This window comes from Chenopodium album, chromosome 18 (assembly GCF_948465745.1).
Source record: "Chenopodium album chromosome 18, dcCheAlbu1.1, whole genome shotgun sequence".
NCBI lineage: Eukaryota > Viridiplantae > Streptophyta > Magnoliopsida > Caryophyllales > Amaranthaceae > Chenopodium > Chenopodium album.
The window spans coordinates 48,657,028-48,729,116 of record NC_137851.1 but is presented as its reverse complement, the minus strand read 5'-3'; the positions used below and the strand labels follow the sequence as shown (position 1 = coordinate 48,729,116).

Sequence of the window (72,089 nt, the reverse complement as noted above, 5' to 3'; positions counted from 1 at the left end):
GGGAATAATGACAAATTGACAATTGCATTTAGTAAGCTATGTCATAGGCAAATATTTCCGGAGGAAGGTATATGATGTTGGGATTGTTAGGTTATTTTGACAAATTAAGTACTCCGTATTTTGGATATTTTGAGTTGTAATACATTCACTATTTAGCTATTGGTATGTAAGAGTATTATTTTTTCCCAACATTTTTGTCAAAACAAAGTGATGGTCATCTGTCCCCCTGGTTTGAAAATTCTGGCTCCGCCACTGCTCCATATCCCCATAGTAGACCACCGTCTTCCTCACACCATCCATAACAGACCAAACTCCTCCTCTCCAGCCATTGTAGACCTAAACCTTACCGTCGACAACCATTACAGAACCTCCGCCTACCTCACTAACACTTACAAATTCCCACAATTACAATAAACCAGCACCCTGCTCTTAGCTTCCTCGCAACATGCACACCTTCACTCGTCATCTCATGTCTCACCACGGCAGCACGTCCCATAACCACCACCTTGCTACTCTACACAACAGGCACAACACAACACTCTAAGACCCACCAAGAACGAGTTCAATTCTTTCTTGTGGTCGGGATGCGAAGATTTTTTCCATTAGAAATCAAAGAAAATAAGGGGTTGGGTTGGGGGAGTATGCCGTCGAGGAAGGTGTTGGGTCTCTTAGTGGCTTTTGACGCAAAATGGTGAAGGAGGGGGTTGTGTCTGCCAGTGCCTGATGGAGAAGAGGGTTGGTACGGAGAGATTGCTGGTGGGAAGGGTTATTTTTTGTTAGAAATTATTTTTAATCAAATAAAATTGGTTAAAATAAAAAAAAAAATCCTAGTCAATCACAATAATACATGTGTCAAGTTCAACCTATTAAACAGGTTAACGGTTTTTCATTCTATTTTGGGTAGATGACCCCTAAAGGTCATACTATTATGGGATAATTAAAAAGTTGTTTTATTTTTGGAAGACCGGCCAAACGTCGTTTTATTCTTGATAATTTTTCCTTTTTTTTTTTTTTTTTTTTTTTTTTGTTGAAAAAATTGTCAAGAATATTATGACCTTTGTTTGGTCTTCTAAAAATAAAACGACCTTTTGATTATTCCGAAATAAAACGACCTTTGACATGCATCTTCCATAAATAGGACAAATAACCGGTTACTTGTTTTACAGGTTAAAGGAGGACACCTGTCATAAAAAAATTGATTGGTTATGATTTTTTTATTTTTAATTTTATGTGTTTCTTTTTTAAGAAAAGGATATTAATTTTTTTTTTTAAAAAAAACTTATTTTTAAAAAAGTAAAAAGCTAAACGTCCTCCTCATTTTACATACTAACGCCCAAATTTTGACTTAAACTGACTATTTTGCCCCCTTTCTTTCTCTCTCTTATCCATTGAAGCAGCTACTATATATTCTCCATTAAAAGTGGCTTCGGAACTTTCTCCTAAATTTGGTAATACACACAATACATTGGACACACAATCAACCTAATATACTAATTTTATTTATATGACTGACATTTGCAAACAACTTAAATTGCTAATTTTTCACATATACAACTGTATAATTGTAAAGGATCCTTAATTAACCATTAAATTGGGATTAAAATTACCACCTCTTCACAGAGACGTTTAATAGTGACATGGGGTAGTGAAAATTAGAGAAAGAAGGTGGTCGGAAAACACCAAAAAATATCGTAACCCGCAGGTGGAAATGCATGAATTTTTCGTTCCATCAGCGGGTTACGATATCTCTAGGCTTTTTTAAGTTTTCGTAACCCATAGGTGAGAACGAAAAGTTCAGGCGTTTCCACCTATGGGATACGATTTGTTTTGGGTAATTTTACCCATGTCATGTGGGCCAACCAGATCGTGACACGTGTCATATCCCGATTGGTCCAAATCAGACCAATCTCCATTTGACACGTGTCACTCCCAAAATTTGGGAGAAAAAGGCGGCCTTTAAGGGCCCAAATCCCGAGAAAGCCGTAATTCGGCGTAGCCAAGAAGGATTAGGTCAGAATGACCTAATCAGGGGCACATTTCCCAATGACCCTATAAATAGGGAGATTTCCCCCATTTTGAGGACACAGACATTTAATTACAGCATACCCTACATTCTCTAACATTAGAAAAGTACCTAATCTCGGAATCCGAGAAGATCTCGCCTAAATTTCCGCACACTTTTCCTACTCTCATTCAAGTACTAACTTGATCGTTGGAGGCGGAGCTCCTACCACCCGGAGTCTCCGTTGTTTTGCAGGTACAGGCGCGGTCAGATCAATCTCTGAGCTGTAACTCTCCCGAGGGACAAAAACACCCAAAACACAATTTATTACCAAATCCTTCTTCCCTGTTTAGCATCCTTTCCCGGAACCCTTCACCGGCGAGCACCACCCCCACCCATCGTTGCACAACAACCGTCAGCCCTCACCTCCACCCCGACCACAACCCCAACTAATCCCAACCGTCAACCCCACCCTCAACTTGCCACAAAAGCCTGACCTTACACCACCACCATAAACGGGTTTACAAGCAATGACGATGCATTCTTCTATAGTAAATACCTTCTCCAAGAAAAAATGTATTTCATCTATCGGATTCGGCAGTCATCGATAGAAATGTTGTTATTGTGTTGCAGGGATGAGGTGGAGGCGGTGCACGAGGTGGGGTGGGGGATGTAGGTCGGGTTATTTTTTAAAAAACTAAAATAAATTTTTTAATAAGAAAATTGTTTAAAAAAAATAAAAAAAAAAAGAATAAAAACAACTAACCAATAGCAAAATGACACTTATCACACTTAACCCATTAAACAGGTTATCAACTGGTTTTGCCCAATTTATGGAAGATGCATGTCAAAGGTCGTTTTATTCTGAAATAATCAAAAGGTCATTTTATTTTTGGAAGACAGGGCAAAGGTCATAATACTCCCGACAATTTTTCCTTTTAAAATGGTTATGAACTTATGATTATTTGATTATCATGTAATTAATCTGATTATCCTTCAATGTTGTTGTGTTGTTATGTTGTGTGTTGTTAAGACATTACATTAAGTGGTTTTTATTTTAATTGTGTTGTATGAATTTTTTAATATTATGTTTGTATAATTAAATTGGGTATATTTATTTTTGTTTAAATAATATATTAACTTGGGTGTAGAACAGGCAAGTTGCAAAAAGATTAAATCAATCTATTTTTTACAATATTGGATTATTTAATTACACTGGCATTGTGACTTAATTTTCATAAAAACGTGTGATATAACAAGTTTATTTAATCCCAAAATGCATCCTCCTCCACAAAATCATACTCTATCACAAAATTCACCTCCTGGACCGACATGTATGCGGTCGATGCCTCAATGGGTGATGATCGATAGGTGACGGTGACCCAGAACCCTAAAAATCATGGATCTGCCACTGGGTATAAGGGTGGTAAATGGCTCAAAGTATTGTGTTTAGGTTCGTATGTTGTTGTCTCTGCTTGTTCTTTGTTTGTTTTGTCCAAAAGAGGGGCCGAGCAAGAATTTGTGTACCGTGCCATGTTGCTTTATGCCATGGCGCGAAACTTTGGGAGATATGGGTTTTTAAAACTTCCATAACTTTTAATTTTATTCGTAACACAAATTAAGGCATATAATATATCGCTGGAAAGATCTTGAAGTATACTTTCTAACCCAATTGGAATTAGGTCACAATCCTATGTAGATTTTATTATATGGTCGTTTTAGTGCAAGGGTGTCGGTTTTGGGCCGAGTTTTAGTGTTTTCTCATATCTTTTTCATTTTAAATCGAAATTGGGTTTATGATATATCGTTAAATTTAAAGGGTTGTTCAACCAAATCAGATTTGAATCAAAGTTATAGGGCCAAAAATTCAGTTTTGCTCAATTTGGTCTATGGTCATGAAAATAGAAAGTTGGGGTATGACTTGTGGATTTGGGTAGAAAAAGGGTATGAATGGATGTTTGGGGTAGGAATGGATTGGATGAGATGGATTGATATAGAAATGGGCTAGGAATTCAAGCAATTCTTAATCTCAGGCGCAACCCAACCTATTGGCGGTAAAATGTCATTCATCACCGAGTTTGGATTTGGGGAGACATTTTTAGGTGTTTAAAATATGTAATAGAGTAATTATGGGCCGATTAAGTTTAATGAGCCGGATTATAGTGAACATGACCCTTAAGGTGGATATTATTGTAATTATGAATTTCGGTGGGGATCATGAGAGGATAGAAATATAACATTAGAATACACTCCCTCCGTTTTTACTCTACTTTTCATTTCTAGCCATTTTTAAATATCTGCTCTATTTGCTTATTTGGAAAGTTTTTAAAATATTTAATTCATTTCTTTCTCAACTAGTTGACCCAACGTAAATCATATTTTCATTAATTCTTATTTTCTCTCCTCCAATTATCTAGAACTACGTGCTTTTACTTTTTTTATAATTTTTTATTCTTCCACTAACCCAATTACCTCCATATTTTATTACTTTCTCCAATTTCTCCTAAATCTCCGTGCATGGAGAAATAGAGCAAGTATTTAAAAATGGAGGGTGCTTTTTGGCAAAAAGTGTAACACTTAAAAAAATACGGCCGCATTTGATAAGCATAATACTAGTGTTTTTATAAGGATTTGGTGTCCATTGACAAGACACCTAATAAACCCCTATTTCTATTTATTTCCTCATAAAATTGGTGTTTTATAAAGTTTATGTAATATTCCCAACTAAAATCCAATAATGATTGATTACTCTTTATATTCCTTTTAAAATTAGTTATTAATTGATGAATTATTATTATCATTGCGTGTTACTTATGTATAGAGTAAAATTAAATACTTCATTCGTTTTTGGTTAGTTGCAGCAAAAGAATTTTTAATGTTCAAAAATCAATCCTAATCGAAAAAATAAACTAGATCGGTTTGAAGAAACCAGTTTCCGGCCTCCTGTCAAAAACCCTTAGGGACTGCAAACTGGTCTTAGACTGAACCTTTTCTTATGTTTGTTTATAATTATGAATCAAACCTTTATTAATATTGAATTTTTACGTTAAATATGATGCAAATATTATATTACTCATTTGATGAGTTATTCATTTTAGACGTGTTGTAAATGATGGCAAGAACATGCTATCATCAAAATGATAATTAAATGCCATCAACAAATTTGCTTATAAAGCAAAAGGGAAATCTAGAACACTTAGTATAAGTCAAAGAACTTCCCAAGAATTGAACAATGAAATTCTAAGGCCTTGTTCTTTAGAGCTGCTCTACTCTGCTCTTTTGAGTTCTGCTCTACTTTGCTCTACTCTACTCTACTATTCAGAAATCTGCTCTACTCTGCTTAAAAATAATACTTAATATTGAATTATTATAATAATAATTAATATTTAATAATAATAATTAATATTTAATATTTAATAATAACTAATTTTGAATTATAATAATAATAATAAATATTTAATAATAATAATAATATTAATAATAATCGTAATAATAATAATGATAATAACAGTAATAATAATAATAATTATTATTATTATTAATTTATTTTTTAAATAAAAATTAATATTTAAATATAATAACTAATATTTAAAGATAATAATTATTAATTATTAATAACAATAATAAAAAAATATATATAATAATACTAGTAATTAATATTTAATAATTATAATAATAATTAATATTTAATAATAATAATAATAATGATGATAATAATAAAAATGATAATAATAATAATAATAATAATAATAAAAATAATAGTAGTAGTAGTAGCAGTGGTAGTAGTAGCAGTGGTAGAAGCAGCAGCAGTAGTAGCAGTAGTTAGTAGCAGTAGGTGGTGGTAGTAGTAGTAGTAGTAGTAGCAGTGGTAGTAGTAGTAGCAGTGGTAGTAGCAGCAGCAGTAGTAGTAGCAGCAGCAGCAGCAGCAGCAGTAGCAGTAGTAGCAGTAGTAGTAGTAGTAGTAGCAACAGCAGCAGGAGGAGTAGTAGTAGTAGTAGCAGTAGCAGTAGCAGGAGGAGTAGTAGCAGTAGTAGTAGTAGCAAGTTCTGCAGGTTATTATGGAGGGGTAACAAGGCCCATTGCGCTTATGGAGAGGGTTGCTAAGCTCGATGATCCTCAGTGCGAGTTGTTGTTGCTTAGGGCATGTACCTGAGTTTCTAAACTCTACATTGTTTTGCGTACTTGTCCTCCTAGTACTTTTGAGGCGGCTCAATGCACATTCAACGAGGCTCTTCAATCTTCCTAGGAGCGTATTGTTATTACTTCGGGACCTGGGTTTGGCGATTGGCAGTGGCGACTTGCCACCATACCATTTGCATTTGGAGGGTTTGGTGTTTATTCCGCAGGTGATGTTCGTCATTATGCTTTTCTTGCTTCTCGGTTACAGTCTGCTGGGTTGCAGACAAAGTTTCTACGGCATGCTGGCATCGTTGGTCTTGGTCGAGCCTTTGAGGATGCGTTGAGTCTGTTTAATCGAACAGTGGAGTCTGACATTTTGAGTAATCCTAGTAAGGTCGCTGCCCCAAAACTCATGAAGAAATTGGCAGATATATATTTCTCAAAGGTTACCGGATCTGCAGAATTCGCCTTTTCTTTATCTCCTTGACAATTAGCATTGTGAAAATCGCAGCAGAGAGATCACACCTCTACTTGGCTTCGGCGGTTCCTATTTCAGGGTTAGGTCAGACGATGAATACAAAGATTTATCGAGGTGTGTTGTGCTACCGGTTGGATGTAGCACCCTAGAAATTCCTTTCTTTTAAAATACCTGTTTTGCCCTGTTTAAAACTTTAAATAGGAATATCTAATACATTACAGCCACCGTGAAGACGGCTAAGACAACTATCAAAGACACACAGCAGAAGACTAATTTCAAAACCATTCAAAACAAGTCAACTTGAAAAGTCAATCAACGAAAATAAAGTCAAACCAAAGTCAAACAAAGTAAAATAAAATTAACCTACAACTTGGAACCATTATAGGCCCTTATTAAAACCAAAACTGAACTCAAAACTCTTTTCGTTAGTCACGCATAATAATCAAGTCATAAATAATTAAAGCAATAAACACATCATATACTTATAGAAACTAGCGTGATTCGCTCTTCACTCATGCCCATTCATGAAAATGCTTTATCGCCTGAAAAGCTTATCTCTACCTATTTCCACTACTCTCCATTAAAAATGGGTCATTATAGGGCCAAGATAAAGACAAGGCCAACAAACACACAAAATACACAATCAGCAAAGCTGAGTACATAAGCGTAATTAATACACTAGCATACAATTCCCTATCAATACACAACTTACCTCGTTGCACCTATTTTTCAAACTTACACTAATCAATAAAAGTTCTCACTAGACACTAAATAATTTATTTAGCGTTGATTACGCATCGAAGGGGTTTCCCACTAACCTCCCCCAATAAATTGTGGTTACAGACACGGGAGCTAACCGTGCCAGCATCAAAACCACTCGTAAGTGGCGGAATTCCTGCGCATAATAATAATAATAATAATAATAATAATAATAATAATAATAATAATAATAATAATAATAATAATAATAATAATAATAATAATAATAATAATAATAATAATAATAATAATAATAATAATAATAATAATAATAAAAGGAATGAACAGCGTCCCGTACTCCAGTAGAAGTTATGGTTAAATATAAAACCCCATAACTCCCCCCATAAGTTCATACTCAAGGTATATACGTTCCAAGAGTTTTGGTGTGTAATCTCTTTCACTTTACGTTATTTACAGATTATTAAACTCGGTGATGACTCTCAAACCATAATCATTCAATCAACAATAATTAATCAGACAATTCAATATACCAATTTAATTCTTGAATAATTAGTGACCATATAATATTTAATGTTGTACCCTTTTTAATTCTACCTCGGTACCAATGACACCTTAAATGCATAAAGCGCCACAAATCCTATCCCTCGGTGTTAAAAACACCTTAAGTGCACTAAGGTACCAACATACAATTTATTCCTCGTGTACATAGACACTTATATAGCTCCTTCCTCATGCTTAAATCATCATTAAAATTATATGAACCATAATAAAATTCCTTTTAAATATCTCAAACCAAATTAAACATTTGATTTAATTAAACATGTTCTTTAACATGCCACAAATAAATATGTGGTTCATAATAATATTCCAAACTATAATTTTTCCATCCAATAATCTATCACAATTAAATCATGCTTCATAATCCAATCACCAACAACATCCAATTCATAATTTCCAATCCAAGCCTAGCATGATACTACTTATAATCAATCAAACACATTTAGCATGTCACTACATCAATATAATTATTCTAAGTACGCGAACGTACCTTGTATACGATCTTAATATCGTCACAATTAATAAAAATCGCTAACTTCAAAGTCTCCTACAATTTAAAATCATAAAAGAGTATTAAAATCCACTCTACACAAATTTCCAGCAATATATACTATTATAAAACCCCTCATAATTTATTTAAAATAAGCTGAAATTATATTTAAAACATCATACTTTAATCCCAATTAATGGGTAATTAAAATTCCTTAAAGAAACTTGATTTTTCATACACAACCAAAAATTCCAGCACTATATTTTAATTAAAAATTGCTGTAATTTAGTCTTAGAACACTTTAATCAAAGGTTTACACCATTATATATCATAATCCTTCAATAATTTATAAATCAAGAACCTAGGGTTTCAAAAATTAGGGCTTTTTAATTAAAAACATAATCTGAAAATTAATTAACATAATACTCATAATCAAACATCAAAATTAAATCACAAAACCCATAATTAATATTTAGATCTAGGATTAAATAGGTTTTTTTTTAAAAAAAATAAAGTTTTAATTTTTTTTTTCAAAAAGGTGGCTGGCCGGCCACCACTGCCGGATGCCGCCAGCCGCCGACTGGTGCTGCTGGTTACTGGCTCCGGCGGCCCACCGGTGGTGGTGGTGGTGGTGGTGGCCGGCGGTAAGGGGGGCCGAAAAAGGAGAAGGGGAAAAAGAGAAAGAAAAAGAAAAGAAAAATAAAGAGAAAAGGGAGAGAAGTTTACCTTGAATTTTCTCCACTTTGGGCAAAGTTGATTTGCCTCATATGTGAGATATTTATACCCCTTCTCTAGAAACCCTTCTCTCAAAAATTTCCTCTTTTAATTTTCCTAATCCCTTCCCTAATAAAACTTTCCTAAATTAAACCCCAACTTAATTAAAATAATTAATAAATAAACTTTCCTTTTATAAAATATTTCCAAACTTATTAAAATAAATAATTAAAATACTTTAAATAAAACATTTCAATTCAATTAAATACTTCTCAAAATACTTATTTTAATTAAAATACATATAAAAATACGAGGTATTACATTGGGTGTTCCATTGTTCAATGTCTCGACGTCGTGTTATGCTTGTTCAAGGGTTTTTACATAGGATATTTTTGGTGATTACGCGGTGTCATGCGCTAGTGATGTGGGTATTAAACATCGGCATAATGTTGTTCGGGATACGCTTGTTGATGTTTGTTATAGGTTTGGAATTTCAGCAAGAAAGGAGGTTGACATTGGGTTATTTGGAAGGAACGACAATGCCCTTAGACCTGCAGATGTGTTACTTTATTCCTGGGATCGTGGTCGCGATGTCTGTGTTGATTTGACAGGGTCTTCTTCTTTGACACAATCTTGGCTATCTGACTTTGTTCCTGGATGGGCTAAAGCTGATGCAGCTAATCGGAAGTGAGTCAAATATGATTCTAGTTGTCGCACAATTGGATATGGATTCCTTCCCTTTTCCTTTTCTTCACTTGGGGAATTAGACAAGTAGGCTGTTGCGTTGTTGAAGTAGGTTCAGAAATTCTCGACGACTCAGCACAATGGGGCTCGTGCAGCTGCTCATATTTTTAGTAGGATAGACTTTTCTATAGCTAGAGGATTGGGGGCGCAGATTGTATCTCGGCTTCCCACTAATTTTCCATAGGTTGTATAACTTTATCTGTTTTTGAGATATAATAATAATAATAATAATAATAATAATAATAATAATAATAATAATAAAATCTGCTCTACTCTACTCTGCTAACTCCTACTTTGCCTCTGCCTCTGCCTAGAAGCTCAAAAAACAGGGCTTTATTTCCTTATTCCACAACTTGGGGCGAAGATCACGATGACCCAAGATCAAGAAAAGACAAAATAGGCTTCTACTTTGCTTATTTGCTATCTTGAACGTGATTTAGGGAATAAATTATTTCATTCCCTTTTCTTTGTATTTGTTAAGCATCAATTTTGTGAATAAAACTGTTGACCGGCAAAGACCAAATTAATTTGTGCCTCTCCAAAAGTACCTATAGTAAATAAAATGGCAGAAGTCGTAAAATTAATCATGAAAATATGATATCGTATAAAAATTGTTCAAGATTAATAAATGTAACTAAAATCTCACAATAATAAATAAAAGACGACTATAATAATAAAATTAGGGAGTAAAAATATGGACAAATATGCACTTATCAAATTCCCTCACACTTAGCTTTAGGTCGTCCTCGATCAAATTCAAGACTTACGATCAAAAGAAATCCCAAACCATTAACAAAATTAATCGTATTTCAAGTATAAGCTCAATTTTCTTTCACAAATTATTTTGATGTCAAAATTAACAAGAATGGATCATGATACAAAACAAGACTTTTGTACCTGCATTAACCAATCAATCTTACTGCTTCTCTCCCCTATGTTTGAATCCACCCAAGGATGCTCAACCATTTTAGCTCGAGCCTCACTTCGGTTTGATGACCCCAGTTGGGACTTGCACAAAATCTAAACCTCCGCCGTTTGGAGACCAATAGTGCAATGGAAAATCAAAAAGGACTTTTATTCGGTTGTAATGGGGCTACGGTTAAGGGTATGGAATTATTTGGAAATGTGGTGGTAAAAGTGTCGTGCTAAAGGAGCATATATAAGCAATAAAACTATGACATTTTTAATATATAAATGCCACAAACAACTCCAACTAGAATATCAATACCATCTTCAAACTCAAACGACAACCCTTTTTTTTTCTTTTTTTTTTTCCTTTTTTTTTCATCCAAATTTTGTATCTTTCTGCATTTTTTTCTCAACTCTCAGAATTTTTTTTTTCTTTTTTTTTTCTCAACTTATATTTCTACATTTTTTATATTTTTATTTTTCACAATACTTCCCCCCCCCCCTTTTTTTCCTTTCCATTACAACTTACAACACAACCCAAATAAGAATAATACTCCATTTAGCACAATATGGTAAGGCCATAAGCTTGTAATGTAGGTTAGCAAAAAAAAAAAAAAAAACAGGTCATTTAGGCACAAAAGGGCTAAGCAAAGGGAATAATTTGTAAAGAAAAATATATAACAAGCCTAAATTTCTGAAAGCTCTAATCAAGTAAAATATGCCTTTAATCAATTTTTCCACAATTTGATCATCGGCGTCAGGAAGCTAAAATGTGTTCATGTCTAATTTGGCATTTTCAAAGTTCCTCTACCAAGAATTCAGCACATCTACAGCAGATGAAGAGAGTGCTGCAATTGTACATGTTAGTATTTTACAATTTAAATCTACATTCTCGCTTATTATGAGTTAGTCCTATATTCTAAATGGACAACACTTAAAAGTGCTAATGATCGATCAAGATGAGATGTTGGATTGATTTTTGTTTGGTGCAGGCATCACTTTCCAATGGAGTACCATGTGTCATGTAATAATAATTTTGACTAATACTAAAATAATTATTATTCGAATCTTTAAATAAATTACTTTAACTTGATTATTTTTAGAACTTTGAAGTTTTTATTGACGAATTCATCTAACAAAATTAATTGACGAAGTCAAAATATATATTAAGTGATTTTTTAAACAATGATACAAATAAATAAATTGATTATAATTTATGAAATTAAACTAAACATAAGAATTTAATTAATTTGAACCAGAAGAATGAATGTTGTAGGTTGAACATGAAGGTTTTACATGATATAGGTTGAAGATGAATATTTATTATTTTGAAGATATATTTATTCAATTTTATAAAAGAAACAAAAAACAAAAAAAAAAAAAAAAAAAAAAGTTTGAACAAAAAATTTGAACCAAACAAGACTTAATGACTAGACTTGATGACTGTTTTTTTTAGGTATCGAATTGAACGCTTAGGATTAGTCAATTAACAGATAAATGGTTGAAATTTAATCTCTTATTATTGTAGACCATAGTCGTCCGTAGTCGACGACTACGCTAGAATTTTTACTCCACGTAATCTACTTTACTGTTTGATCAATTAATTAGTTTTCAGAAATATGTAAAATGTGTCTACAAATAAGAAATTGATGATTATATGTATAGTTTAGCTATCAATTAAGCATGTTTCAACTTATCTAATCGGTCAATTCTAACACGTACACTATACGTTCAAATTACAAGTAGTATATATGTCCTCTCAATAACCAAAAAAAAAAAAAAAAAAAAAAAAAAAAAAAAAAAAAATGAAAAAAAGGAAAAAAATAATAATTGAGAGGACATATATACTACTTGTAATTTGAATTTACAAAAGATTTAATTACAAAAACATGGGACTAATTCCATGCTTCGCCGCTATTACCAACTTTCAGGATTAATAGTACAAAATTATTCTTATGCTTACATTTTAAAATCCCTGCAAAGATTCAGATTAAAAGATTAACTCACCCCATATAATTCATTGTCAATTGGGCATAGTTGTTTATCTTTCCCTTAAAACGGCAACTTATATTGTACAATTGGTTATGCATAATACTATCGAATCTATTCTTAGTTGTACTTATTTTTTCCCCTCTTGTCGGACATACTCCCTTCAACTACTAAACTCCTTCGAAATTCTGATTTTATGTTTATTAATTTAGTCATAATTAATTATGCTTGTTCATTCCCAGCCTCTGTATGTGAAAAATTAGGTGGTATTTATGATGGAGTTATAATTATAGAACCTAGAGAATGAAAAGCGAAACAAAGACACACGAAATTTACGTGGTTCGGCCATTGTGGCCTACTCCACGGGCGGGGACGATCATCAAGTCACTTCCACTATGATGATGTGAACAAGAGTACAATCATATCTCCAAACATACGTGAATCCATTGTACCTTAATCATATCAATAAAACAACTACTACATACTCCACTACTACTACGTCCGTCTACTAAACCCCAGTCAAGATTCAACAAAACATATATATCGTACCCGCAACGCCATTCTACAATCATCGGCGTAAATCTTGCTCCTCAACGTATCATCCTTTCGGGTGGCAGTACGAAGCCACCATGTTGTCGCCTTTTATGAGTATCGAAACCGGTACGACAGATTGGTTGTGGAGGGAGGGCACGGATGTCGATCAAACAAGTCTTCTTTCTAGCTTCATTGTACTTTTGATAACCTTCCTTCAATTTTCTCTTAGTGTTCTCCAATTTTGCAGTCAGTCCATTATTATTTTCTTCGACATTAACCTTTAGAGACTTGTTGGCGGAGTCAATGCAAGAAGAAGATTTCTTTGATGATTTGAGGAGTTCTCTACGAAGAACCTTCAACTCCTTCCCTTTGCCGTGACGCTGAGGAGGATGTGAAGTCGAAACCGATTGCAAGGATGATGGCTTTTCTTGAAAATCGAAGAAATCAATACTTCCAATTCCATCGTACAATTGGTCTTGAGTAAAAGATTCTGTCACCACTCCATTTAAGTCATCCATTGGCACCATATCACACAGAGCACGCATAACTTCCTCCATTTTCATTAACAACTTCGATAATCAAATTCTAAAACTTAAGAAATCGCAACTCGCTAACTCACTATTTGTTTTTGTTGTTGTTGTTTTTTTTTTTTTTTTTCACGGGACACAATTTGTTTCAATTATGACTTTATGACTACTGTAGTTTTCTATATATATACATATGAGATAAAGTTGGTTATAAAGGGCTATTTCAGTCGGTCAACTGATAATTTTATTTTTTTATTTTTTTTAATTTCCATTAATATTATTCCTTTTTTTTCTTTTTTTTTTTTATCTTCTTAATTCATTTCCTGTAATATTATTCCTTCTTTTTTTATCTTCCTAATTAATTTCCTGTATTCTTTTTATGGTAAAGAAAACTTCCTAATTTTTTTTGACAGCGGTCCAAAATGAAGATTAGCTTCCAACTGTTTATGAAAATTTTACAGTATTCATTTGAAATATGACTAGTATAATGTTTTCATAATTATATAGTTCATAATTAAAATATTGTTCTTTTTTATCTTCCTAATTAATTTCCTAAAATAGTATTCTTTCTTATCTTCTTATTTACTTTTGTTTTATTCTTTTAGGACAGTTTTAAAATGGCTCAAGACAACAAAGAGAATGTTTAACTTTCTTAACCATCCTAATACAAAAACTAAAATGGGATTGGGAATATAAACATTGTAAACTGCCCGACAATTATTCAAATAAGGGATTGAGAAATTTCAACTTTAAAAATTTCTTATCCTACTTTTTTTTTTTTTTTTTTTATTGTTATATCCGTACTAATAATATCAATGTTTCTAAACAACTTCTTCCCTACTTAAAAATTGAAAAGAAGGGAACCACGTAATATCCTAAATTTGAACTCGTAGAACTTATTGGCAAGAAGAAAGTTACTCCCCCCATCCCTTTATTTTTGCCCCATTGTCATTTTAAGGTCAAACTTTGAAAACTTTAAGCTTAAATTTCCATTAATCTATAAAAGGTAATTTAGTCACGAGTGATCATGTTAAATTCATCACATTGTATATTTTATTAATATCACGTTTCTATAATAATTTATATATATATAGAAATAAAGATATAGACGTTTTACTATGCATTTTGGAGACCGTGCACAATCAAATGGGATAAAAAAAAATAGGGACGGAAGGAGTACATTTTAAGCATAGCCAGTAGTTCTATCTTGATCTGGCTTTGTTTCTCCACTTTGGCAATTAGGCAAGTCAGAATTTAAGTGTGTAGAGGCTATCGTCGAATAAAATTGCTAGTTCTTTCATGATTAGTTTGCATGTAATCTACTCTACTTGATCAATAATTAATCAGTTTTCAAAAGATGCAAAATGTGTCAACTAAAAGCAAACTGATGATTGTATAATTTAGTTACTTTGTATCAATTAACCCATGCTTCAACTTATCTAATCGATCAATTCTAACACACTATATAAGTTCAAATTACAAATAGTATACATATACTCTCACGATTCACGAACTTACAAAAGATCAATTTTCCAAACGGGTTTTTCACCATATACCCTTGAATTTTTTGTTTATTCACCATATACCCATAAAATTTTTTAAAATTCATCATGTACCCTCGAGTTTTCACAAAAATTACGCCATATACCCTTGATGACTAATGATTGTTAACTTTGTCAATCATTAGGGTTAATTATGACTTGAAACCCCCCTAAATATATACATTCCTTTACCTCCGAAATCACCCACATTTCCTTTTCTCACCCCCCAAACCACCCCAAATTTCTTTTTCTCATCATCAAATCGATCATACGGATATGATTATTGAGATTTGGAGTGGTTTCAAGGATTGGACAAAGGAGAGCAGTGGTTTCGGGGATGAAGGAAGAGATCTAAGGTGGTTTTGATGCATAATTAATCAAATTCCACTCATCTTGTTTTCATTAGGGGTATGGTGAATTTTTGTAACAACTCAAGGGTATATGGTGAATTTTTGTAACAACTCAAGGGTATATAGTGAATTTGAATAATTTCATGGGTATATAGTGAATTAAAAAAAAAAACTCAGGGGTATATTGTGAAAAAACCGTTTTCCAAAAGACGAGACTAATTCTCCACTATTACCATCTTTCAAAAAGTACGAACTTAACCTTTAGTCCTTTCCACATCTTAGTGGCTTAGTACAGTAAACCCTTCAAATCCCCGCAAAATAAAATTCAGATTAAAAGATCAACTCATCCCCCCAATAAATTCATTCCCAATTGAGTTTGCTGATCAAATTAGGTATATATTAGCATAGCACCCGTGCAATGCACGGCTTATAAATCTTATTACTTATATTCATTTCACAAAATTTTAAGATAAAACGATTTAATGAGTAATAATGAATTTACTTACATAGATGTCTTAATCATGTATTTTTAACCTCTTAAAATAATTATATCTACTTTAAAGACAACTTTTTTATTCTTAAATTGAATGTAAAGTTTTTAAATATAATTCAACTCAATCAATGAACTACTGATAATCAATCCTTACATTAAGTCATTTTTTTTTCTCATTTCTACTAGCTTGAGTCACTGGCCACCTCATTTTAAAAATGATTAAACTCTGTCCACTAACTCAATATATACAACGTTTTTTTTTGTGTGACTGGCACGGCTGACACACGCCAAAACACGAGTAACTCCTGACCGAGTAACCCCAAATTGACTGAGTGACCCTTGACCGATCGCATAACCCTTGACCAAGTAACCCCGGACCGACCAAGTAATCTCGACCACACAGTGTAGCCAATGCAACCAGATATGGAACTTTGTGAACTCAATATATGCTTGGAAAAATAATTTCTATTACAAAACAACATGATTATTGTATTAATATTATATTTCGTATATCACAAATAATGTCATATTTTTTTTCTCTATGGCCTCTAAAACAGTTGAAATTTAACAACATGTAACTTCTAAAAAAAGGAATTTTTAAATTTACATATAGCATGAATGTAGTCACACCTTTTTATAGACATTTGATATGTTTATCATAATTTTTTGTATGCGGCCTGCTGTCGTGCGACAGGGGTTACTTGAGTTACTTGGTCAGAGGTTACTCGAGTTGTCGGGGTTACTCAAGTGACTCGGTCAGGGGTTACTCGAGTTACTCATGACCGAGTAACTCCTCAAGTAACTGTAATACCCCGTATTTTTAAGCCACTTACTTATTATTAACAATGGATTTTTTCGAAATATTTTATTATTATACGAAAATCTTTATATGATTTTACGAAGATAATTTCATAATTATACTTTATAAAGGTTTTAACTACACGAGTCAAAGTTAAAATTTATCATACCCAAAAATCGGAGTTCAATTGATAATATTTTCCCGGGTCAAGAAACCTTGTTTTTGAGTCAAATTACAAAATATCAATTTTATTTCTTAAGCCCAAACACATACTTGTAGTACACTAGTACTACACAAAACCAATACTCCAATCTAGTTATCTTCTTGCTTCATCAAAGTGGTATGTATTAAAAAAATAAAAATAAAAAAATATATATAAAAAAAATTAAAAAAAATAATAATTTTTGATGTCCGCAAAGGTGGGAGTTTATTACCCACTTGCCTCCTTCATTGAATGTCATGGTTAATGTAGTACCAAATATCACTATAAATAGCCATGAGCATATGGCTACTTCACTCCATCTTCTTCTCTAAAATCCCCTTCATACTTATTTCTCCTACTAGCTTCCCTCCTCTACACCACCTCCAGTCGCACGCCACCACCCCTGGCCGTGCACCACCAGCTGGTCGGCGACCCTCCGATGCCCTACCGCATCCACCCACGGCAGCCCGTCCCTCCTTCCTCCTCTATTCTTCCTTCGTGCTCCTACTCCAAACAAAGACCAAGTGGGTCTTTGCTCCATGCTGGTAATAATGAAAGCATAGTTGAGCTCTTCATCTAAAACTTCATATTCTTATGGTTTTACTGCTAATAATATGATTACTATTGTTATTAGTGCTACTTACAGCTACTAAAACTATTCATTATTACTATTACTCTTATCCACGTACTACTATTACTACCTTTCCATTTATTATTATTATTATTATTATTATTATTATTATTATTATTACTACTACTGTTATTATAATTATTGCCGTTGTTATTATTATAGTTGATGTTGTTGATGTTTGCTATTATTACTACTACTAGCTACAACTACTACTTACACAAATTACTACTACTACTATTCACATATATAAGTACTACTTACTTGCTTACGTATAGTACTACTACTTCCTATTACTATTATTATTATTATTATTATTATTATTATAGATTATTAAAGATAATTTCATAAATACAAGTGTTAATTTTATAAAAAGGTTATGATAATAAATTGTCCATGCACAACTAGTCAAAGTCGGTATTCTAAGTCCTCGTGTCTATGGGTTGAAAAGTATTTGATTAGGATTATTGGTTATTGTAGGACGAATTTGGAGTTCGTAAGTAGGAGTTCCGTACTTGTGTGCAAAGATCAAGGTACGTCGTGATTAGATCTTTTATAAAGTGAATTTTATATGCAACGTGATTTACATGATAAGTGATTTCGAACCATGTTTAAATGATTGCGAAATATATTTCGGTGAAACATGTTTTAAGTGTTTGATCTCAAATGTTTAAATATTTCATATGGTTGATTATAAAATTGTACTGATATTCAAGATGTTTTAAAAACGAAAGTTTTATTGTTTAAATTATCCCGAGTATGGGATATTGGAAAGTTTATTTAACAGGATTTACTTCTTGAATCTTTGGATTTTAAGCTCCCACTATGCGGAGTAAGTTGAACACTATGGACTTTGTATGACCTATTCTTTCCCCTTGATAGCACTATGTAAAAGAGTACTAGCTTGGGGGGTGTGCACACTTAGATGGGAAAATGATTTACAAAAATGTAGATTGATCCATCCTATTCGGGATTATCTTTGGAAAATTGGTTATTTCAGAAATTGGTTCTTTTGACAAGCTTTTATACATGAATTTCTATTCATGAATGGTTTTGGATAAATTAGGATTTATTAAAGTTAAATCTCTTCGAAAGCATGTTTAATTAATTAAATTTATTTACATGTCTAGCATTTGTATGTACTTAGCATTTTGGCTAATACGTACTTGTTTTGTTTTGGCTTGGCCCTACTTATCATTTTGATGAGTTGATAGGTGATGACGATCGGACAACGTGAACTATATGCTGCATTGGGAACGATGAACAGTGTCACCTAGTAAACATGGGCAACGGGCCGTGCCGTGCCGCCGCGAGCCGTGCCTGGCCGTGCCGCGGTGGGGGGCGTGCCATGCCGGCTCTGCGGCGGGCCGTGCCGTGCCTAATTTTGGCACACCCCAGCCCACGGCACGGCACGGCCCACGTGCCTGGCAGGCTGTGCCGTGCCGGGCCGCGGGCCAAACCGTGCCACTTAATTTTTTTTTATTATTTTTTTATTTTAATATATATATATATATATAAAAAAAATTGATTTATTGTGTTATAATTATTAAATAAGTTTATATAAATTAATCGATTTAAATAAACTTATTTAATTAAGTTTATTTATATAAACTTAATTAAATAAGTTAATATAAATAAACTTAATTAAATAAGTTTATATAAATAAACTTATTTATTTATTAATTAAATAAGTTTATATAAATAAACTTAATTAATTAAGTTTTATTTGGGCATGGGCCGTGCTGGCGTGTCGTGCCGGCGTGCCGACGACCGTGCCCGTGCCGAATTTCAATTTTTTGTTCACGGCACGGCCCACGGCCCACAAGTGGGCCGCCGTGCCGTGCCAGTAGCCGTGCTGTGCCGGAGTCGTGCCAGGCCCGTGCCGCCCGCGTGCCGGCACGGCCCGTGCCCATCTTTATCACCTAGTTTAATTTAGTAAACATAGTATTAGTGTTGTAGTTACTTTGAAGTGTTTCAAAACTATTATTACTATTATTATTATTATCAATAAAAGCCTCACGTAATCACGTGGAGGTAATACTCCCAAGTTACTCCCTAAAGTTGGATTATTATTGTTAATATTAGAGAGTAATTTGGGGGTGTTACAGTAACCCCTGACTGAGTAACCCCTCGAGTAATCCATGACCGAACCCTTCAAGTAACCCTTAACTGAGTAACCCCTCAAGTTACCCCTAACTCCTTAAATAACCCTTAACCAAATTACTCGAGTATGTAACCCCTGACCGAACTCCTTAAATAATCCTGACCTAGTAATTCGAGTAACTCCTGATCGAGTAACTCGAGTAACTCATGACCGAGTAACCCCTCAAGTAACCCTAGAACCGAGTGAACCCCTCGAGTAACCTCTGTTCGAATCCCTTAAGTAACCCCTGACTGAGTAAGTCGAGTAACCCCTGACTGAATAACTCGGGTTACCTCTAAAAAAATAAATCGAGTAACCCCTGCCACACGGTGTGGCCTGTTGCACCAAAAAAGTTGTTGTAGTTTTATTTTGTATGTAAATATTAATTCTCATATTTTTCTTTCCCTCATGGAGAATAAAAAATATGAAATTATCTTATCTCATCACCTACTAAATTTTATCACATGATGAATCAACCTTATCACCACACACATATTGCATCTTCCACATCCAAAAATTTGCACGTCTATAAATCTGAAAAGCCACTGCTTAGTATAATTTTTTTTTTTTCAAAAATTGTAACCTTTAGCTATATATGACCTTAGAAAGATGCGTAGGATTGCCCTTAATTATTTGATTAATTGTCTTTTTTTTAATTATTATTATTATTATTATTATTATTATTATATGTAATCATTTGATATTTATATTGCACATACAAGTATATAGTGAAAAAAAAATTATATGTACACAGATATAAGAGAAGTAAAAAAAAAATGCATATTACTCTTACATATCACTCGTGACGACATATACAAAATATACAACGCATTTTCTATGTGACTAGCACACCGTGTGGCCACTTGTGAAAAGAAATAGTAACGCCTATGACACCGACATGTTAACCCCTATTTTACTAACAGATTAGAGTAGCTCCTTATTATACTTATTGAGTAACTCTTAAATAATTAACAAATAAAGTATCCCCTACAACACTCACAGTGCAACCATTATAACACTTAATAAAGTAAGCCCTATATTTTCCTCAAAAAAAAAAAAAAAAAAAAAAAAAAAAAAAAAAAAATTAAGCCTTATATCACTAATTGTGACTCCTATAACACTAACTGAGTAAGCCTATGGTGGCTGCCCACATTGATGAATAACTAACACAATCAAACTTTGCATGCATGTCGATGCAATAGTTTGACTTAGTTTTTATGTAATTAAATATCAATAAAAATTATATTCTTGCTTAATAATAAAACCTTACATCAATATCTATTTAACAATTTAAAATGATAAAATATGAATTTATTACATTTATAAAAATAAAAAATAAAAAATAATAAAAAAAAAGTAAAATAGATAAACTACAATCAATGCTAATATTATAGATAGTGAAAAAAAGTCTAAGGTGTCAGTTATAATAGAAAGAATTGAGTAAAAATTAGTGTCGAACTATGTATTTAAAAATGAGAATTATAGTTTACATAGAATTATATATCAATCAACTTTTTTACAATTTGTAGATGTTATGCATGAGTGTGTTGTGACTTTAGTTGTCAAATAAATGGTTTGTTTATAGGTTTAGCAAAAGTTTAAAAACTTATTATAATAATTCAGAGATTTTGTGTTTAGGAGTTCTATAGCAAAATATTATAGCAAATGAATTATATATAGCATGTGTAATTTTTCTTAAAAATTAAGTATGATCTACCTAAAATCATATGGTAGAAAATTAGTAAAGTCATTATAATTGTATCACAATTTACATTTATTTTTTTAGAGAAAGCACAATCTAATATTTATAAGCTATTTACGATTCACAACATGTTTAATTGTTTAAATATAAGCTAGAAAGCACATTATTATCAAGTTTGATCTTATTAGATTAAAATAGTTAATAACTTTTCAATATATCAACTTTGTATAATTTAAATTAATGCACAATCATATATATAAAAAAAAATTAATGGTCAAAATAGTGAATTGGAGATCGTTTAAATGTAACACTTAACAAAGTGGAGGTAGTACTTCGTATTATATTTTTTAAAATAAGATATATAATTTATACACATTAGTATATTTGAGTGATAATCTACATTTAAAATATAATCAAATATATCTTTTACTAATCCGTAAGATAAACTTGACTTAAATATAAAATATATGGATGGAGGCCAAGGTGAGATCCATGAAGAAACTTGAAAAGGTCATATCCCACAAGCATAGTCTCAAGTTGAATTTTTCAGGATAAATAATTAGTTGAATTGAGTTTGATAATATTAGTGAGGTTGACAACAGAGCACAATTAGCTTCAACTTCATTAGGAATGGTGTTAGTAGCCATAGGAATAATGTAAGGAGGAAAAATAATTAGGTTGAAGGAATAACCTGCTCTAATATAGTTGTACGTGTGCTAATAAAGAAACCTAAAATATAATGTACGGAGTACAAAATAACAAAATATACTCTCCTTGAATTAAGCAATCTAAAGTCAAATGATATGGACTAAATATATGCTGAAAATCCATGAATAATATTAATTGAGAAACAATATTAAGAAAGTCAAGATATTATTTTGGTGTATCTTTAATAATAGGATCTTTGACAATTATACATTTTACCAAAAAAACAAACAAAAAATTAAATATTAAATATTAAAAAACCTAAAATAAGGACACGTGGTAGCCATGGAGCTAGTGTACCCTATTTTAGTATAGTATATAGATATGAATAGGGCATAATTGTTTAGCTCATTGCATAAATTATATCTCCTCAAAACGACAACTTATATTGTACAATTGGTTATACCTCATACACAATACTAGTGCTATAGAATCTATTGTTAGTTGTACTCATTTTTCCCCACGTCTTCAACAAACTACTAAACTCCTTCAGAATCATGATTTTAATTTATTAAAATAGTCACAATTTTTTTTTTTTTTTGAATAGCAAAAATATATCATTAATTAAAAATCGCACGACATCTACAATACAGATTCGACGTTAACAAATATATAAGATATTGAATCAAATAAAATTTTCCTTTATAAAAACTACGACAGTTGAGTAAATATTGCACTATGGAACATCTCCCACATATATATTGCTGAAAAATACAGCCTTATTGTAGAGACAATCTAATGATCCTTTGTACCCATGACGATGTTTTTCTTCTGATTCATTTGTCTGTATTCGAAAACTTGATAACTTTTTTACTAATGAAATACTTTCACGACAATCCATTAGATATAATATCATGGATTCAAAACTAAGCAATTTCTCCTCCGAAAAGAGAAGATAAACCTTGTCTTTCGAAAGAGGTGGAAAAACCCTTGTCGTTCGAATGAGATCGAAAATCCTTTCTTTCAAGGGAAAAAGTTCCTCTCAAAAAGAGGAAGCATTATTATAAATACATAAAAATAAATAAAATAAATAAAAATAAGAACTTTAAAGAAACAAGGATTGAGCCATTCCACCAGTTTAAACCAATAAAAGCCCCTTCAAAATTCAACAATAGAGGCTAGGGTTTTGGGGAGATGAAGGAGGAGAGAGGAGAGAAATAGTATTTACAACTTGTTCTAGAAAATTCTAAAAAAAATCAAGTAATTATGCTAGTTCATTATATTCTTAGCTTCTATGTGAATTTGTTAGGTGTGGCCCAAATTTTCTATCCCCATTATTTTGATAGTGTTTTTATGCTTGTTCTAGAAACTTCTAAAAAAATCAAGTAAGGTTAGTTCTTGCTCTTGTTTTTAGAATTATTGATACTTGTCGTTTATCATATTAAATTAAAAACCTATCTTTAACCTTCAAAAATATAAACAACTAGTAAAAGGGTAAGAAAGGGTCGATCTCACGAGGAGATTTTATAATATCCGAAATTCAAAGCTTAACTAATAATACATATAATTCAACTATATACTTATTTACATAAAAGAATAAAAGAATAATATTTACACTATACTAGTTGTTGGAGCGCTCCCTCAACGGCAAGATAAGTATGACGCGTGAATTGGTTTTTTTGTGATATTCGCGATTTTGTGTAGGCGGCGTAGTTATAGAGGGAATGCAATACTATATGTGTTGTTATTGTTTAGAATTTAAATGGTAGAAGCATGACGTTTAGAGGAGAAAAAAAAATACTAATTGTATAATCACGTGCTGTGTACTATAGTTTCCAAAGACTGCTAATTGACTTGGCAAATGTCTATTAGCTAAAACATTGATTTTCAAGTATATATGTGGGCTAATTACATACAGAGTGACATAGAACTATATGCTGAATGTTTGCAACCCCCTCTCTTTTTTGGAATAGATACACCTGTGTAATAAACTATAAATGTGCGAAATTAGAGGTGCAAATGCAAGTCTTGCCTTTGTATGATTTATTGGAATGATTCTGGTGACATTCTGTGACTTTTTATAATTAGAATTTGATTAAATGTTGCGTAATGCAGAGTTAGGGATATTAGCTATTTTAAACTTTGATGTTTGTGTGGCTTTAGTGTTAGAATTCTAGACCGTAGATTACACCCGTTTGTGGAAATACTATATATACAGAGGAGTGTAGGAAAAGGAGTTGTTTCTTGTTTAGCTATTATGTAAAATTGCATTCATATTTTTATTTATGCTGCATCAAGTGTCATAGTAGAGAATCTAGAATAGTGGTCGTTTTGGTTTGCGTTGTTATAAGTCAAGTATGTTACAGCTTTGTAATTATTGAGAATCTTATGTTTAGCAGAGTCTGAGTATGCTTGCTGTGTTCAAAGGGTAACATGATTACATTTGCTATGAATCTTTTGCTTGTCATGTGTTGTCTTCTATTGGGAAATTTGTGTATATAATAGGTTGATATTTGTGGCAGAAAGGAGTGTGCATTGCTGAATAATGGTATGGTTACTAAGCTTAGCATTTAAAATTAGATATGATATTGTCTTATTAGAATTACTATGCATTGCTGAAGTTCTTTGTTATGTTTTATTAGGCAATCGTAAATGCTATAATGAAATGGGTAATAAGTATTGAGCAAGGGAATCAAATTTCTGTAGTATGTGATGTTCTTTATTATACATTCTTTTACCTTTTTTTTTCCTTTTTTAAAAAAAAATTGAATTGATTAATTTGTTGTGCTTTTGTCTTTAGGAAATTCCCGGTCGGTTCTATCATGTTGTACGAGATCAATGTGGAGCATTTAAAGTTTTACGTGGCGCAGAAGGATTTACATGGAATGTCATAGCTGAGAAATCAACTGATGGTAATGGAATTCGTCGCCTATGCATGAAAGAAGGGTGGAAGGACTTCATTTCAGATAATGATATCGAAGTTGGAGATACTCTAATAATGTACTTCAAAGGCAATGGTGTGTTTGACACCAGAATATTTGCTTTTCATGGTGAAGAAAAGACATATCCAAATGTTATGATATCAAGGGATGCCATGCTTACAAGGAGACTCCCTTTAAGCCCCTCAGAGCTTGAAGTTCATTTATCTCTGATGTAACAAAAATGGTCTGACCCATCATTCAAGTGTGTATTTCGTGCTCCATATATTAGTCAAGTAAGCCTAGTATGTGTAGCTATTTATTTTGTTTTTTGTTTCTTCCCTTTTTTTTGTGTTTGGATTGTATGAATATGTTATAAGGCCTAAACTCTTTAAAATGCTAATATGTGCAGATTGTTCCGGTTCCGTTTGCCAGGATGCATTTCAAGGAAATGCAAGCATGTACTATTGTTTTGGTTCGACATAGACTCAAACAGTGGTGTGCTGAGCTTCATATAGCTCGAGAAGGGAATGTAACCATTGCTTGCTCGTTAAGGAACGGTGTTAATATGTTCTACGAGGAGCAGTGTATTATTAGTGGTGTTGGTGCAGTAGTTGTGTATCGACGAGGATATCCTCTTTTATTTGAGTTTATGCTTGCACCAAATTAAATGTATTAGGTTAGCATGTTCTGAGTCAAGATATTCTAAGTGTATTGAGGAGTAAGTGCCTAAGGATCTTTCTATGCAATAATGTAATGTTACTATGCTATGTGATAGTGTAGGTAATTAGGTAATCTTGGTTTTGTGTTTAGTTAATGAAGAACTTTGTTATCTGTAGGTGCTTTAAAGTACTATGGTTTTATTTTTAGGCAATGGTTGGACTAATATGACTTAAATATAAATTGTCTTAGATCAATTTTATGTTTAGTGTATGTAAATTCTTGTTACTTGCTCTATATTCCTTGAATGGGAATATTAGTCCTTGTAAAGGCTTTTCTATGAACTATACGATAGGGAATCTATACCTCTTAAAGGGACAAAATTTTTTTTACATTGTAAGTGCATTAAAGCAGAAAGGCATGCCACTAATAATGTTTCCTTGAACTTTGTTTTATTTGCTATCATGGTTGTAATGAATATCTAGCTTTGCAGGGAATGCACTTATGGCATACTAAGCCTATATAACTAATGTTAACTATATATGTGTAAAGTTTTAAAGTATAAGTGTAGGCTGTAGTTGTGATGTCTACACAAGGTTTGAGAGATAAAGTAATTAAATTCTTTCAGCTGTACCCAAGTTTTATTTAAGATCATAATATCAGTAAATGAACTTGTTCATTATTTTCAGAAAACAAGCAAGATAATGTTAGAAAGGTTGTCTGAATTTATAAGAGGCCAGTATTTCAGTAAAGATATTGTTTGGAGTGGAAGAAATAGAATGACAAGAGTGGTCAGAATGAGGTGGGAAGGATACTGCGAACATCGGCAGGTCATGGTTCCATTTTTGAGGGTTCAGTTAGGTCTTGGAATAAAGAAGAGATTGATACGAAAAGGGGGTCAATTGGTTTCAAAGGGTAGCTTATCAATAAGTAATTATCTTTTCTTATAAGCATGTATTAGAAAGTCTGATGTTGCAACTGCTGCAAACTATTTTCGCTTTATGAACATGAATTTGCACGTTCATGTTATAATCTGCTAGTTTGCATTGCATTACTAATGTGTGTACTTTCTGGTTTGCAAAAGAAAGCAATAAAGAATGTGAATAAGTTCACAAAAAGGGAAATGAATGAGAATGAAAACAGCAACATGCATATTTGAAAATCAGATTCCAATGTAACTTCTTTGTTCATTTCAACCTAATCCATAAGCTATAGCTTGTAATGTCAGAAAATAATGCACTGTTAACAGTAAGGGAACACTTGAAAGCAAGGAATTATAATAACTTAGTTTATATTATAAATAGGCATCCTAATTTAAGGATACAAGCAGGTACATCATAATCAGCTTACAATATTCTAGGCTTTTAATTGCTAGCATTACTTTGTACACATTAGAAGATCCAAGTTCTACTTAATAGGGTGTCTAAGACACTATTGTTACTGCAGACCAGTCGTTATTACATAGTTCCAGTACTATATATACATATCTGATGTTTATAGGGAACATACGATGCCCAAAATGTTCCTTCTAAACATCCAAAAGCTTTTTAAACCTTAGCAAACTACCTTATCCTAGAGATTCATTAGTACTAAGATCCTTTTAGCGAACAATGCTTAGTATTTATATATTTAAAGCTGGTTTCATTCTTATTTTTTTTGAGGATGCCTTCAGATTACTCTTTGTCTTCAGAACTTTCTTTCTCAGTAGTTTCTTTGAACAGTGCTGTTCGGAGCTTCTTCCTAGTAACAGGGTCTTCGTCTTCTGAATCCTGCATCTCATCAACTGGCATTGTTTCCTTGTTCTTGACACTGCTTCGTGTGCGAGTCAGCTTGTTCCATGTAGGAAGCTCAGTCACTGAAGCTGGTGGCTCTGAAATTGTAATTCCTTTGTTTTGTTGCTGAATTGTAACATCAAAACAATCTGTGTCAAATGCTTGAGAAGCAAGCCTGAATTCATGAAGCTGGGCTATTTCAGCAAGAACCTCATCACTTGCTTCTGTATTCTCCTGACTGTAATCAGCATTGCTATCTTGGCTAGAAGCAGCAACTGCTTTTCCATGAGCCTTACTTGGGCTTGGTGAGATGTTGAAGTCTTTCTTGCTATAATCCACAGCCTCACTGATGAATGCCTGGTCTGTCCTGTGTGCCTTATCAGGTGTAAAGGGAGTCTGATCCTTGTTAAGAGCAGCAGATGATGAGCCTAGGACTTGAACTTCTGGCTGTGTATCCTCTACCTCAATGGCCTTCAAAGTCCATAATAGGACACTATTCCTGGCTAACTCCAAAGTTGGAGTTACCTGAATGAAGAAAGGCTTTGTCGACAGTGTTTCTTGTACATCCTTGAATGCTTCCCAATTCCCCTACAATTGTGAGGTTGTCACATAAGAAGCAATCGCAACATAATGAATATGTATACTGCTATACGGGTTACGTAAAAGTACATGCTACTCTGGTAAGTGTTTTTTTTGTTGGCTGAATTTAAAAGGAAATAGGCAAATAAGCTAGGCTGTATATGATTTGAGTTCCGGCGTTTACCAAGGACTATGCAGTGACACCATGATTAAGCAAAACCTATTTAAGGCTGCTACATAACTAAATTTTGGGCAGATACATTATAAATAATTTCTTGAAAGTGGATCAATAGTTATTGAAAGTAGCACAGCTCAAGAATAAGAATAAGGTAAAAACAAAACTGACTTGCATCACTATTATTAGCAAAGGTTTATGATTACAACAATTATAATGTCTGTGAAACCATTTAGACTCAGCTACACTATAGCAGTTCAGATAAGAATATACAGAGTTTAAACAAACTTGTAAAGAGTGAAAGAGGATAGCATTGGTATCGATACTTACAGAAGTCTTCATATTCCAGATTTCAGATGCTGTCATATGGAAAAGTTTTTCTGTATCATCACTAAAGGTAGTAAATGCCATCATTCCACTGTCATCGACAACTTCGAACTTGAAGGTAACTCTGCAAGCAAACACATTAAAATGAAATGGAATTTTATAATACATTTACAATATCAAGTGTAACGTATGTATTGTTTTAGAATCATACTTGTGAGCTGCCACAGTATCTCCTTTTTTGCATGAAATGCAAGGAAAGTGAGTTCCCAAAGCAAGATGTGTTCGTTTCCCGCAGCCAAGACATCCTATGTATGCATTTACTCTTTGCAAGTCAGCATTTGGTATAGTCACTTTGATCCAAGCTGTTTCATCTGGAGTTGCATTAGATGCCTGCATGAATGTCAGTGATTTGTATATAAGATGTCCCGTGACAACTCTAGATTCTGAAAGTGTTACTTGCTGTGTAGATTTTTTTTAGATTTAGGGTAAGTGAACAAAGAGAAAACCTTTTTGCTTCTTAGTTCAGCTATTGTCACAATTTTTTTTTCAGTGCTTGGGTATCGTACATTAAGAATCCTTTCATGTCTGTCTAGCAGCACGTGCTGATACAGCTTAACCCTAAAACAGAAAGTAAGCCTTAATAAGATGTTTAATCAAACAACAATTAACTATACAGTCATAATAAAGCAGCTATATTAATTACCATTCGCGAAACATGTCTGCTCTTTGGCCTTTAGGATTCATAATAATCCTAGTAGACATAGTAGTATTCAGATTAAATCCTGTAAACAAACAGGAAATAGCTTAGATATTTGGTAACTGATGCTAATTGCAATATCTAAACCAAAAGCATTAACTTGACCTCTTGTATAACGGGTTTTCAGTGCAGTGAATCTAATGACATTGAATTTCTCAGCCCAGTTACTCAAAGCATTACAAGGTTTTCCAGTAAGATCGTTCCAAGCAGAGATTGTCATAGCATGGTCTTGGCTGATTGATTATACATTTGATGTTGTAAGTTATCCAAGGCATTTAACTGAGTAAAAAGTATAATATCAAACTGGTGTGTGAAAGTATTTTGTTACCTTGTGTCAGTAACAGATATTTCTCGTACTGGACTATCGCGTCCACGAATGTTAGGTATCATTCTTGGAGCTTCTTCAACAAACAGGACCACACAAACTATATCTGTTTCAATTAGAAAGTCGAATTCAGATAATGTGGGAAATAGCATAATCTTTCTGGTTAGCACAAAACCTGTAGCTTTCATTTTAGAGATGTATAATAGTCATTACCAAATCTGGCATTTGGATCAGGCGATCTTGGAATGGTTGATAGAGGTTGATACTTAGGCTCGATTGGACCACTTTCGGGATTCAGACGTTGGATAATAGTCTGCTGTCCAACGGTCATTTGGTAAGGAAGCTCTTCCAAGTTGAAGTTGGCTTTGTACTGATCATCAACAGCAGTTATAGGAGCCTTTGATATTTCGTACTGACCAGATAGCTTAAGAACGTCTTCATATGCTTCGATTTGGTCTCCAAAAAGAGCACATCGCATCTTGTTTTTCTGGTTATAGATTAAGGGTATTAAGTAATGACAGGATAAAAATGTACGAATATGCAGCTTTGTATATATTTAGCTATTAATTCGTGACAAAGGTTATAAAACTAACAGATAACTTGATTATGTATGATAATGTAAAATCGAGTTTATGTGAGTGAGATTAGAATGATTTCCATGATTAGTAGTATATTTTTGTGCCATTGGCTCTAAGTAAATCATCATTATTCCTAAGGTTTATTTTTGGGTGATCATCAAAAAAATAAAAATTATTACTCATCCATGTTACAATGAGGTAAGCTTACTTTTCTTTGTTATGCTATAAACACAGTGGCCAGTATTCTTTCTTATGGAGAAAGGGAGCATATGTTTAGCTTAGGCTATATTATAGATTTGATAATAATATATCATACCTTCTCCTTTTTTTTTTTTTTTTTTTTTTTACCCTTGAGATAATCTATACTCTTAAATATTTATAATGAAATTGCAAAGTAAAGAATACCAGGATTTTAATTACCAATAAAGGTCAGTTACTGCATTTTAATAGCATGACAATAATCTACTATATCTATTTTTCCTAAAAGGTCATCTATATTTATCGACTACAAAAGATAATAAACTTAATTTACCACATTTTTATAGCATGAGAATAATCTAGTATGCCTATTTTTTTTTAAAAAAGATTATCTATATTTAACAACAACAAAAGATAGCTATAGCAGGATGTTTATCTGACAGGAAAATTCATTTACTATAATCTAACAACATATGCTATATTTTTGTAAGAGAAAGGCTTAATAAATACGATTACCCTTTCATCCTCTAAGATTATCGTCTGAAATATCACACCAGGCTTCTTAGGCGAAGGTTGAGGTCTTCCTTTTTCAGTTACAGTAACCTTCACTTTGTAGTCCTTGCTCTGAGCAGTGAGTTCGTCTAGGTAAACAGGTTCCAGCTTCATCTTCGGAGGTGTATTCATTGTCTGTAATACATATCATGCAAAACAGTAAGTATATTGAAGAAAGACATATTATTTAGTATAGATGTAGATCTAACATGTAAAAGTGTGCTAGAGCAGAACAAATAGCTACAAAACTGTCTATAAACCCTTGTAGAAATAAAGTGCAGAGCAAAAGCAGACATTGATGTATTTTACATGAATATTCTAGAAATTCCCTTTGCCCTACATTTTTTTAGTGTGGGGAGCACTTGATCCTTAACCTATATGCATGAAGAACATATTAAAAGGGAAAAAAGAAGTGAAATACATGCAATAAGATGAGACATTACAAAATCTACTGTGAAAATGTGAGTTTAGAACAAGAAGGAAAAACCCTAAATTTGAGTCAGCATATATAGATTACTGTCATTGCAAATCTGAGTTATATCATAACAATGAAAAAAGAATTGTATAAGTCAAAGTTTTGTTAAAAAAAAGTTTTTTTTCATAGAAGATCAGTTAAGAAGTGCATGGATAGTAACCATTGTTGCTGCTAAGATAACAAAAAGAATTTCAGGAAAAAAAGAAGGAAAATATACCATGCTAAGGAATGAAAACGCAGAAAAAGGTTTGGTGGTCTAAAAGGCAGAAGCTGATTTGGTATTTATAGCCAACGTTTGTGAGGAAGTTTACCTTGTTGTTTTCAGATCTTCACTGTTTTAAAAGGTAATTACTGTTCATTTCCCTATTTGTGTACAGCTAGAAAGCAATAAATTCTAACTAAGCAATTCTTTCCTTATGTAATAAGCAAACAGTAAGTAAGTTTTTATGGTTAAGGTAAAACTCAATTCTTGGTTAATGTAAAATATCAGAAGTTTTTTGTGGCTTAAATAGAAGCAAAGTACAATTCATATATTTAATTAATAAGTTTACCATGAATAGTAGCATTGACTTGTACTTTGGGTATCTTTTCTATGAAGTGAGTTGTACTCCAATCTAAAACTTAGTGGATGTATATTTTCATGCAAGAGTTTTAGCATTGTTGTTTTTAGTTTGGGTTGGACTCTACAAAGCCATTCATATTTTATTCTAATAATAACCAAAGCCCAAAATCGATAGGTGCTAAAATATACTATAGTTTCTGTTGCATATTATATTAAATCTTTTTGGGTTACATGAACCTGAGGGACTATCATATTGTTCTCTACATATCAAGACTGAGTACCTGCAAAAAAGTATCGTAATAAAAAGGAATTAATTAAATGTACATATATTAAACTTAAATAATGAGTCAAGAATTCACTTACTATCCTTGATTATTTCACGAAATGGCATTTCTCATGAATTCAGAGGTTGCTTTGTACTTATAGGTACTATCAATTTGAAACTCATGGTACTGCACACATGGTGAATATCAGTTAGTCTTAAAATCAACATTCAAAGATTAATATAATCTAAAGCACTTAGAATGCATAACTCAGAAAGCTAAAGCTATTGATAAGTCTTTGATGTGCAAATTCGGAAAGCTAATTGTCAAAAAGAATGTAATCAATCCAATTTGGACTATACTTTTGTAAAGCAAAACAGTAAAACTATAGCGTACCTATAAAGGTCTGCTCATAGAAGTGTCACAGGAGCTTTTATCCATTTGCATTTGCCTTGAATAAGACAACAGATTAGGCACACTGCCCTGCATCATCTTCAATAATACCTGCTAGACGTAAAAGTGTATAAGAAACGACATTCTTAACAGCATTTGCAGAACACTGGTTTCCAGCATTTTTCGTGAAAACACGAACATCTTTTGATTTCTTGGCCCGCGATAATGCGACATAAAGCTGCCCATGGGAAAAGCACGGCCGTGGGAGATAAATGGATACTTGGTTTAGAGTTTGCCCTTGAGACTTGTTAATTATCATAGCGAAGCTCAGTTTAATAGGGAACTGTTTCCTTTCGAACATAAACGGGTAATTAACAAAGCTAGAAGGCCTTAAGTTGATCCTGTGTATAAACACCTCTTCCCCTTTGTAGTGGCCAACAGTTATAACACACTGAATTACATTTGTGAAAAACTTCTTGCAGATTAGCCTGGTACCATTGCATAACCCTGAAGATGGGAGCAAATTTCTTAACAGTATAACAGGGTAGTTTTCCTTTAAAACAAGCTCGTGAGGACTCATTCCACTAGGGCATAGCTTGTTAATGAATTCAATAAGATATATACTACATGTATCATTTAGAATTGCATCAAAACTCTTGTACGTTACAGCATGTCCAGGGAATTGCTCAATCATGAAGGTGTTAATTGAATCCACATCGTCATTCATGGGCGTTAAAATTGCCTTGCGAGCAAAAACCTCACAATCAAACTGCCCATGGACAACTTCGGGAAATGTTGCTTCTGTAACAGCTCCTACTATTTCTGTGGAATTGTTATCGCACTGTACAATTTGTTCTGGCAGCTCGATAAAGGCATTTTCTGATTGTTGTAGTTCACCATTACCTAAAGCAAGTAGAAAAGCAGAATACAATGGATCTTCCCTTGCTCTAATGTTTTCCGTCAATCTAAATTTGATGAACTTGGGCCACAGATACGAAGTCACAATGCTTGTTTCAACTGCTTCCTTCATAGTTTTCCGAGGAACTACTGGCAAAACCTGTCTAAAATCTCCTCCAAAAACAACAACTTTTCCTCCAAACAAAAGCTTATTCCCACAGATATCCTGCAATAAAAGGTCTGAAGACTCTAGATTTTGCTTTTTAGCCATTGAAGCCTCATCCCATATTATCAAGGTAGTCTCCTTCAACAACGCTGCTAAACTGCCTTGTTTTGGAACATCGCATGCTAAAGAACCTTCGTCATTAATTGGGATCTTGAATCGTGAGTGAGCAGTTCTGCCCGAAGGAATATTTGCTGCGGCAATTCCTGATGTAGCTGTAAGCAAAACAATCTTGTTCATTTGCCGTATCTGTGCATATAGCGCATTATACAGAAAAGTTTTCCCTGTACCACCAGGACCATCAATAAAGAAAGCTCCACTCTTTTGCTGCAGAACATGTTCCATTATGCTTTCAAAAGCAGCATTTTGTGCAACATTCAACTTTGAACGACAGCTTAAGAAATCTTCTGGTATTGGCGCATCAAGAGCATCTAGAATGTCTTTTGTGCGTCTGAACTCATCGCTAAATTGAGAATTTAATTCCTCCAAACCAAAAGATGCAAGAGATTTTCCCATAGCCTCAAGGTGTTGTTCTATTGCTCTGACTGTAAGTTGTTGTATTTTCAATGACTGATTTGGAAACCTGTGAGAGAAGTCTTCCGCAAGAGAAGAATAATACGTATTCCATAAAGCCGCAGGATCACTTGGTTGACAAAACAACAACACCGTTGCAAAGAGACGGCGTAAGGCAGCAGGCATATGAGTCTCACAAGCCTCTGACAATGTTGAATTAGCTACGTCATCATCTTCTACAAGGCCAAGCTTTAAAGCAGCTTCTTGAAAAGTCGGGTAAAGACACCCATTGACAGTACGTAAAGCTTCAAAAGACTTAGGACTTTTCACATTTAACAAGAGTAATCTAAGAAATAATCGTTCTCCTTCTGCAGGGAAGACGAATGCTAACCTCCATTTTGGACCCTTTGTTTCCATTTTTTGTCGCCTTGATGCCATGTGTAATGCTCACAAAATTCACCATACAAATATCCTAGTCCATGTTCAGAAGCAGCATTCATTGCAAAGAATTCAGTTAGCTGAGTTCTTGAACGTTTAGAGTCTGAAACAACAGAACGTAGCCTTTCATGAGGATGGATGTGAACAGTTTGCATATTAGGTAAATGAACTTGCAAGGGTAGAACTGCAGGATACATTTCAAACAAATCAAAACTGAATATTCTCCATGCGGCTTCACAAGGAGATACCCATCTCCCTTATTGGTATTGGTCAATTTCATATACAGACTCACCAGTAGAAGGCACAACATTGTATGAAATTCTATCATGCCCTTTATATATATACTTGTATAAATACTTAACCGCCTTGATCGTCGAACATACTTCAACATTTAAATGGCAATCAAACAACAAAGAAAGATAGGGATTGTAAGGAATAACCCATTGGTTGTCTAGCTGTGCACTTCTTATGGTTACCTTTTCTCCAGTTTCTCTTCTACGGTAGATAGGATAACCATCTTTATTATTAGTTGTTTCATTGCAAAACTGTTTAGGGTACTTATTCTTACAACTGAGCTTGACGCCATCCTTGCGCATACATGGACACTCTGGATTCAATATAGCGCAAGGACCATGCATCATATGTGAAAGCACAATTCTTCTCAAGGTAAGATTAGTTAAAGCAGGTATTTCAGCACAAACAAACCGATCATAGTCATCTGGAGACTTCAACTTGTATCTAAGCTTGAGAATAATTAAGAAGTGAGCGTGCAGCAAACCTCTCTTTTGAAACTCGATTACATATACCATTGCAGCAACTTCTCCAAATACTTTTTTCTCCATGATTTCTTTCTTCAGTGCAAGTACTTTTGCTCAGAATATTCTAGCAACCAAATCCGGTCTGTCTTGTGTTGTCTCACCATTAGCAAGTTCAGCTTTTATTTCAGGCCAATTAGCGTTACAGGGAATAGTAACAAAAAGATCTGGTTTACCAAAGCGGTGCACTAAAGCCATAGCATTTAGGTACCGTTTCTTCATATCCCGAGGCCCACCAATATAAGTCGGAGGTAAGATAACTCTACGGCCAACATTATAACCAAGAGTTTCACCAGAATCCAGCGAATCCAAAATACCCTTATATAGATCAGCTCTTATCGATTCCTGGTTGTTACGAAAGTAATCAAGCCTTGTATTTTCAATCTTGACATACATATCGACTATATATTGCTGGAAACATCGACCTGCCCGTAAAAGCATGTTATTTGGCCTAATCTGTAACTTATACGCATAGTATTCTCTGGCAGAAATATACTTGTCTGCCCTAGTGTTGTGCCTCTTTGCACCTGTATAAAACAGACCACACTATAGGTAATTAATGAAAGCAATATCGAAGCCTAGAATCTAAAAGCATAAGCGAACATATACAAGCAAAGATAGTTACGTGTTTCTTCCTCAGCTATTAACTCTGCAGCGGTATGAACGGCACAAGACATTATAGGATCGGGGATCGAGTCTGCCGCTCTCCTATTCGGATGAGAATTCTTTTTAAGACCCTGAGTCCAGCCACATTCTCCTCGAGGAAACAACAAAGGATACTGAAGAGGATCATAGCAACCATAATTATGGTAGATTCTATGAGACTCATTAGATTGTCCAGTTACTAATATATGAGGACCCAAGGTTTGGCTAGATGAAGCATTCTCCGGCCAAATTATAGCGACATCATCAACAGAAAGAGCATTATAAACACGCTGATCAAGTACTGGGTTTTTATTAAGAACAATTGTTGTGTCCGCATGAATGACTCTGTCCCTTAAAGAGCGGAAGAACATAGCATAAGGATTTTGTTGGGATACATACATAAGGATACTAACCACATCCTCTCTTATTACAGGAAAACAATCTATCCTATTTTGCGCTTCACGCTGCCCATCATAGAAGTACAACTGTAGATATCTTGGACTACTATCATTAGCCAATAAGTGAGGCACAAAATGATATATCTGGCCATGCAATTTGAACACATAAATCCCTTTGTAAGTACTTGCATAATAATGACCCCCAAGAGAACTATATGCAAACAAATTATTGTACAATCTAGCATATTTCCTGAAATGCACAGCTATTTCGTCCTTTGAAGTGAACAGGTAAACAAGCTCAGAAGGATACTCAGGTGTAGCTATTTCTATGTCCCCATTTCCACAACAAAAATGCAAGGATTCAAACATAAACTTTTTCGCTCCACATTTATCACAGTAGGAAGGTTCTGACAGTGTGAAAGGCTCTGTCGGTAATAGTCGGCCTATAGCAGCAGCAAGAACATCTAAATCGAACACAAATATAACCAAACAAACATATAAGGTCATTACTAACTACAATGATAGTCAAGCATATAATATCTATTTCTGTTCTATCCTCTTACCTTCTGTAGGACAGTGCTTTGAAGCATTCTTGGAAACAACAGGTGCTGTTCTGCGTACTGCACTGCAAAAAGCATAGGTTAAGTTATTTTGCCGTCAATACAAACCAGCTGAACAATAATGGCAAACATTGTAACTATTCTTAAGCAAGAAGATACTCTATGTGTAGCACAACGTGCACATAAGGGATCACCACTATCAAACCAACCAGCCACGTGCATTATAGCAAAGGGCAACATAAATGCACTCAAGCAAGCAATAGCGTGTACCTAGCTGGCTGTGATGCAGGCAGTTGCTGCATACATTTCTGCCGCTTTGATGTTCGACTTTGTCTAGACTGCACAACACACTGATTGTCCAGTAAAGACGGGCTGCGTGCAAAGACATAGTTAATTTGTTTTTCCCTTCCCATAAAGACAGTGATGCTTATCCTAAGCAATGCAACTCTGATAAATATATATACCTAGCACATGCTAATTGTGACGGCCTCTGTGTGACTTTATTTATTCAGCTACAAGATTTCCGAGATAAGCGAGGTATGCCATAATGACAATCTATTATACAACAGGTAACAATCATTCTACATCGCAAAATCTGCAAGTACCAGTTGCATAGAACTTATGTAAATGTAAATGCTTTAGACTAAGACAATACCCATTCTCACACTCTTAAATGAATCTGTAAAAGTTGGGCTGTAGTAAACTTTCCAAATAGCAGATGTCGATGCAATCTGCCAAAGCTGTAAAACCAAATTCCCCCCCCCCCCCCCCCCCCCAAAAAAAAAAAAAAAAAAGAGGAAACCAATAAACAAAGCATACTCTTTAATGAAAGAAAGGATAACCAAAACATTAAAAGCTGTACGAAACACTAAACAGCAAACCATTAATAGTTCCATTCATCAAAAGAGGCCATATTAGGCAATAGATTCATAACAACAATTTCATTACAGCAAAAAGGACTACCTGTCCATGATACCTTAATAACTAATAAACAAAAGCTGACTAATACAGCTAGTACACCATAAACACAACCATAGATTCTACATACATGGTCCTAAACACGTAAATCCAAAAGGCAGCTACCCTCACAATACATAACTAATCAACCACCTAATTAATCTTAGCACATTTGTAGATGGTCTCTAAAGCTTCCACATCAGTAACAAGGCGTTCAGAAGTATGCACCTCCACACCACTCTTAGACGGCTCATTCATAGCAGTCTTGCGCTTATTTGAAAGAGTCGGTGGAAGAGCTAGGACTGAAATCTGGTTTACTTCAGCAGTTGGTGTGACACATTCAGCGTCCACCAAACAATTAGCTTGTTCAAGTTGGCTAGAAGTTCGTTCCAAGCACTCAATATGGCCTTTTAAAAGCAAATACTTCTCCCTTACTAAAGAACACTCTTCACTGATCTTCACAGCTCCACCATAGTTAGCATCAACTATCTCTAGGTTAAACACAGAAGCTATGAAGAAGCATGCTTTCTTTGCAACCCTTTGCTCAGCAATGGTTGTTTCAGGACAAGGGTCACTAAAAATGCACTCCATGGCAATACTATTATGAGGGCAGGTAACCATTACCCAAGACATATAACCATGGCCTTCTAACTTAGTAGTTTCAATGGCAGTAATAGTAACACCGGTCTTTCTCACTAAAACCCCCAAAAATTGTGCAAAATCAACCGAGACATGAGCATCATTAAATGCCACAACTTCTCTTGTGCTGCACTCGGACCGTATACGGGTCAAGTCTTCTCTGTCCTGCACTAATTCAGCGCATCGATTCTTATATAACTTAACACACAAACGATACATCTTAATGCGCTCATAAGTGAAATCAGACGCCCGAACACTAAACCGGCACATCAATCTCTTCACAGCCTTATGAGCCGCTCTCTCACGAGACTCTTCAACTGAACTGGCATCTCCACCATAGAAGATGAACCGTGCACGGGAATTTGGCCTATTAACCCGTACAAAGACATTGTTCTTATCGGCATCTATGAATCCATACACCGGAGATGGAAAATGCAGCCAAGCGACAACCTTTTCCAAAAGAGGCTAAAAAGGGACAAAGACTTTGTTTGAACGTCTAGCCATAACCTGTAATGGCAAAATCGATGTTCAGGACAGAGTATTCAGAACACAGGGCTTCACCTCCTAAGGAACACCACTAAAATCTAACTATACCAAGGGCAAAAATCCACAATAATCTTTAATGTAGACAAAGCACGGAATAACAAAGCAAAGCGTAGTAGCATTGCATACAGCACATGAAAAGTAAATACATATCAATCGAACACTGAACCCATACGCACTACTACTAACAACTTCATATGCACACTAAAGCAAGGCACTTCCATATAAGGCATCATAAACTCCTAAAAGCATGGAATGAATATGTGAGAAACATGCTAATTACTACAGAAAACAGCTTAGTAGTAGTGAATACAACACATGAAAAGCAAGTACATATCAACCAAACACTAAACCCATACGCACCACTACTTACAATTTCAAATGCACACTAAAGCAAGACACTTCCATATAACAAGGTATTATAAACTGTTAAAACCATAGAATGCACACCCGAAAAGCATGCTAATTACTACACAGCACCTAGTACACAAAAGGAATCATAGAAATTACCTTGACAGATTTTCTAAATACGACACAACAGGGAAAACTCCAACAGCAACGGCACACACAATGCTACCAGCAAACCTGTAACCCAACAACAAATAAGTTTAGATACATAAATCCATCTATCTACTTGCTGTACTCACCAATTGGTTTAAATAAGCAGACATTTTACAGAGCAAATTCACCAAGCACTACTACAAAAAAGGCCTTAGAGAATTGTTATAATAGGCTTTATAGATCACCTTAGAGGCGTTCTTCTGCTAAGCGATGTATAAAGTATAGAGAACGGGTCAGTGAGGCGTTTTATATACTACTAAATAGAGAACGGTTGTTAGTCACAACCGTTCTCTTTTCCCTTCTTAAAAAGGTAAATTAAGGAAGGAATAAAGAACGGCTAAGGCTACTTAACCGTTCTATAATGTATTACAATAGAGAACGGACAAGTTAGATAACATTCTCTAATGTTTTTTTTAAAAAAAAAAAAAAATCCAGCCATATATTACATTTTATTGCTATTGTATTATTCCTTTATTTTCTTGTATACCTGTATTATTTTTGGTATTTCTGTATTTTTTTTTTTTACAAAGATTATTCCTATATTTTATCTCTTATATCTCTTACATATATCGTGTAAGAAAAATTCCACAGTTCCAGTATAAAATAAATTATGATCCTGTATGTACAATATAAATTTCGATATAATAAAATTAACCAAAATATTTACATATACGACAAAACCATCAAAATATACTTCATATATATAATCTAAAATATCCAACCACAATGAAACTGAATCATATATTCACCCAAAATTTGTGCTATACAACAAATACGAGAGTTAAGTAACAGAACACCTTTCTAATTAATGGTTATTAAAAAAAAAAAAAAAAAAAAAAAAAAAAAAAAAAAAAAAAAAAAAAAAACAACTATGCTTAGATAGTTAGATATACCAATACCACATTGGTCTACAATTCACATAAATCATTGTCGTCGTCATTTGGTTGATGGTATCCGGTAACATATGAAATCCACCTTTCCCTAAACTCGTCGATCATTTGTTGAGAATATGCAGGAGGAACTTGCTTGAATTACTACTAAACAATGTAAAATACATGCCTATTAGTTAATAAACAATAAATTCATCTTATAAAATATAACTAAGTATATCAAAATATAACATTTTAAACCGTATTTTTCAATTTGAGTCCACAAGAAACCTCCATCATAGAATACATCCCATCCCAACAAAATATATAAATAGTCTAACAACATAATAAGCAGAATAAACAATTCTAATTATGCCAGCATCTAAAAAAAATCTACTATTAATGGCTTTACTTAGCTAAAAATTATTTCTGCTAATCACCAGATTAAACAATTCTAATTTCGCTTTTAAGACTTATAAGAAAAACCCCATACATTTAAGACAAACAAAGAGATCATCATTGAAATGTTCTGCTGTTGTTATTGAGGCACCATCATCATAATGTGCTGCTGTTTTTTATGAGCATGGTGAATCTGCTTCTGTTGCATTTCTAACTTTTATAATATCAAGTAGCAGGGCTCAGAGAAAGATGGAAAGTGCATAACATCAGATACCTTTAACCCATTTGCTCAAATTTACAAGTTGGTTTGCATAAAACTTCATATAAAATTTGCAAGATTCATGTACATCAACTACTCAAGATACATTCAAAACAAATGTCGTACCTTGTCGGGGATGATAATTTTCCTTGAATCAAGTGTCTCAATCATGTAGCGACAAACGTAATATCCACTATTTCTAGAGCCATAAGCTTGACGAGGACACTAATACAAAAAAAAAAAAAAAAAAAAAAAAAAAAAAAAAGGTTAAATCAAACACCTTGTTATATATTATATTAACAACCCCTCAAAAAAAAATATATATATATATATATATATATTATATTAATAAAGTATGTACAAAGCATTGCAAAATTAAATTAAGTAATTGATCGTTGGTCTAAGTAATTATCAAAATATTAGAGTAATAGTATTGAAATAATTTAAGCAATCTAGCACATACTTGTTGATTATTGTTTGAATAAATTTGGGAGGTTTGTAATAATTAAGCAACCCGCTTTTGTCTAAATCAATTGAACCATGTTGATTCACCTGCAATGGTTGTTCTTTGCATGTCCTACAACTAGGTTTGCAATAGGTCTAGCATGAAATGTAGAGGTTAGGTATAAAACCGGATGCATTCACTTTCATTGTAGTATTATCTGCATGCAGCTATGGTGGGTTGGTTGATGAAAGATATTGAGACCTTGCTAATAAAGCCATAAAAGAGATGCAAGAGAGAGGTGAGATGAAGAAAGCTGGCTGCAATTGGATATAGACTTCTAGTCATTTAAAGTATTTTGTGTCTAAAGATGTGAAGCATAAAAAATGTGAGTATTTGTATAAGATGCTAGCTGGAAAACGTTTATTTCAGTTTTCAGTTTGTAAAACAGAGAAAGAATTGAAATTTAGCTGCCTCACTATCCTCCAAAGCTAATGGTAAATAAACTTAAAATTTCCAACCCTTGGAAAATGTTTTAGCCATCTAAATCTTAACCACTGCAACTATTTATGATTCCCTTATCTTCTCTCTTCTCTTCTCTATTCACAATCAGAGACACAAATTCCACAAAAACACTACGCTATTCATCATTGTAAGCATAGTAATAACCATGACTACTCCTATACATTACTAGAAACAAATTTATCACAAGATCTCATAACCAACCCTTTTATGAAAGAAAAGCAAAGAGAATTAGTATTTCTAAATATTTTGCAAAGTATTTGAAATTAATAGAGCACAATAATCCAGTGGTAATCAATTTCCCCCTACCCCTTTTTCTTTATCTGATTAGGGTTCTAAATTTAACTTAGGTAAGATTAATTTGGCTAAATAATTTCAATTACTATTGAAATAAATTTAAATTAGACAAAATTAAGGGCATTTGATTGAACTTTCTGCAATTTGACTGAAATATTTGCATATAAACAATCGACTGAATTATCCCTAAAACAAGAACTTTGAAGTTTTTTTCAATTACCTAAAATTCGAATTGTAAATTACTTTAATAGATGAAATCTACGAATTTACTTATGTTTCCATCATAATTTAGATGATTTATGCAATAAGATTGACAAATTATCAGAATCCAATAACTCTATGATAAGAAAAATTCGAACCTTTGTTTGTTTGTTTTTTTAAAAAAAATCGAGTCTACCTCAATACACTGGTGGCTCAGCGAACAGGTGCGGTGCTGCAAACGTTGTGCGGCGGTGGAGCAATGGCATGGCGGTGGAGCAGCGGTGCGGCGGCGCAGCGAAACAATAAGCGGCTGAGGGTTATTTTGAATATTGAAGGTCGACAGTGGAGGTTCCACTTTTTGATTTTGAAGTACTTTGTTTTCTTAAGGTATTTTAATGAAAGTGATGAGTGCATGCTTCAATTTGGGTACAATGGTACATTATTACTCCGTATATAATTTCCTTTTTTTTTAACTTTTGAAAGAATATACTTTCTTCCTAATTTAAAGAAAAAATCCTTGTAATTAATACTACTGTACAATACAAAACGGTTGTCAAGATGACCGTTCTATAACATTTATAATAATTAATTATTTTTTTTAATATTTTGAGTAAAAAGAATTAGAGAACGGTTAACTATGCTAACCGTTCCATATGTATTAACATACAGAACGTCTCTTATATAAATACGTTCTATATTCTCTTAGAGAACGCCTACCTTTAGTAACCATTCTATATCTTGCGATCTCTAATCTAGTTTTTGGTGTAGTGAAGAGGAATTATGTACAAAGGCAAGTCACCAACTAATTAAATCAAATCGACAATAGCATTCACTATCTACACTACAATTACCACACAGAATGGATTTGAGCCAATTTTAATTTCAAATGCTATTTTTAGCACAGATGTCAAAGCTGTGTAGGTAATATAGTATATACTTTAGAAGACTGTACAGAAGAACAGGTCAAAATGGTTATAAAGCATATATCCAAAAACAAGAACGACCTAATGATTCATGCAAATAAATTAATCAGCTATCTGAACCTCAAAAATAGCTAGATAAATAAATGCATTCATGTAGCAACCAATAAGAGCAGAGCCCATTCACCCAAAAACACCCCTTAATATACCAAATCTAATGTACATCAAAACATAAAACAAACCATTTTCCCATAGAACAGACAAATTGTAACTTCTGTTAAACAATCTTGATTTAGTAGCAAGTCATTAATCTTAAGTTCAATTTGTCAGGGATTCCGAAATATGTAGTCCATAATACACATGAAAGATTGTACAACAGACAATCTAATGTCATTTAAAGGGAAGCACCAACTCTCAAACGAATACCTCTACAGAGCAAACTCAGATCATTCGCAACCAAAGAGAAATTACCACTGAGGCTGCTATATCCCAGAACGAACCCCCATTACTCTATATATAGGCTATGATACACAAGGGCACCCATTCATAATAACCCTACAATTATGCGACAAGCAAAGTACATCTAAGTCATCGGCAAGTCTTTTTTTATATTCCTAAAAAATAGCATTGCAGTGACGGCCAAGTAAGTTACTCCAATCCAAACAAATCCAAAGCTAATCGCAATCCTGACATCCTAATCCAAAAAGGAATGCATCGAAGCTAACATGCAAAGTAATATAACAAACCAAACTTGAAATTGGAAACTAGAAAAGCTAAAACAGTAAAATAAGCATACCACCCATTCTTAGGCAAGCACCCAGACGAAAGCAGCTTCCTTCCACACCTCATCATCCAACCCAGACCGTCCCAAAACCACAGCAACAGAAAGCCCAAACCAAACCAAATTCAAGAGAAGCACCCAAATCCCCAAAAGTCAAAGCAACTATTGCAAAAACAATAATACCCCAGCTGTCACTGCAACAAAAGCCACGAAGACCACCTGCCCTGTTCAATACAGATGGCAAAAGCAAAGGGCTTAAGCAAGGGCAAAGTTGGCATTTCATTTAATTTAAGGGCACCTATGTCATAACACCAAAAAACACTATTCATAAGGAATAGTAGCAAAGTCTGCATTTTTATAATGGTTATGGATACATAAGATGGGGGGTGTTTAAGGATCATGAACCATTAAGTAAGCGAACCAAACTATAAATAGTCTAATATTCACAAGTGACAAACAAGTAACAAACATAGTTAAGGTTCGATCGTTGATAAATTCGACACAATTTAACCTCTAATTTCCATTCTTTTAGTCTTATTCAATACTCGGTTTAACATTTAGCTTGCCGGATTTCTGCCGCGGACTATCCGTTATTTTACTCACTAAACTAGTAGAATCTTGCTAAAATATTACCAACCCAATAAACAAATTTTATCGATCAAATCATACACTTAATATAATTAACATGAGCCTCTCACACTAATTAAACTAAGTCGTGTACTCTAAATTACCATCAAACGCCGCGTCTAACAATAATCTAGCTAGTTAAATTACTTTATAGATGCAATCGTATACTATCACACATACAAAGATAAAATCTTAAATTTAAACCAACGATCATATGAATTGAATAATAAATACCAAACTCAATATTAAAATACTAACAAACTCCGCTTTTAATAGCGAGACTAAAATCATGAAAAAACAAAGACAAAATTACATTCAATTAACAAGTATAATAGAATAAGTTTAATCTAACAAACTAGGTAATTAAGGATTAAAGTAGGGAGAAACTTATGTATTAGGAGTACACCAAGGTAACCGCTACACTCGATCCTCCACCAATTTCGAACACTCGCCTCCAATTATCCTCAATATCGTAGCTCTTTGATCACCCTTGTAATATAAACTCGATCTCACAACCCTCAATTTGTGGATCTCCTTGTTTGTGTCTCCCTCTTTGATGAAAGAGTTCCCCAATTTATACAATTGATAGCCGAGATCCGTGATGAACAAGGGAGATAATTTCCATAATTGAATGAAAGAATTATGACCATACATGGCCAAACTTGCCATGTTAAAAAGCTCGTGATTTGTAGATTGATATTGTGTAGCTGATTTCTTGAGAATTTTTAGAGTGAAGAGGAGAGAAAGAATAAGAGTATTAGGCCATGTTCTTTAGAGCTGCTCTTCTATTCTGAAATCTGCTCTGCTCTGCTCTACCCTGCTATGCTCTGTTCTGCTTAAAAATAATACTTAATATTGAATAATAATAATAATAATAATAATAATAATAATAATAAATTATTAATATTTAATAATAATAATAATAATAATAATAATTAATATTTAATAATTATAATAATATTAATATTAATAATTAATAATTAATATTTAATATTTAATAATTATAATAATATTAATATTAATAATTAATAATTAATATTTAATAATTATAATAATATTAATATTAATAATTAATATTTAATAATAATAATTAATTAATATTTAATAATTATAATAATAATTAATACTTCCTCCGTACTATTAATATTGGAATAATGGACTTTTTGCAATATTCATCACTATTGTTTGACCATATAATATGAGTTATACGTTAAGCAAAATATTGTCAAGTGGGACCTTGTTGGATTCTTCTTATAAAATACTTTCACAATATCAACTTTTTATAATTTTTACTCTTACACAATTATAGATATTTAGCATATAAAATGTGTTTTGGGATGCGTAATTTCCTCCTTATTGCAATATTAACAGAACGGAGGAAGTATTGAATAATAATAATAATAATAATATTCATAATAATCAGCATTGTGGAAATCGCAACAGGGAGATTACACTGTCGCTTGGTTTCGGGCGGAGCCTATTTCAGGGTTGGGTCAGACTATGAACGCAAAGACTTACCGATGTGTGTTATGCTACCGATTGGGTGTTCTATTGTCTCTGTCTCGACAACGTGCTCTGCTTGTTCGAGGGTTTTTTCAAGGGATATTTTCGATGATCACGCGGTATCGTGTGCTGATATCGTGGGTATTAAACATCGACATAATGTTGTTAGGGATACCCTAGTTGGATGTTTGCTATCGTTCTGGGATTTCAGCAAGGAAAGAGGTTGACATTGGGTTGTCTGGAGGGAATGACGAGGCCCTCGACCTGCAAATGTATTACTTTAATCCTGGGATCGTGGTCGCGATGTCTGTGTAGATTTGACAGGATCTTCTCCTTTGACACAGTCAGGGCTCTCTGACTTTATTCCTGGACGGGTTGTGGCTGATGTAGCTCGTCGAAAGCGGGTTAAGTATGAAGCTCGTTGTCAAGCAATTGGATATGGTTTCATTTGTAGGAATTTATAGGTACTATTAAGCTGAAAATCATGAATCATATTCATAAAGCACCTAATCCCAAGATCGCATGCATAACACACAAGACATATAATCATACCTTTGAAGCGTTAATTCCACGTAGGTATTTGTCAGGCAAATCAGGGAGAGAATAGATCCCCAAGCGTTGCTCCTCTACTTGGTCCACGAGCTTCGAACGAGTCGTCCACCAATACTAGATTGGTCGAGTGAAAGGGTAAACCGCGATCACCTCCTTTAATGGACTAACCGACCACCACGAACCACCACCACCACGAACCACCTTGAGAGGCGCCGGGAAGGAGAGAGTGCCATGAGAGAGAGAGATTTGAGGGGCTTAGTCTCGTGTTTGCTAACTCAGGTTTTGATCTTATTGATCAATTGAATTACAACTGCATGCAAACCCTAGGCAACTAGTCTACTTATAATCACATTATAATTAGACTAGGTTAGGAAGCCCAAAACCCTCCAACCTTCTCTATATGGCCGGCCATCATAGGGGATGAGGCCCATCATGGGCCTCGTCCTCTCGTGCTCGATCTAGGCCCTTTGTGTGACCTTATAGGATCCGCCTAAGTGGGCTTTGGCCTATTTTACTAGCCCAAAAATCGTTAGTACCTCTAGCTATGATATAACGACGACCCAAATGTACGAACTTAATTATCTCCATAATTTGATCCATTTATATATCTAGTAATTGTACATGACAAAGATATAATTCCTTCAATCTCCCACTTGTCTGAGACAAGTGTGCAATATTCAAATTCCTTAACTCAATATGTGTCGATTTGATAATATGATTGCATCACATTTCGAGAATTACAAAACCAAATGATCACTGAGTAATACATTTGAACGCGGCCACGTATTTTCTGAATTCTCCCTCTTCAAGCGGCCATGACACATTTCCTATTTTAACAGGTAGACTCAATCCAATCTTGTGACAACAAGGCTCCCACTCAACTTTTGAAATAACCAGGAAACATCCTTTATATAGCCTCCAGTTACGGGAAGACGTTTGAATGCACCATAGTCAAAATATCCATTGAATGAAATCAATGTTCCACTCATGTCAAAGGAATCCACTAATATATCCGAAAGCTCTATACTTGAACTTCAAAGTAGGTCAATAGTTCGATCATGCATCATTCGTGCATATCCAAGTGATTGACCGAGCACCGCTATGCCCCTATAGCCCATGAAACTGCGCTATCCAATCAATCTTGCATGCTAGTCCGATTATTAAAATCATTTATGTCCACTTTAATGATTTCGAACTAGGAACACAGATAATGTATGAATTTTGTTCACCTGTGGGGTTTCATTCACCAGGTCATCAACCTGATGAGCCCATCAATTCATAATTATTTTGGACATTTTATTTAATTTCCAAAACCATAATCAAATAAGAGAAATGAAATTAATAATCAATTCATAATTATTTTGGACACTCACGGACCACCTTGAGAGGCACCGGGAAGGAAAGAGTGCCGTGAGAGAGAGAGATTTGAGGGGCTTGGTCTCGTGTTTGCTAACTCAAGTTTTGATCTTACTGATCAATTGAATTACAATTACATGCAAACCCTAGGCAACTAGTCTACCTATAATCACATTATAATTAGACTAGGTTAGGAAGCCCAAAACCCTCCAACCTTCTCTATATGGCCGGCCATCATAGGGGATGAGGCCCATAATAGCGTGGCTGCCCCAGTTGATCTTTATGATTGATTTAGTTTGTCAATCTTATTTGCCAAGTCAGCCCTCGTCATTAGGCTGTGATGAGTCAGTAAACCAACGCAGCAGTACTCATTTATATATGATGAGTCAGTTGATGACAGTGCTCACGGAAGGCCCAAATGGTGTTAACGTCGCAAGCTGAAATGTTAACGCCGTTATTGTGTTTCTTGATGGAGAAGATGGATATTGAATTCGTTATTTACTTGTGTGGTTGGTAGGTTTATTGTATAGCTGTATAAAACATTTCTTGGGTTAGAAGTTTTAACAAAAAAAATAAGGTTTTTACATATAATTTTTATTTCTAAAATAAATCTTAGCATAGTGATATCTCCATGAAGTTGTAGTTTTAGATCTCAAGTATGGTTTGAACCAAAGATTGGATCCGTTCATGGTGAAGGCAAGGTTTTATGGCGTATTGATTTCATCCTTATGGTATGCGTTGTATATACATTATATTGCTTAGTCCATATTTGAATCATGTTTTATTCAACCAGAAACATGACTACTGTAGCGCGATTAAAGTGTGAAAATGAAATCGAAAGAGTGAGAGATTGGAGGGAGGAAGATGCAGAATTGGAAATTGTTCTGCGTATGGAATTGAAATCGAAAGAATGACGACGTTAGAAACGGTAAATGTAGTTGAGTCGATTGGGAAACGGTGGATGAGCAGTCCATGTAATCCATGTCATCATTGTGTACATGGACTGAGGTACAGGGTCAGTGAGTGCTAAAGACCGTGAATTCTCAAGGTTATCCTTCAGTAAGTGATGCGAAAAGACTGAAATGACCCTAAATTGACGAGTTATAGCAATCATAAAGACGAGTTATAGCAATCATAAAGATAAACTGGGAATTCGCCATAGCTATTTGCTCTAAGATGGTAGAAATAGAACAAATTGACCCTCACATAAACATTCTTGATGCAGTCAAACTAAAATTAAGATACAAAGATTTCAACATTTGTCCAACGAATTATAGCCAGATACTCAGAAATTACAATGGGAAGTCACAGCACTAGCACATAATTTACTATGAGTTTTGAATAAAGCTACTACAGAAGCATTAGGCGATAATTTAAAGTCTTAACCAAATCTATTTGGATACTTTCTTAGCAATAAAATCGACCCTTAAATATGCAGGAGCAAGTGCCACGGACATAACAAACATGCGAGCCAATCCAATGCTGCTAACCAGTTTTTCCTACTACGGAGAAAGGGATTCACCTTGAGCATGTGAATGACCTCTTGAAAGCCAGGAGGTAGAGGACGGGATACAACATCATCAAAATGGAAGAGATCCTTATAGTCAGGATCTCTTAGCCCAAGCCATTTTATGTTTACAAAGTCAATATCACAGGCATAGATGTCGTAAAAATCCCTCGTGAAATCCCACCCATAGCAGATGGGCATATCTTGTTGAGGTGTGTTAAGGCAGGTCAGCAGGTCGAGGTGGTGCAGATCAAGATCAGTGACAGCGACAGTGGGAATGTTCCGGTATAATCTCCTAACTTTTTAGAGTAAAAAAATAGGAAATTCTGTCACAATAAACACGAACATCAAGATATTGAAAGTCACTTACGGACAGAGGCAGCAAAGCTAAACGCAGGAACAGATGAGGATCTGTTGTTGTAGTCAAGCAACTCATAGTTACCATGAATGTGTAGGTCTGAAGACACAGCAAATGGCCATGAATGGTTTTTGGCCTCTTTGAAATAGAGACTTTGTAGCGATAGCTGTCGTCCTCTTCAATGTCCTAGCTGAATTTATACTTCTCATGTGCTTCCTCTTCAAAACTTTTCTTTTACGTCTATTTCATATTAATTGCAATTAATCTATATTTAAAAAGGATCCACCATAATTTTATAATTTTTTTCTTCCACTAACCCCATTTTCACAAATATTTTATTATTTCTCTTTTCAACCAACCCCACTTGTACTGCTAATTCCGTTAATTATTATGTGCAACTTTGGGTTATTATTTGTGAGATATAAAATATTCTTAAGTTGCACATAATAATTAACGGAGGTAGTATTATTTTTTAATTTATTTATTTATTTATTTCTTCCACCAACAATACTTTATATTATAAAAATTCCTATTTTGGGCCTCACCCTATAAATTATTTTAAACTTTATGAACATGCGTTGCAATTAATACGAAACGGAGGGAGTAATAAAATAGAGATGACATACTATGTTTAGTATGTAGTGGTATTCTAAAACCAATATGGATCGAAAAAGTGGCCTAGAATGAACCTAACCGATCCCGGATCGTACTGGACTAATGAAATCGGTCTGATGGTTGGACAAGAAATTTAAAAATTGATCTTCATTCCATTTCAGTCCAGAAACCCTTAAAACCCAATCTTGGACCGGGCCAATTTCATTTTGTTTAAAATTATGAATTAAAAACCTTAAAGGTTTAAGTTTTACATTTAATATGATATAAATGAGTTGTTTCATTTAGACGTTCAAAATAGGTATTGAATAATCATTTTCCTTATATTTAATGTTTTTTTCATAATATACTAAAAACGATTTTAAAATACAAAAAATACCAAAACCGGTCCATTTATATATATATATATATATATATATGTATATATATATATATATATATATATATATATATATGGGAGGGATTCGGTGAAAAGAGGTCCATATGTGAGAATTCATACTTATATGAGAACAGATCTAAAATTTAGAACATCTGCGTGAGTAATAATTTAGAATATCTGCATAAGTAATAATTTAGAATATATATGATTTAAAATTTTAAACAAGTAATTAAAAATTTATAAAATTTGCTTTATGAAATTTTGAACATATGTGTGAAATTTAGAACATCTGATTTAATATTATGAACATGTGAATAAAATTTAGAAAAACTGATATAAAATATAAAAAATGTGAGTAAAAAAATTTAGAACATACAAGTAAAAATTAGAACATAAACTTTAAAATCTACATCAGATAATTAAAAATTTTAGAACACACATTTTAAAATTTAAAACATACGAAGTATAAGTTAAAATTTTGGAATAAGTTATTTAAAATTTATAACATCAAATTTAACTAATTTATTGTTTAGAACATGTGAGTACTAAATTAGAACATTCATAAGAAAAAATCTCACATATAGAAGGAGTTGTCACGAGAGCCTTCCCCTATATATATATATATATATATATATATATATATATATATATATATATATATATATATATATATATATATATATGTCTGTTCGGGTTAAACAAACAACAGTGGGATCATGGAGAGCTAAAACGAGGTAGAGGGAGATGGAAAATGACTTAATTGGAAGAAGTTAGGAAGAATCTAAAGCAAATGTTTTGCATGAGAATAGAATATTTGATCATAAGAGGAGAAAAAAGATTTTTCTGATTAACTATACGGAATAATCACTTTTGTTTCATGTAGCCGACCCCACTTATGAGATTAAGACTTTAATTGATTGATTGATCTAGTTTGTTCGGGTCAATTGGTTCATATTAAAATCAAGTCAAATCACTTCGGATATGAGTCAATTCTAGTCAATTCAATTTTGGGTATCAAGTTAATTTTGGTTCGAGTACAATCAGGCCTGGTCACTCAAGTATCAAGTCAAGGTCCAATCAATTCTACTTCGAGTCGAAGTTAATTTTAGGTCATCGTTTTCGAGTCACAAGATGAGGTAATCAAGTGCGGTTAGAGATTGATAGGAGTAGAAAATAATAAGGTAGGGATGACATACTATGTACCGTATGTCATATTGTCGTATTGATAGGAGTAGAAAATAACAAGGTAGGTTGTAATTTGTCTACTGTTCTTTATTTATATAGTTCTCACTCTTCTCAGTACAGCATGACCTAGAATTTGTTATATATATCCGAGTGTACCGTAAACCAAACTAACCCAAAGTTAGTTTTTGCTCTTCATCTGATGATTAAATGAAACAATCATCAAAATGAGTACAAAATATATATGGGTATACGGTACACTCGGGTGTATATAACAATTTCTCTATGACCATATGTGATTCTCAAGTGGAGTGAAATTTGGTTAAAATAAAAAAAAAAATCATTTTCTACTTATTTATATAACACTTGGGTGCAAGGTGCATCTAAGGGAATTTTCTTTTTTTTTTTTTTTTTTTTTTTGTGTGCTCAGTTTAAGAGGAAAAACTAGCCTTAGGTGCACCTACTTTATGTGCACCTTGGTGTATATGAAAGGTATTTCAAGAATGATGTAAAGGTACGTTTAAAAAAAAAAAGGAATGACGTAAAGGTAAAGAGAGTTATGTAACCACATACATTTCTTTGGTTCATGGTTTGTGCAAGCACTTAAAGGCCATCACAACACAACATATTCAACGCCTTAAAAAGTATCAGAATGCCAAGGAATAATCATCAAATTACTGATGAATTAGACCAACTACAGAACCTAATCACAGCAACATATTACCCAATACAAATGAACTCGAATACAATTATATTCTCTTCCCAAATCGGCAGGTCCATTCTTCCCATTAAGCATAGTAGCTTGTTAGCTGCAGATTCAAAGTCCAGATCGAAAACCTATGAGTATAACATTCCCAAAAATATACCCACAAAAGTCCTTACCAAGAGGAGAGGAATTACAGGCTTTGTAAAAAGGAAACCTCACACAGGAACCAGCAATTTTGACTCATATAACGTGCAAGAAAATCTCTTGCAAAAATCAAGATACCGCTATTCACTCCTCAATGAAGAAAATGGAATGGATTGATGAAAGAACGTCAATATACAGAGCCCTTGGGTTCTATACAAGAAACTTCATATACTAAATCCATAAGAGTAAACGCTTGAACCTCATTCTGATACCTCAAAACATACAACTCGTAACCTGGAGACAAAAACTTTCTTTTTCTTACCATCATGGAAAGGGTTTCAAAGGCTTCAATTCTTCTTCTTTTTCTTTCGAAAATGGAAAGGCTTTCAATTATATGTTTGCACGAGAAACAGCCAAGCACAACCTGAAAACATAAGTAATAGTTACCCAGCCAAGCAAAAAAGAAAACTATTATAAACCAAAGGGATATTTTGCATATCAAGACTAAGACCTGCTACTTATTAAAGCTTCGACTCCAGTAAATGAGCAAAAACAGTTGCCCGGACAACCTCCCCCCAAAAAAAAATAATAAAAAAAATCATAAACTTACAAGTTGGGATTATACATGGGTCTTCACTTTTTGGAAAGATGAGGTTTTACAGATTCCACTACCACCTGTTTGATAACAGAGAAATTCAAGATCAAATCATCACACAGGTTTTATTATAACTACCAAAAGAAAACAGGCAAGACTTCTCTCTGAGAGCTGATTTTTATTTCAAGGCCTCTTTCCTAGTTAATTGAGAACAAATGAATTTACCCTTCCATCGTAGGACAAAGATGCAAAAATCAAGGGCTCCCTAGAACTCCAAGCAAGGCCTAAAAATGAAATAGATAGTAAAAAACAATGAAGAAAAATGAAGAAGATGAAGAAAAAAGAACAGAGCTGTCTCAAGATAAACCATAAACACTGTCTTCGTAATCATTGTAAGAGTTCAGTAAAGGGTCTACACGCTTAGTTGGGGACTCCAACAAACTGCAACAACATCAAATTTAGGTGAATTACACTATTACAAAAGCAAAGTTATAGATTGGACTAAAGTTTACAGTTCGTATAATAAGAATACCTTTCAGGTGATATATCCTCACTGCTTTGTGTAGGAGCTTGCCATAGGCTGACAGATGAATCTGTTCCAGCACTCTGCATGAGTGGCAGCTTATCAATATTCTTATAGTTGCAACTTTTTCTTTGTATACCACAAAAAATGGCTCGCTTAATAAATGTAACTATTTTAAGAAAAAGACTTTGGAGGAATGATTCAACCACAAATAACAATTTTGAACTCGTGCTTCAGATAAGTGACTGTGACAGTGAGCATAGATGATTGACAAATTGCCATATGTTTTAAGCTCTAATTTCTGCCAATGGGAAGTTAACCAACTTATAACTTCTATGGTTTGCATAACGTGAATGGGGTGTACCGATAAATGTACAATTTATATATAAAGGAAAGAGAGAGAACCAATATTAGACCGTCATACTCAGGGTTAGATTTCACTGCCCATGTCCTGTCAGCAAAAGCACATGAAGCCGTGTTAAGAGAGGTATAATTGCAGGATAACTTTTACAAGCTACTAGTCAGTCAAAACAACAGAAAATGAATAAAAGAAAGCAAAGCATAGCAAATTACGAATGCCTAGGGAGATAAGTGGTCATATGAACATACTGGTATGCATTCTATTTGCAACCTAACATTTAAGGAAGTTAAAGACCCGACCATGCATCAAGGGATAGCTGCTACAGTGCAATTACAGCTTTTTAAAGATGGTAGACAGGACCCTAAGTTTTACTCATCAAGTTCAGAAAATAGAAAGGTCAAATAGAGTCAGTTTCCGATTTAAACAAATTAATAAAAGCTCAACTTGACAAGGATAATAACAGCAGCACAACAACAACAACAACAAGGAGAACAGCAAGTAGCTCATCATATCTTCTATTTATAAACAAAATTTATATGGTCTTATGGCAATGACATGGTAAACAACAAACTGGACTTATGTTTAGCTTCTACTAGTATAGATTACATATTATCCAGTACACCACTAGACAAGAAGGAAGGTAGCAGCAAGCTTTGCTTTCAAATATTGCCAGACGAGCATTCTTACAAGTGAAATGAATGGCTTTTCTGAAAAATTAATGGAAATTATAAATTAAGTGCAGGTAACTTGGAATTTATCCCTGTATTATTTCAGAAAACATCTAAGATTCTATAATAATTAAGGCACCATTGCTCATCAACAGACAACTATAGCTTTAGTTTAGGCAAAGCATTCATAAATTATTTATACAGTCAATTACAGGCCTTACAGCAGATACAGCTCATGTACTAGGTACTGAAAGAACAATGGAGCCATTGCCCAAACAGACTACGCTCACCATACAACCACGTTGTTAAAAATAAATAAAAGTCCACAGCTAATCAAAAAGAAAAAAATGAAGCAGAGACAGCCTGCATTATTGTTGTGATCTTTTACCAGTGTGCATGGCCAGGAAGCTCGGTGATGGGAGCCTTTAACATCCTAAGATCCCAAATGCGTATTCCAGACTCATCCTCAGCAGTTACCTAATTGATAATGAACAAATTAACATCACGGCTCAGACTCTTAACATAAGCAATAAAAATAACAGCTTCAGCAACAAGATCAACAAAGTATATACATAGTATATACTAATGCATTCAGGTGATCTTCTTGCAAGATAATTTGTAGATAATAAACTCACCTGAAGCTGTATATACTATAATAAGCTACTTTGTAGATAATAAGCTCACCTGAAGCTGTATATATACTTCAAGTGGGCTTCTTGCAAGGTACTCTTCCTTTTACATATTTAGATAGCTTCCAAGATGAGAATTATAGCCCCAATATATGAGTAATAAATCTAAAGAGCTGAAGAGACAATACTTAGTATCATTTTAAGACTGTAAACTGCCATTTAGAGAGGCGTCAATAAACTACCTAGACTCAGAGTCTCAGATATGTATTTTATGAGATTCTGACAAAAGGTGCTAGACTGGATAATTCTTTAAATTTTTGGAAGTGGTGACCTTGTCTTGAATTTGAGCACAAGTAGATGATGCACCATCTGGTAGAATGAACGTGTATCAACCAATTGTACAAAAGATTTATTACTTAACAGGAACAAGTCAAATAACTGGCAATATAATGGTCATCAATGTTCATTTCTTTTGTTTCTACATCTTTAGTTTTCACCAAACATTGCACAGTTGCAATATTTTTCATTTAATGAACTAGTTACTACACCCATGCAAGACATGAAGTTCTTAGGCAACTCAGATATTTTGTATATATTATAAAACTATTACCTAGACTCCTTTGTACTTTGTAACATCACATTTGTGAACCATAATTATTCATATAAGATTACTCTTATGATATTTACCAAAAGAGAGCTTATTATTTCCAACTTCACATTAAGAATCCAAGGGGTTGATCAAACCAGTCGTTAAGTAGTACCATAATCAAAGCCTTATTCCCAAAAGGATGGGATTGGCAGCATGAAACAAAAATCTATCTCATGTGATCGTCCACATAGATCCTCTCCTCTAGTCTTTATCCATTGTAACTTGATTTTATGAACCCACATTCTTCATGTTATATTCAACTACATCCATCCAAGTCATTTTAAGCCTCCCTTGGCATTATCCCAACTATCTACCTTCCTTACCCTAGATTCACATCTCACATGCCTAAACCAACATTGTCAATTCCACTGAATCTTATCCTCAATATCTCCACAATTCTAATTTTCCTCCAAATATCTACATCTTTAATTTTATTTCTTAAAATGTTACCACTTCCCACACATCCATCTCCACTAAGAAATCTTTGCTATAGCCATCTTCTTAATATGCTTTTTTTTTTAAAAAAAAAAAATGGCCAACATTCTTACCATTATACTAGCTTTTTACTTTTAACCTCATTTTGAGCTCAATGTTACATGACATAAATCTATTCAATACGAGGTACAAAAACAAATATGCAGAGCCCTAAAAATTATGAATTTGGTACAATTGTGTACAAAATGAAGGAAATTTTGTGTACAACTACCCTAAAGATAGACTATTTTGTGAACAACTACCCGTTTTCAAAAATATTGTTTAGAACTACCGTAAGATTGCAAAAGTTTGTCTAACACTACCCATTAACAGTTTCCGTCCAATTGAGCCGTTTGTAGGGCCCACTTCTACGGATTCCCACCCAAACAACTCCCCTCCTCAACTATCTCTCTCTTCCTTATACTTTCCCTCCATTTTCACTCCTCTTCTTTTACCTTCCACCATTCACCATCTTAAACTAACCTAAGTAAATCTCTAAAAATTCATCCCCTTTTTGGAAAATTAACAAGGCCTATAACCCTTTTCTTTGCTGTCTTTCTCTTTCCTCTTCATCTTCTTACTGATTTGGGTAGTTATATGTCAGAGGATGAAACTATCAATGGTTAAACGAAAGGGCAAAGTAAATGCTAAAATTATTGTGAAATTCGTAGCCTTTAAATTATAAATTGTTGAACATGTGGAAAACCCTAATTTTTTATTGCTCAAATTAGAACCCTAAATTTTTAATTGACGAAATAAGCACCCCTGATTCAATTCAAGCCATAAACCCTAGAAGTTAAAATTCCCAAACTGAATTGAAGCCCTAAACCCTAAATTGAATCCCTAATTATGTTAATTGAAGTAATTAAGAACCCTAAACCAATTAAATATACCAAGAATTGAAACAATAGCTTAAAACATTTCCATATTTAGTGATAAATTGTGTTGAATTTAGATTTTTGGATGAGTTTAGAGGGAAAGTAATAAAGGAGGAGAGAATTGAGTGGGAAACCGTAGGAGTGGGCCCCACAAACGGCTCAATTGGACAGAAACCGTTTATGGGTAGTGCTAGACAAACATTTACCATCTTATAGGTAGTTTTAAACAATATTTATTAAAACGGGTAATTGTTCACAAATCAGCCTATCTTTAGGGTAGTTTTACACAATATTTCCCAAAATGAATAAGGAATTTTTTTTTAAAATGTATGTGATTTCTTTTTGACCGATGAATGCTGAAAAGTATTTATTTGAGTCAATGGGAGTTCTAAAAGATAAGCGAAATATTTGTGCCAAAATATGTTTTTCCTTATTCTAGTTAGGAAAGAAATCGATTGGATGCTAACATATGCAAAGCCATAACACAATTTTGAACTTTAAGAAGTGACTTGTCCTCATTAGATCCCCACTTGCTAACCCTTATTTTTATGAGTACAATGCAAAAGAAGAGTAAAAGCCAGTGTCACTAGACAACCGCAAGTTTGCAACACTATTATCTTTTCTCCCCTCATTCTTTCTCCTCTCTGGCAAAGCAGATTGTGGGTTGAACTAAACCCTAGACCTGAAATTAAGTTTGAGGGGCTGGTCCACCTGGTTGCCCCATCCACTGGCATCTTTTTCTGGGTTGCATTTGTTCCGCTATTTGGGACAAAGGATACAATTTGTGGTTCATGGTTCTGTTTGGCGTTCCTAAGAATTATTGTGTGAGCCAAACAGACTAAATTATATGAGCTACATCATAAAAACTATCTCCATTTCTTTGAAAAATCGATTTGTGGTACTTAAACCATTCACTAACGGGGAACTCCCAACCATATAATGTCACAAAATCCTCACTTTGCCTACTCCTAGTACTATATGATAGTCCATGCACTCAGCTTTACACCTATACAGGCTACACTTAGCCTAAACCCTCAAGATTCAAACTTTTACCTCTATCGCTTCAACTTAGCATTAACCAGCTCTAGCCTCATGTACCAGTACAAACTCATTAACGAACAATAAATACAACTCTTATCACTTCTTGAACAAACCATGTTACTTCGTACAAAATAAAAGGACTTGGTGTAAACCAATAATAATAGGAAAATCTCTTGTAACTCCACAAGTCCTGTCATTTGTTTCACGTCTTGGTACATATGCTTAAGTAGATCGATAAACTTACGCGATATTCCCTTCCTTGTCATTGCCCACCAAAAAGCATCTCTCTTAGTACCTTGTCATATGCCTTCTATAAATAAATAAAAAAAACTGTGTGCAAATCCATAAGACTGACTTTTCATTTTATTGAACCATGTACAAAATAATAACAGGTGTGTTTAATAAGATTATGAACAGTGAAGGAATGATATTAAATTATAAAGAAAAAAAATGGTTTTTTTTGCATGGAAAGTGCAAGTAAATGAAGGTTTAAGGAGAATAATCATCCCCCTTATTTTTTATTAATATCAATACAACTAATTAAGTAAAAAGGCATAATTTCGACCTTGTATTAGTGGTAGAAAACCAACTTCTTATTCTAAGAGCTTGCAAGTTCAAGTATTGATACGCTCTATTTCTTGAAGTTAAAAGAAAAAGTGTAGTGCCATGTGAAGGAGGGAAGATGCCACATGGTAAAGTCTTGCTTAAGACAGCACCTTTTAGCATAATGCATGAATTATAGGTATGGTTTCTTGATTTTCATAAACCTAAAATAAGTACATACTCTAGCCTATTATATTCAGTATTCCTTTAGCAAACAGGTAATCTATTTCTTTTGCAAAGAAAGCAGCTTCATTTTTTCTAAAGTCCTAACACCTTTTCTTCTCTAAAAACACGTTTCTCTTGCCCCTTCGTGCAAACCTTTTTTTTTTTCTTTTACTTATTCTCTTGCCACTATGACATTATCCAACTAGCAACTACAAAAACTACAACTCAATAAGCAAATCTTCAATCCGATGTCTCCCTCATAGAGCAAGGGTTTCTGCATGTGACCCAAAATTTCCATATATGGGCCTCAATGTAAAGGTGGCCCAGGAAGCTGAGGGCTCGTTTGGTAATGTTTTCTTTTTTAGTTATTAGTTTGTCAGAAACTGAAGTATAATATTTTATTTGGTTGTCTAATTTTCCAAAACTAGCACAAAACAGCTCTTTATTTTTAGTACAGTACAAAATGAAGAGTAAAGATCTAGTGAAGTTATAACTCACAAAACAGCCTTTTTTTCTTCTCTCTCCACACTTGAATGACCCCTTCACTGTCGTAATTTTAAATTGCCAATGGAGGGTCTCTTGCCCTCAATGTCGTTGGAGGTTGGTTTTTAACTTTTAAAGGAGAGAGAAAGCTCATGAGGGACAGGATAAGACGAGAATGAAAATTTGATGCATTTTTCTTCTTATTGTTAATTAACCACCCAATTTAATCACATGAAAACACAAAAATTAAAATTCAAGAAGAGAGGAAAAAGGAATGGAGTGAGAAACAGATTGAGAAAAGTAGAAGGAAAAAGGGTGCAGCAACCCAGATGAATATCTGAAAATGAAGGAAAAAGGAGAGAGGAAAGTTAAACCACTAAAAGTGATTAACATTTTTTCCTGTGGTTCTGCAAAAAATGGTTAAATTTGTAATAGTTATATTTTAAAACATTCTTTTTTTTTTTTTTTGACGGGAATTTTTTTTTAAACATTCTTGGCAAACAGGTTTTGTTTTGTTTTGTTTTGGAAATTAAACTCTCTCTCTCTCTCTCTCTCTGAAAACATTCTTGGCAAACAGGTTTTGTTTTGATTTGGGACATTATTATATATAAAATAAATATTGTCCAGACATTCGTTCATATAGTCTAAAGGTATTAGCTATATTTCCTGGTCCCGATTCCACATCATTTCTTCCACCTTCATGTCAAAATATAAAACCTTTTCTTCTAATAGGTAACCTCCAGCACTTATACGTCAATAGCATTAAAAAAAATAGTATACATCCTACATGCCCTAGTATACTGTGATTTCACGTTAAACTGTCTTTGAGATTGACTGTAAACAGAGTTCTATCAATGAATCTGGGAGAAATCATGACCATCAAAAGGCTTCCATGCACCGTCAATTGCTAAAGAATATCTCGTCCAGAGCTGTTGTCTGAACTTTTTCACACAAGTTGAAATCATGCAAGTGTTCAGCAATTGGGAACTTATGCGCAATCGGTGTGATTGGATAACAATACAATAAAATCTTCACCAGACCCATATTTTCTAATATATATACTCCCTCTGCCCACAATTATTTTCTGGTAAGGCTTTGTCACACATATTAAGAAATCTAGTTGACACGGCCATAAAGTGGTTAAATGTTTACAAAAAAATTTAAGTGTCGATAAAGAGGGAAACAAATAGTATTTAGCGTTGGAATTGTGAGAAAAAATGCAAATGTGATGGAGAAACAAAAAGTGGTAAGATTAAAGACCCAAAACATGTGGTGTAGGAAGATAATTTTGGGACATCTAAAAGAGTATACATGAAGATAATTATTAACTGAGAAAGTAATTCAAATATGTGATCGGGACAGGTCCTTTAGTTTATTTACGAAACTTTTGGATGGAAACTACAATCAGCACTATACCAAAAGCGTTAGCAATACAGGTTGGAGCTACAAGCTTCATTAAGCTAAATAAGCAACTTACCAGAATATTGCTCTTTTTGGCATCATAATCCACATTGCGGGCATGCACTTGCTCAATCGAGTTATTCATCCTGAAGAAAATAGAAATTTTTAGTCTAACAGCACGTAAACACAGCATGTCGCAGGGACCATATGTTTAGCTAGCAGGAGGCCAAGCTGCCACTGTACAAACATAATCTGACCTTAAAAAAAAAATAGGGCCTTGTAAGGCATAGATATGGAAAATACACATTGAAAAGCAGCTGATGTAATAATATCATTATCTCTAAATAGATGGAAGGCCCCTTAACTGCCATCAAGAAGAAACATAATTACATCATTACATGAACATGGTCTCTACATAGAACCTTTTCGAGAAAGGCTCATAGACTGTCAATCAAATATAATTTAAAACCTTGTTAGGTAAGATGCCACAAATAAAACAGTAAAGCGGTCAAATAATTGATTTAATGGAGAGAATTATACATATACAAGTAAACAAATCAGCATCAAATAAATCCCGAAAAATGAATCCTTCAGGCTTCAGTATTGTCTGCTGGAAGGTTTTTACTTCCTCCAGTCCAAAACAAGTGTCCATGTACCTACCTATTCTAATTTCGAGACAAACATATGACAAAGAGGAGAAACTATCAACGGTGAGAGCAAGTATCAGAACATACTTCATTGTCCGTAAATCCCAGAGCTGGATTGCTGATTCACTAGTTAATGTAACAGAATTCACATCATGAGGATCCCATGCTCCACCAGTTAGGTAATGAAGCACACCAGCTGATTCCTGTGACTGTACCTAGAAAACACGGGAACATTCAAATAAAGAATCAGATGATGTTGAATTGAAAGCAGGCACATTTGCATGAGATATAACACATTATAAAGACATAAATATGAATTGATTAGCAAAAATGAAGCCCAATGCAGACGAAGATACAGGTATGGTAGTCTCATTAACCTTTTGCAGCCTCTCTAACCGTGAATATGTCAAACTCGCAAGCATTTTCTTTCCCCTTGTGCATTTTCAATTTTTACAACAAATCAACAATTACCCAAAATGAATGCCATGTGTGAAGGGGTTGTCGAGGTCACCGAGTAGTTTTTTATTCTACCTAGCACATAGTGGTAATGCTATTTACAATGATCCTAAAGAATTAATTTTATCAGAGAAAATGATGAAGAGGATAACATTGTTTATATGGGAAAAGGAGCAAATAAAGGTAAATAATACAAAGGCACCAATAAAATACAAGCAAATTTATACAAGTAATTGTAGCATTAGTTGTACTAAAAGTAGGTCAAAGTTATTGTTCAATAAAAGAAGGTCAAAGTTATGCTCTAAAGTTACTCAAATTTTATATCTGTTCGGGGAATCAGACACATATGTGTTAACTAAAAGAAAAGGTGACAGATAAGGATTTTCTTTATATATGAAGTAACTATTTAATATTTAAGTGGAGGAAAATTAAAGGATGATATGATGCCGAAGACAAACAATGTTGCAAAATTTGAAAAGTCATTTAGATACCAGAATGGATTGGATACTGGCCCTGATAGCTATAGTTGCTGACTGAGAAAACATGGTGGGAAAAATCAAGAAGTGGAATGAAGTAATGACCAAGTTTGGAGCCCCTTTTGACTAAAAGCAGAACCATTTTCATTCTATAGTTGTGAACCCGTCACCAAGTGAATAAATATGGCTGATTATCTCAAGCTTAGAAAGAGACATCTTTCATTAAACTGGTAACTCGTTTAAGGTCCTTTATCATTAGGCTAGTTCATTGTCTTGAACTCTTGATAGATAAACCAGCTCTCCATATTCACCACTTACTCCTATTTTGTCCATTCTTTGATCATTTTAGGCTTCATCATAATTAGTGCATATTGGGAAGATTAGTGGAACACTTAGAAAAGTTTATTGCAAATGATAAAAGTAATATTAGACCATATGTCCATAATAGAAAAGCATAGAGGAAGGTGGTTTAATAATTAATATCATCTTACAATTGTAAGCTGATAGAAATAAATTTGCAGCAAGGACAAGTTAAAGACACATCAGCAAATGCTGTAGGAAGCAGGAGCACTTTCACACCTCAAACAGACGAATTATAAAAGTCCTTCTAACATCTGAAGAGCTCAGCTTTTAAAAAATTCAACACAAGTAGCCAAGTCACTTCTCCAGGCAATGTAAGACGAAGCTCAGAGGAAATGGGAAACTGCCACAATCTTTCTGTTATATACAGGTACAGCTCAATTATGAAGTAGGGCATACAAAAATTATATCAAGGACATTCAAGGTTTATGCTTGTTGCAAATACTACATCACAACTTTATACTTCTCAACTATTTTTCATTGCAAATTACCTCAATTTCTAAATAAGTAAGTTGAGAGACCAAAAGAAGTAAAAATTTCATATTTCAAAAATTCCGGTCCACGACCTTTACCACAAGAAATAGGACCCACAAAGTGAAAACAAAATATACCCTTCTCTACTCTCCAATTAATCATTTCCATCAAAGGGGGAAGGGGCCATTGTGGGCTATGCTTTTTTATAAACATATACATCTCCAATTTTAGGGACCCAAAGTTTTTACATGAAGCCAAATTTCACTGAGAGAGGATCCAAATACCTGAGCGGTCTTCTTTGAAGAATCCAAACTCCACAAGAACAGATTCTGCTCATCAATGCTAATTAATTTATCATGCCTCCCTGTAGGCCACCAAAGAACACTGCAGAATAGACACATTAAATAACTATAACATTCAAGAGTGCAAAAACTGACATTCCACAAATTTTCGATTAGTCAGCAAACTGCTGCAGAAGGCCACGTGCTAGACATTAAGTATAATATCTAACAAAACTCGGGAAAACTTTACACTTTTACAGTAAAAACTAAGGACCTGATCAGAAACAGAAAGGGGAAACAAGAAATTGAAGGATCCAATCCAGACAGCAGAACACCACACAAAACAAGGAGACCAGTCTCCTCTTGTGCTTGAAGTAAATGGGCTGATTGTTGAATGCAAGAGAGTAATAGATATTGAATATTGCTTGTTCTAAAACTCCCCCTCAATACTTCTTAATACAATAACCAATTCCAATCGTTTGCGCTTAAGCCTAACATTAACCTATCAGTCAGTCTCTAACACTCCGAATTCCAAAACTTAGCCATAAATCTCCAAACCTGAGAGAAAATCCTAATATTCTTAAATGAGAAAGCGATGGCATGAGCATCTTTTATGCATCAGTAAATGTCATAGTTCCTACTTTCTAAAATTCTTATTTCATCTTTCTTTTCTTCAACTCGATAACAAATCTTTAATGACAGACAGAGAATCATAAAGTTACACTTGGAGGTGATATCATCGCTAAAATTTAAAAGGGATCACCCATGTACAGAGTAGAAGGAAAGGATCAGATAAGTCTCAGCACCAAAATTCACATGTAATGAAAAAAATGGTTAGTAGCCAGTGAACTAACTAAAAAAGTAAAGTCAACATGATGACTAAGATCCCTGACTGAGTACGAAGCAAACAAATCAGAACATACTCCCAAAACTGTATAACTGAAAGCTCACCATTTAATTTTACTACTGTGTGCATCAAGAGCAGCAATCCTTTCCAACTGAGGCGAATTTAACTGGCCATACAATTCAGGAATCTGCCATATGGCTGCTCCATATGATTCACCTTTATATAAATAGGAAAAATGGTAAGTAACAAGATGGAAAATTTAGAGGGAAAAAGAAAATTTCGTAACTTGGTCACGGGTATTTGTTATAATCATTAGGGAGAAGAATCCAATTCTCTCCACCATTAAAATTTAGAAGCCGAATAATGTAATCTTATATTACATAAATTACATATGTTCTGGGACAGGACATGTTATTATGAGGTTCATGTTAGAAGAAGATTCCAATCAAGCGGAATCTCTCATCATTAAGGCTTATTATTTAAAGTTTTTCTGGTCTCCTTGGTTCGGATCGTGGTTTGAATCTTCTATTATACCGCAACATGAAAGAACCTTAGATAATGGTGAATAAACACATATGTGCATGGAATAAAAATATGAGCGTAGATAGTAGATAAACAAAACAGATTAAGTTGTCATAGTTTGTTTGAAAAACTGGAGCTGTCTTGCTGATGGTTAATGCAGGTATGCATTAAACAGGCAACATCATCATTACAACGTACCTTAGTTGAACAAAAACATGTTTGACTAATTGACTCGATGCATTCCACTTTTTTTTTTTTTGACGGGTGATCTTAACACTTTGAAACTGGAAATTTTAAATTATGTCAAAAACTTTTTTCGATAAGATGCAATCATTCAGGAGATGCTTATATCTAGTTTTGTAAGTATGCCCCAATACATTCCTAGGAAACACCTTGCAATTTCTCCGCAATAAAAGAATATCTTGACACATACGGTATTCCTTTTCCCTCTCTTCACCGGCCCACATTAAACGACATTTCAAGTTCTGAATTCAGATAAAAATGAAAATACACATGAACCAAGTGAAAAATTAGTTTCAACAAATGACAATCATCAACAATCACATTCCAATATATCAACCAAATGTGCACAAAGACATCAACTAAAGTAGCATTTTCTACAAGTCCAACTACAATCAAATAAATCGAAACGCAATAAAATAATCAATAAATTACCATTAAAAAAGACGGTAGAGAAGATACGCTGATCAAAAGGACAAGAAGCAAGGTCCCAGATCTCATTTGGGTGAGAGAACAATCCTTCACATACAAGCTCAGTTCCACCATTAGAAAGACGAATCAAATGCACCTAATCCCCAAAAATATCCCCCAAATTTCAGAAATCCTAAAATCTCACATATACATTCATAATATCCAAAAATTATCAAAATCAATCGACAAAACACAAAATTAGTTCATGAAATTCACCTCATTTTCTTCTTTAAGAGATAGAGTACCGGCGATGAAGCTGGTGTGATCCGTATCCGCCTTAACATCGGCGATGCACCTTGCCTGTATGATCAAAAATAATTTGGAAATCGATTAATCAAACAAATAAAATTGGGGGAAAATTGTTGGTGATGAACAAAATAGAGCTGAAATTAGGGTTAGGGTTAGAGATAAACCTGATATTTAAGACCATAACCAATGCCAGTTGATCCACCCTGCATTTCTTGATTAAACGATCAAAGTAATGAATTTGCCGGGAAGATCACCAGAATTTCACTATTCTATATTTCCCCGGCCACTGCCTACAACTTACTAGCAAGAGTTCGGGACTTCGGGATACATAACTTGGAGGGCTGCCCATTTTCTATCCAAGGGCAAATTGGTAAATGCACGTTATTTATACTCTTAAACTCTTACTTAAGGGTTCAGTTGTCTACTAATAGGGGTGAAAGTAATCGGATCAAAACCAAAAATCGAAAAAAATCGAACTGAATTGTTCGGTTTGGATAGGTTCCAACAAAAAAAAACCGAAATATTTCGGTTTGGGGTTTTCAAAACCGAAAACCAAAAATCCAAACCGAAATTTATTAAGCCCAAATATTTTAGCCCATTTCCCCTACATATATATACCAAAACCCTAAATTACTTCCCCTCTTTTCCCAATTTCCCTTTCACTCTTCTGCGGCACCTTCCTCACCAAAACCCTAATCCTCCAAATTTTCCCCCTTTTCTCCCTCACCACCTCACTTAGTCCGCCCACCACCTTCCTCAGTGTTCGTACTCCCTCAGATCACCACCACTTTTCCATTTCACTCTTCCCTTTCTTCTGATCTTAAGTGCGGAGACCCTAATCCCCTAAATTTCCCCCCTTTTCTCTCACCTCCATCACTCATCACCAATCACGGTTTCTCACCGCCTTCGTCAGTCACGGTTTCTCACCGCCTCCGCTTGTGATGATTTGAAGCCTTGATTTGATGAAGAGATATGCACAAATGCACTATTTACTCTTATATTTGAATTATTTTCAAATTTAGTGTTAGTTATTTGAGGGATTATTTAAGTGTAGTATGTATATATGTATTATAATTTTTGTCGATTTTAATTATGTTATCTAAACTTTTTAAATTTGTCGATTTTTTTTAGGGTTTGCTGTGAATATAGAAGTTTCTTGGTTCGGCTTGGATTCAATTTCCAAAATCGAATTATTTCGGTTTGGAGTGAATCCAAATTCGGTTTGGATTCGGTTTCAAAAATCCAAAACCGAATCAATTCGGTTAGATTCGGTTTGGTGTAAAATCCAAACCAAATACCGAACTTTCACCTCTAACTACTAAGGGTAAGAATATGAGAATGAAGGATAACTCAAGTGGTTAGAGCTCCCCTTTCAGTTTAAAAATATCTGAAGATTAGTCTAGGGTGAATTTTAGATTATCTTCAATTTTATAGAGTCTGAAGATAAGTTTGGATTCTCAAACGAAATCATCTATAAAAATTTTATTTGAAAAGCAAACCTACATGAACTATCAAAATAAAAACAAATGAAAATGGTCTACTTAAGTCAAATTAAAGGGTCATTTGGTTGGATCATTTGTAAAGGATTGGAATGGAGTTAAAATCCATTCCATTTTTTTATTGGTTGAGCTTTTTAATAATGAAATCTCATACCTAAGGGGTTCTAACTCTACCCCATACCTATGGAATCCCATACCTACCTCTCCCCTAAGATTCACAATCCATTTTATTTAATGAAGTATATAATTCATTCCAACAATAAAACCAATACTAGTATAGGTTTTAGAATCCATTCCTCTCTAGTATGAGATTCCATACCAATCCATTCCAATATAATGAATCAAACACCCCCTAATTGCATGGTGACTCGTTACCAACAATTTAATGCACACCTATTTGCAATGGCTATTAGATTCTTATTCATTATTACTTCAAATATCTAGTTTAGATATTTGGTTAGAAAGTTGTATTGCTTACATGGTTCTCTAAGAAGTTTATCATGGCTATTAGGGCTATTATGATGTAATCACACCTCACACTAAATTAATGATAATCTGACTTCATTTGCTACAATCTACTTTCTTCTTCTTTCTCTCTTTATATTTCTCTCTCTAAATTTGGGTTTGTACATGGTATCAAAGAACCCTGGAATTTTGAGTGTTTGATGCATAATTGCACAGTTTCTTCTTTAATCTCTTCTTCTTTGATCGATTAATCGATTTCTTCTTCAATTACTCAATTTTCTTGATTGGTTTTTTGATTAATTCTCTTCGATTTTCTCAAATTTCCAGATATTTTTTTAATCTTCTTGATTTCTGTAAGGGCGGTAAATTCTTAAAATCAAATTCAGAATCAAAATATAGCGTTAAATTCATTGATCCTTACTACCTTTCTAATGGAGATCATCTAGGTATGCAACTTGAAAATCATACTAGTTCGATTTTCTTAATTAGAGTCGTATGGTTTGTATGGCCTTAATTGCTCGTAATAAACTGCAATATGTTGATGAAACACTTCCTTCACCTGGTGTTGATTCACTTGATTATCAAAAGTGGATTCACAATGATTATATGGTGATATTGTGGATTTCGAACTCTATTGATAAAAAATTAGCTAAGAGTTTCATGTTTGTTAACTCATTTGCTAATTTGTGGAGAGAAATTTCTGAGAGATTTGGTTAGAATAATGCACCTCAATTGTTTGAGTTGCTTAGGAATTTGAGCTTTACTAATCAGAACAATGATAGTCTTGCTGAATATAATGTAATGGTCGATTGAATTGAAGAGTGTATGGGATCAATTGCAAGTTCTTGAAGGTTTTACTGATTGTGCATGTGGAGCACAGAAGGTGGGACAGAGTAAGAAGATGATGCAATTACTTGCTGGTTTGAACAGATAATACGATCAGGTTAAGAATAATTTGTTGAGCCTTGATCCATTCATTACCTACTATTAATGAGGCTTATCATACTCTACAGCAAATTGAGCAACATAACAAGCTGAATATAACGCTCATATATTCCTAGAATAAGGGAAGGGTGGGGCGGGGGAGGCTAGGCCTCGCCGGGGGTGGGGGTGCTTGGCGCTAGCAGGGGAGAGGGTTGGTGGCTGACTGGTTGGTGCCTGGTGGGCATGGGAGAGAGTTAAAAAAAATATTTTTGTAATTATTTAATTATTAAAAATTAAAAAATAACGTAAAAACCTTTACCTATTGTTAAAAATTTAATAAAAATTACTCATTAATGTTATAAATAAGTAACTTAATATGATAATATAGTGTTACCAATGACAATGAAAGTTTTGACACTTAACCAAAGAGAAAAAAAAAATAGTTGGGTGTTACCAAAGAGAATTTCTCTATTTTTTAATAAATCAACAACCCAAATTTATAGTTATGGTAAAATTTTAACATTATAATTATTTTTTATAACAATATTCACCTCAAACTTCTCACACTTACTATATTTTCCCCTCTATTTCATTCGGCTTAAATATATATGAACCCTAAAACGGGTCTAATGATTAAAAAAAAAACACAAAGATGGAGATAATTAGCTTATTAAAGATGCTGCAATTGTTACACAATCAACTAGTACTGACATAAATTTCAACTGAAGAGTGGAGTATAAAATATCAGATTGTGTTTCATCAATCAGTTACCAAGAGTCGACATTGACCTGTATTCAAAAAACCTATTAAAGTATTTATATTTTTTTTGTTTATATTATTAATATATACGGTAACACTAGTATTTTTATATATGTATATATCGTATTTAAGTTAATATAGTGCATCGATATTACAGTTGAAATAAAATTAGTTAATTAGATATAAAAAATTAAATGAAATAAATAATATTAGAAATATTTATTTATTAACAAATTACGTGTAACTAAACCATACAACAAGTACGTAGATAGCAATATCATCTAGCAAAATTGAACTTGATGTTATTCTCCCATCTTCAACCGACAACTCCACTGATTGATCAACAATTTTACGCATTGTTTAAAATTATACAAGTTAAGCTACAATAAAAGAAGAATAGGCAGGTAATGACAGTTAACATCTAAAACGAGAAAACCGTTATGCATTATTGATCTCAATAGGGAAGTCACCATCTTGCTTCTCAAACAAACACAATATTCTAAAAAATAGTTCCCAATGTGTTGCCATAACAAGCAACAATATTTCCATTCACATTCACACCATCATGGTTTTCAATACATTGTTCGGTACAAACCTCAGTCTCTATTCGGTAATGAACCCAAAATGGTATAAAATGTACTTAACAACAATAGATCCTTGCTCTCAAATCTCAATCAATAGATATAGACTTAACTTGTTCATTATCATCTTCAATATTTGTTTCCCTACCTTTTAAAAATTATGAAAAAACTATTATGAATATTGTAAGAACATTTATACCCCTTAAAATGTTTGTTTACAATTTTACATACTTACCCCTATTTATAACTTTAAAAATCTCTTTATTCTTACATAAAAATATTTGTTTACACATTTGCCCCCATTTATAAGTTTAAGAAGTTTTTTTTTTCATTAATACATTTCCCTAATAAGTATTCCTAGGGAGGAATCCATTCGATTCGTTATCCCCCCCCCCGTAGTTTACCGTATTAAAAAAATATATAATAATAATGAATAAAAAAATTAGTACTCCTAGGTAGTAGTGTATCAGCCTTAAGATAGTATTATCAAACATTTACATTTCTAAATCTAAATATTTACCTTTCTAGAAATTGATAATTTTTGTCACTCCTCACTAAATCTAAACTAACTCAACCAAATTTTCGAAGAATAATTCACGATTATAACATCTAACACATTTATTGTCTATATGAAAATAATATTAAGAAAATTGTAATACCATGTATGTTTGAAATGTATTTTCTAATTAATTAATTGATTAGTATTCTCTCAAAAGGGCATTTTAGTAATTTATTTTACTAT

At 33.7% G+C, this 72,089-nt stretch overlaps 3 protein-coding genes and 1 long non-coding RNA gene across 6 annotated transcripts; all 4 read right to left on the bottom strand.

Moving 5' to 3' along the window:
• Positions 1-32,897: 32,897 nt before the first annotated feature.
• LOC145592274 (uncharacterized) lies at positions 32,898-35,734 on the bottom strand. The gene is made up of 3 exons (XM_081648724.1): positions 35,185-35,734; positions 34,846-35,076; positions 32,898-34,759 (listed from the first exon to the last, which is right to left on the bottom strand). Exons 1-3 carry the CDS (start codon positions 35,732-35,734, stop codon positions 32,898-32,900), a joined length of 2,643 nt encoding a protein of 880 aa, XP_081504850.1.
• Positions 35,735-35,764: 30 nt separating this feature from the next.
• Positions 35,765-37,723, bottom strand: LOC145592273 (uncharacterized). The gene is made up of 4 exons (XM_081648723.1): positions 37,581-37,723; positions 37,314-37,375; positions 36,333-37,214; positions 35,765-36,234 (listed from the first exon to the last, which is right to left on the bottom strand). Exons 1-4 carry the CDS (start codon positions 37,721-37,723, stop codon positions 35,765-35,767), a joined length of 1,557 nt encoding a protein of 518 aa, XP_081504849.1.
• Positions 37,724-40,164: 2,441 nt separating this feature from the next.
• LOC145590996 (uncharacterized) lies at positions 40,165-43,405 on the bottom strand. Its single transcript, XR_014102225.1, has 3 exons — positions 43,196-43,405; positions 41,664-41,762; positions 40,165-41,047 (listed from the first exon to the last, which is right to left on the bottom strand). It is a non-coding gene; the product is annotated as an uncharacterized LOC145590996 (long non-coding RNA).
• Positions 43,406-53,350: 9,945 nt separating this feature from the next.
• Positions 53,351-67,432, bottom strand: LOC145590995 (WD repeat-containing protein DWA2-like). Of its 3 annotated transcripts, XR_014102224.1 has the most exons (15): positions 67,284-67,432; positions 67,087-67,170; positions 66,835-66,967; positions 65,742-65,853; positions 64,794-64,893; positions 62,831-62,958; positions 62,173-62,242; positions 56,162-56,250; positions 55,150-55,195; positions 54,754-54,827; positions 54,589-54,662; positions 54,447-54,505; positions 54,237-54,301; positions 53,949-54,050; positions 53,351-53,585 (listed from the first exon to the last, which is right to left on the bottom strand). XR_014102224.1 is itself a non-coding variant. In XM_081647382.1 (14 exons), exons 1-13 carry the CDS (start codon positions 67,326-67,328, stop codon positions 54,260-54,262), a joined length of 1,056 nt encoding a protein of 351 aa, XP_081503508.1. In that variant the 5' UTR covers positions 67,329-67,432; the 3' UTR covers positions 53,351-54,050; positions 54,237-54,259. The 3 variants fall into 3 exon arrangements, 2 of the variants coding, with proteins under 2 accessions (XP_081503508.1, XP_081503509.1); XM_081647382.1 differs by having other exon boundaries at positions 53,351-54,050; XM_081647383.1 differs by having other exon boundaries at positions 53,351-54,050; positions 62,831-62,952.
• Positions 67,433-72,089: the final 4,657 nt, after the last annotated feature.

Coding starts and splice junctions, on each gene's coding strand:
- LOC145592274 (XM_081648724.1), bottom strand. CDS start 35,734: ATGGAGAAAAAAGTATTTGGAGAAGTTGCTGCAATGGTATATGTAATC. Junction 35,077..35,184: donor CAATGTTGTGCCTTCTACTG/GTGAGTCTGTAT, acceptor TGTATCCTGCAG/TTCTACCCTTGCAAGTTCAT. Junction 34,760..34,845: donor ACAAAGGGTCCAAAATGGAG/GTTAGCATTCGT, acceptor AGTCTTTTGAAG/CTTTACGTACTGTCAATGGG.
- LOC145592273 (XM_081648723.1), bottom strand. CDS start 37,723: ATGGGAAGGGAAAAACAAATTAACTATGTCTTTGCACGCAGCCCGTCT. Junction 37,215..37,313: donor AAAGCACTGTCCTACAGAAG/GTAAGAGGATAG, acceptor TGTTCGATTTAG/ATGTTCTTGCTGCTGCTATA. Junction 36,235..36,332: donor AATAGCTGAGGAAGAAACAC/GTAACTATCTTT, acceptor TGTTTTATACAG/GTGCAAAGAGGCACAACACT.
- LOC145590995 (XM_081647382.1), bottom strand. CDS start 67,328: ATGCAGGGTGGATCAACTGGCATTGGTTATGGTCTTAAATATCAG. Junction 55,196..56,161: donor CTTCCTGGCCATGCACACTG/GTAAAAGATCAC, acceptor TTTTGCTGACAG/GACATGGGCAGTGAAATCTA. Junction 54,506..54,588: donor TTACGAAGACAGTGTTTATG/GTTTATCTTGAG, acceptor TTTCATTTTTAG/GCCTTGCTTGGAGTTCTAGG.